Source organism: Malania oleifera, chromosome 7 (genome assembly GCF_029873635.1).
Source record: "Malania oleifera isolate guangnan ecotype guangnan chromosome 7, ASM2987363v1, whole genome shotgun sequence".
Lineage (NCBI taxonomy): Eukaryota > Viridiplantae > Streptophyta > Magnoliopsida > Santalales > Ximeniaceae > Malania > Malania oleifera.
The window spans coordinates 14,246,392-14,318,480 of NC_080423.1; the positions used below are offsets into that span (position 1 = coordinate 14,246,392).

Below are 72,089 nucleotides of genomic sequence, written 5' to 3' on the forward strand. Positions count from 1 at the left end.
TTGATTCGATTTTCGAAGAACATGGTATTATTATCCGTACACGATATCAACCGAGGCTCTGATACCAATTGAAGGGACTTGCGGAATAGCCCTAAGATCTTGTTGTAGTGCATGTGGATAACAAAAACAAAATAATCTAATCATGTAATCCCTTATTACATGATTACGATTATACCTGCGAGATCTGTCTGGTTTGATCCTGAATTTGCAAGTGCAAAAACGAGCTCTTGAAGACGACTAAGAATCTTCTATTGTATTCCTTGAACATGCCTTACTTTTGAGAGAGTGGGCTCGTAAGCGGTTGTTAGGGTTTTTTTCTCAGAAAAATATCTGCCTCTATGAGAGTTCTCTTGTCTTCCCGAGTTGCTGAATGGAGCGCGTATATATAGGCTACAGCATGGACCTTTGGGCAAATATGACTAGGGTTTCCCACGTAATTAAATATTCCTAATCTGATTCAGATTCATCCTTAATTACGTTAATTATAATTCATGCCACTAAATAATTATAATTGCACTCCCTGCATATTCGAAATTAAATTTCGAGCTCCTATTATTAAATGCTTATTTATCTCCCTAGGTAAAAATTACAAATACCCATCTATTAAATTAAATTATTGACAATTTAATTAATTGACATATTAATTCCCTGAAACTTTCCATTTAACTTATTTGATGTGCTAGATTTAAAATCTACCTGTAGGGTTTGACACAATCAAAACTTATAAGCTTCCTCAAGGGGGTATCATCAATCTCGATACCGGGACGTGGATTCTATCAATAATTAAAGTTCACCATACACATAACGTCATCACCCAACTCACTGAATTTATTGACCCATAAAGAATTTCACTCTTCTGTGAATCAAAGTAATAAACACTATATGCACGTGTCCAATAATCATATTAGAATTAAAAGCATAAGCACTCATAATAACCATGAGGTATTAATTATTTTATATAGTCAATATAAAAACAATTACCCTAAAACGGTCATGTTCAATACACACAAAGTGTACTAGCACAAGGTGTTGAAACTGTATCATTCCCAATAGTCAAAACAAACCTATTAAAATCTTGTGCTACCGTCCTACCAATGGTGTGTCCAATTTCATTTAAGACTATAAACAATAAAATTATATTCTATAAAAACTGATGATCCAATCTTATGCGTATAAGTCATACTCTACACACTAGATCACCTACTATATAAAATAAAAGACACATATACATAATCATTAAATAAATAATGTCAGGCAAACATTGCTTACAAAGATTTTCATTAAAATGAAATAACTAAAGTTATTAATAAATACTAAAACCGATTACATAAAGTGTGTCTTTTAATATAAATCCCTAACAGAAGCAACCTTATAAGTCGAAGATTTCCCTTATATACATTTGATGTGAGACCAATATGCTCTCTCATCTAATTTCTGACACCCTCATCAAAGTGGCCCACACCTTTTCTTAAAAGATTCACTCAAATAATAATACACTTTGGGTGACTCTGATACCAAATATCGCTCCTACCTCATTCTCGTGAATTATTGTCCTCGTTCCAGCGAGTTATTGTCCACTTGACTAAGTCCTTTAATTTTATGTGATAAGACATAAAAATTTCATTCCCCCTCAAAGTCTTTCAACCCAATGAGCAAACAAATAGGTTGATAGGAGAAACAAAATGGTAGATATGGTAATTATGATGCAAAATGGGTGATAACAAGAAGGCAATCCACGCTAGCTCTTGAAAAAGAAAGTGCACTTGGGCCTTTGGATGATTTCTTAGTAATGGAATATTTGGTAAAAGCCACTCACACCTTTAATCTTTTTATAGGGCAATTGGGAGGTACCATGTGCATGCATAGTAGGCCAGCCATCCATCCATCCATCCATCCAAAACTTTTCTTCATCCTCTCTCACTTTTTTCAAAATTAAAATTGAAAATTTTCAATTTAATCGTCACTAGTCTAGACTCTCAGGCACTAAACTTGACACAACACCTAATCAAAAATAAATAATAAATAAAAAATACTTGACCGACATCACAACTACCTTCATTCGAGATTGAACCTCAAGACATAGTAACCTATTTACCCAGTTTCTTGACTTTCATGGCCCAATTACAGCTTTTCCAGTTCTATCTGCCCTAATTAGTAATCACCCCCACCCCAAAAAGAAAGTAAATGGAAGAAAAGGAAAGATAACTAAAGCTCTTTTGGCTTTCCACCCATTTTCTTTCCTTCTTTTTCTCCCACACCAAGCGAGGAAAAGAAATCCCACTCATCTTTTCTTTCATTTTCATATTCAATTATGGAGCACCGTCGGCGGAAAATGGTTTAATCATCACCTATTCCCATCTCTGTAATGAACCCAACAGCCACCTACCCCTCTCTTCCATCAATTCATTAAGCTCGCCAAACGAAAGCCATTTCCACCATCTTCAATCAATGGACAAAGCGACAAACCATTTCTTCAAAGTCAGCCCTTTCTTTGAATCTGACCTTAGAAGATAGGATTTCTTCTCAACTCCACCGACCCACAATGCTTAAAAACTCCCATTCCACGCCTCACTCAGAAATCAGAATTTAACCTTAAATCCAAAGAGGAAAAATAAAATCAGCATCACCGGGCCAGAAACCCTTGATTAATATGTACATTCCAATGAAAAATACTAATTACAGATCAAAGAAACAAAGAAAGAAAAAGAAAAAAAAAAAAAGCAAACAAACAAACAAGAAACAGAGGATTTCGGGAATCAACTGCACCTCTTTAGAGAATACATATTTTTTTTAAGAAACTGAAATTTTCAAGCAGAGAAGAAGCCATTGATGGCCGCAGCACCAATCTGGGATTTGGGCTCCGAAACCCATTTCAAAATCTGCAATTTCTCCCCTCCATTAACTTTCCCGATCTTAACCCAATGAGGGGATTGCTTCCCCTCCAGCCTCCGGGCCAAGATCGGAACATAGGAGAACAGATCGACGGTCTCCGGTTCAGCTCCGGCGCGATCTCTGGCGGTGCTCTTCACCCTCCGCTCGTACTCCTCTGCAACTAACATAGCTATGTCTGCCATTTTTGTTCTGAGAAAGCAACAAAAACGCTGGGTAAAATGGAAGAAGGTGGATTTGAATTAACCTCTGCAATTGCTGAGAAACACTGAATGAACGGACACGGACAGGGACAGGGACTGATAGGGAAGGACGAAGGGTATATATAGAGCGGAGGGGAGAGACGGGCGGTTAGCGTATTGGTTAGGGAGATGGATAAGGTTGAGAGAGATGGAGCGTGGGTTGGGTCTACGGAGCTCTGTTGTTGAGTGGTTTTGGGCATGCTTTTCTGGTTTATACTTACCGTGGACTTCCATGGAATCAAAAGTTCAGTCATTGTTTTGTTTCTTTTTTAGTTTTTTTTTTTTTTTTCCTTTAAAGAATTACCCATTTTTTCATGAAAAAATTGATTATGAAGGATCTAGCCTAAAAGGGGTAATTATTATTTTCGAATTTATTGTAAATTGATTAGTCATTTTCGAGTTACCAAACCAAGAATAACTTCTTTCAAGTTGAGTTCAGGTTAACAAAAAAATAATTAAATGAGTAGTTAAATAGGTTAAATTACTAAAATGATGTATGTGATTTTATAATAATTGAAGAAACTTCTATATTTATTTTAAATTACTTAAATGATTAAAGTAATTTTAGAATAATTTATGGCATTTTGATAATTCATTTCATCATTTTACACATAAGGGGAGTTCTCTTTATTAATAAGTATATTATGCATTTTATCTTACTACAAGAAAGTATATAGTATCTATTTGTTAGAATATATATTAACATAATTAAATATATGTTAGTATATGTATTTATTAAAAATTAATATTTATATATATATATATATATATATTTTTAAATATTATGAAGGAGATTTGTTGTTTGTGGTGTGATTTTTATACTTTATGGGTTTATAATCAAAGGAAAGAAAAACATATGGATGTATTCTTGGTGCAGAGTAGCGGAAAGGACTCATTGACAAGTGACATGTCCTCGTCGACGGGTAGATCTCGAGTGCAAGAAAAACTTAGAGTTTTTGAGATATTGAGATCAGATTTAAAGGATCGTCAACAAGTGACCAGACTAGTTGACGAGTGTTCTTCTTTGTCTCGGTGACGAATCCCCTGTTCTCGTCGACGAGTGTTTTTAGGTTGCGAGCAGTTTTTTGAATTTTGAATTTCAACATTGGGGTGGTTGGGTAATTAGGGGAAAGCCTCCGAGAGACTGTTATATATGTCATTCTGGGCGTGTATTGATAGTGAGAGTGATCATTTGTGAAGTGTATTATGTACTTTGATATTTCCTTAGTGAAAATCTTATGTCATTTGCTTCCATGGATGTAGGTTTTGCTGAACCACGTAAATCTTGTTGTTGTGCTTGTTGTTTCTTATTTACTAGTTGAGTTTAATTTGCTTGTTGCATTTTTATTTTGTTGTGCATCCTATATCCGATCCTTATTTACAACAAATTAGTATCAGAGAGATTGTTGTCATGGCATCAGGATCATCTTCTGTAAGATTTGACATTATCAAATTCGATGGAACCGAAAATTTTGGTTAGTGGCAGAGGAGAGTCAAGGATATTCTTGTGCAATAAGAAAATGGCTAAGGCTTTGCTAGACATTCAACTGAAAGGAATGAATGAGGCAATATAGGGAGATTTGAAAGCAAATGCCACTTTTACAATATGTTTGTGTTTGACCAACGAAGTTCTTTATCATGTGACGGAGGAGGATTCTCCAGCGGCTATATGGAAAAATTTAGAAAGCCAGTACATGTCCAAATCACTCAATAATAATTTTTTTCTTAAGTAGCATCTTTATTGGCTTAAGATGGTTGAAGGATCAAACTTAGATCAACATATTAATGTCTTTAATCAAATCATAAGTGATTTAATGAAAGTTGATGTTAAGTTTGATGAAGATGATAAGGCGTTGATGTTGCTAAACTCCTTGCCGTCGACTCATACGTATGAAAATCTTGTTACCACTCTTATGTGGGGAAAAGAGACTCTTGATTTAGAAGAGGTAACAAGTGCATTATTGAATTTTCATCAAAGGCTGAAAATATGTGATGAAGGAGAAGGACTTATGACGAAAGGTAATAATAAGTGTGGCAAAGGAAAGTTTAAAAGTAGGTCAAGTCAAAAATCTCGTAATCAATTCAAGAAAAAAGAGGAAATTCAATGTTATAAATGCGGTAAAAAAGGGCATGTTAAACCGAAGTGTCCAAATTGAAAGAAGGGAAATGCTGAAAAGAATAAGGAGATTTCAAAGTCAGTGAATATGGTTTAAGAAGGAGGTTTAGTTTGCAGCGATGGTGATGTTCTTTCACTTTCATCGAGGTCGGATATCTTACGGACTCTTGGATACTTGATTCGACATGTTCTTACCACATGACTCCAAAAAAGGAGTGGTTCAGCACTTACAGGTTAGTGAATTCAGGTTCAGTTCTTATGGGTAATGATGTTTCTTGTAAGATCATTGGCATAGGAAGTGTTAAGATAAAAATGTTTGATGGTGTTGTGAGAACCTTGAGTAATGTAAGACATATACTAGAGTTGAGGAAGAGTTTGATATCACTTGACACTTTGAATTGTAATGGTTTCAATTACAAGTCTGAAGGTGGAGTTATGAAAGTATGGAAAGAAAATCCGACGGTGATGAAAGGGCAAAAGCTATATGGGAATATCTACACAGTATAGGAAACTACTGTTGTAGGTGGAGCTGCAGTCGTAGATGTTGAATCTGATAAGACCGTCTTGTGGCATATGTGTCTTGGGCATATAGGGGAACATAGTATGAAAGAATTGCACAAGAGGAAACTCTTGAAAGGTCTGAAATCATGTCAGCTGGACTTTTACAAGATTTGTATGCTGGGAAAACAAAACAGGGCAAAATTCAAGTTAGTTGTTCACAAAACGAAAGATATTCTCGATTATGTGCATTCCGATATTTGGGACCCAGTTAGAGTTGCATTTAAGGGTGGACATGTGTATTATGTGATGTTTATTGATGATTACTCATGTAAATTCTAGGTATACTTCATGCGATATAAGTCTAATACGTTTGCCAGGTTCAAGATTTGGAAGGCTGAAGTGGAAAACTAGACAGAGAGGAGAATCAAATGCTTAAGGTCGAATAATATGGACGAAAAATGCTATAGACTACTCTGAATTGAAATTATTCAAGTGCCCAGCTTATGTTCTCGTGTCTAGTGAGGAGAGGTCTAAGCTTGACCTGAAGTCTCATCGTTGCATTTTTTTGGGATATATGAAAGGTGTAAAGGGGTACAAGATGTGGGACTCGGTGGAAAACAAGGTGGTGATTAGCAGGGATGTAGTCTTTGATGAGAAGGCTATGGTGAAGCGTACTCAAGATAGTGATGAACATAAATAGGAGCCAAAAAATTGGGGCAATGATAAACATGTTGTGCAGGTGGAGTTGGAAGCTCAGGGCAATGAAAATGATCATGGTCCTATGGTTGTAAGGAGCTCTATCTCGGAAAACCAGCAAGTTGACAATCTTCCTATACGAAGATCCAGATGCAATATTAGACCTCCGCCAAGGTATGGGTTTGAAGAGTTAGTGTCTTGTACTTTTCTTACCAGTTACAACGTTCCAACTACATTTCAAGAGGTAGTGCACGGCCAAGAGAAAGGTAGGTGGATGGGAGCAATGATTGAGGAGATGAAATCACTACATAAAAATCAAACTTAAGATTTGGTGGAGCTTCCAGATGGGAAGAGACTACTAGGTTGCAAATGGATATATAGGAAGAAGGAGACAATTTCTGAAAAGGAAGGAGAAAATTTTAAGGCAAGATTGGTGGCAAAATGATACTCACAGAAAAAGGGGATAGACTATGATGAGATCTTTTCACCTGTGGTCCGACATACTTCTATTAGGATTGTATTGGGGTTGGTAGCTTGTTGACCTTATAGGTCATATCCCATTTTGATAATGACAAATATCTTTGTATCTTACATGTGCCCTGAGTTTGTGTGCAGAAACATTCTTAGCACGAAATGGCAAAGATTCAGACAATGCCATAAAAAAACTCAATGCTTACATCATATTGCGGTGTTTGGAGAAGCAAAGGAAATGAAGACCAAATATTTTCATTTGTATTTGTTGTTTAATTCATTTGGGTCTAAAAATGGTCTGTAATAATTAATGCATCGCATGCATGATAGGTTTAATAAGCTCAATGACAATAGATTGACTTTAAGTCCCCATAAACACTCCATGGAAAATCCCCTATAACTTAAAAGTTATACCATTATTAATAGGGGTGAATTCTAATAAGAATCAGGACCTAAAGTGAACTTTGAAAGGGCTTCGGCCAGCTGAACATAGGGCGTTAAAAATGCCTCGATCAGCCAAACTGGTAAAAAGTCAATACTTTGACTTGGCTCGGGCAACCAGTCCAAGACCGAACCTTGAATGTTGACACTTTTTACCAACCTTGGCGGCTCGAACTTATAGTTCAAAAAGGCCTCGAGCGACCAAGCCTTATGAATCGGTAGACCGGACCACGCACTAGGCGGCCGAACCTACGAAGGTTGGGAAATCACCTTGGCTTCAGCTGACTGGACATTGCCCATGGTCAACCAAACCCGAAAAATCACTTTTACTTTTTGTGAGTGTTCGGGCGATCGACCCTAGGTGTCAGGTGACCGAACCTCTCAGGTTGGGTTAATTTCCAACGCCTAAACACGCATAATTTTTAATTAAACATTTTTTGAAATACTGAATGTGCCCTTAACAGTCATATTTTTCACAAAAAAAAAAAACTGTAAATACCCCTTCATTTGCTTAGATTAGCAACTTTGATTAACAAATATTTTCTCTCAAATTTTTCACTTAATCAAAGTTCCCCCACACACACTTTTATTTCAAAATCAATTTGGGGTTAAATTTTTACACTCTCCAACTCTCTTTATTATTCTATGAAAAATCTTTTGAAAGAGAGCATTTTATTTTAGGGCATTTATTTTTGCATCCATACTTTCATAGAAAAAGTTTTATGTTGCAAAAATTATTTGAAAAACCAAAACCCTAGGTTATCCTACTTCTCATTGAAAATATTTATGGAGAAATATTTTATAGGGTTCAGATCTTTGAGCATTTTGTCATATACATTATTTTTCAAAGATTAAAAATGTTATTTGATAGCACTCTTACTCTACTAAACATAATGCATATCATTAGAAAGTATATGTATTGAACTTAAATGTGTACATTTCTACTTTTATGTTTTAGAAGCATTTTTATGTACAAAAATGATTTTAATGTATCCATTGGGTTCATCCTGTAAATTGAACTAGAGAGTCTTAGCCCCATAAGTGAGATCAGTTGGGTTCAGTCCAAGAAATTGAACTCGGGAGTCTCTGCCCCGTAAGGGAGACAAGTTAGGTTCAGTCTTGTAATTGAACTGGGGTTTTTCTCGTCCCGTAAGGAGAGGATGTAAATGGCTTCTACTCCTCTTGTTTAAGTGAGCAGAGGTAGTGTAATCCTTGGGGGATATACCCAAGGAGGGGACGTAGACTAGTTATGCCGAACCTCGATAACAAATATCGTGTGTCGCTCTCTCTATCTTATTTAAATTCCCGCACTCTAATTTTAGCATGTGTATGAATATTTATTTAATGCCATAATTATTTGCATGCACGCATTTTCTACTGAAGATTGCCCAAGTTCGGATGAGGAAATATGGGATATGTCAAAGGTCCCCTATGCTAATGCAGTAGGGAGTTTAATGTATGCCACGGTGTGTATGAAGCTAGATGTGGCACATGTTGTAAGCATAGCGAGTAAGTTTCTCTCTAATCCAAGAAGATGGCATTGGGAAGTCGTAAAATGGATATTCAGATACTTATGGGGTACATCGGGATATGGCATTATATTCGGCAAGCAACAGGATTGTCCTTCAGTTATAGGGTTTGTTGATGCTGACTATGCAAGAGATATAGATGATAGAAGTTCTACAATAGGTTATGTCTTTACCCTTGTAGGAGGACCTATGTGTTGGAGATCCATGGTTCAATCTCTAGTAGCGTTGTCCACGACTGAGGCGGAATATATGGCAGTTACCAAAACTGCAAAGGAAGCCTTATAGCTTACCAGTTTGGTTAAAGAGCTGGGATTACAGCAAGATGGAGTGGTGCTGCATTGTGATAGTCATAGTGTCATTTACTTAGCGAAGAATTAGGTATACCATGCTAGAACTAAACATATTGATGTGAGGTTCCACAGGGTTCGAAAGATGATTACTTTAGGTGAACTTATATTGGAGAAGGTTCACACTTCTAAAAATGCAATGGATATGTTGACGAAATCGGTTACTTTTGAGAAGTTCAAGCATTGCTTGGACTTACTCTATGTCTCCAAGTGATAAAAGGGAGACATACCCAACCGAGCATTCCAAGTTCAAGGTGGAGTAGTTAGATATGTTTTTGGGTTCTCCTAAGGGGCGTATAATCGCTACGTTGGAGATTGTTGTTTATGGTGTGGCTTTTATACTTTATGGGTTTATAAATAAAGGGGAAAAAACATATGGATGTGTTCTTGGTGTAGAGTAGCATAAGGGACTCGTCGACGAATGCCCTGTCCTCGTCGACAAGTAAATCCCGAGAGCAAGAAAAACTTAGAGTTTCCGAGATACCGAGAGCTGATTTAAAGGATCATCGACGAGTGACCAGACTAGTTGACGAGCGTCCTTCTTTGTCTCGTTGAAGAATCTTCTGTTCCCGTCAACGACTGTTTCGGGGTTGCGAGCAGTTTTTTGAATTTTGAATTTGAACGTTGGGACGGTTGGGAAATTGGAGGGAAACCTCCGAGGGACTGTTATATATATCATTATGGGCATGTATTGACAGTGAGAGTGATTATTTGTGAAGTGTATTATGTATTTTGAAATTTTCTTAGTGAAATTCTTGTGTCATTGCTTCCGTGGATGTAGGCTTTGTCAAACTACGTAAATCTTATTGTTGTGTTTGTTGTTTCTTATTTACTGGTTGAGTTTAATTTGCTTGTTGCATTTTTATTCCGCTGTGCATCCTATATCCGATCCTTATTTACAACAAGATTTTTATGAGTGGTATAAATTAAGGAATAAACATATTCATGCTAATTTAGGTATAGCTCTTAAAGAAGATAAGATAAGGGAGAGACAACTCAAATGGTATAGACACTTATAACGTATGCCACATAGTAAGTTGGTTACTGTGGAGGGGGGCAGTGGAAGGGGTAAGGGTAAACCTAAAATATCTTTGAAGGAAACAGTGATTAAGGATTTAATATCTCTGAATATGTTAAAAGAAATGATTCATTATCACATAAATGGGCGAAAATGATTCATATAGTCAACCCCACCTAATGAGACTTAAGGTTTGGTTTTATTGTTGTTGTTTATGAAGGAGATTTGCCTTTCAATAATCCTTTATTCTTATTTTTTTATTTTTTAAAATAATCATAAAATAATGTTATTTTAAATGTTAAACAAAAAGTTTTTTAGACACACATAACATAAACCTAGGGCTAATTTTTTTTTAAATTATGAAGAAAACTTTCCCTTTTATAATTACCTTTGTATCTCATTTTTAAAAGTTCAAAAATGTTGCTATAGCAATCATTTTCCTTGAATAATAAAAGGGTAGAACAGTAAATTAATAACATAATTGAGAAGTTGCACCTAATTGTGTCTTTGATGTCCATTTTTCATTTTTCTAAATTTCCCGTACATAAATTTTTTTAAAAAAAACAAAATATAATATATAGAAAGATATTAGTTGAGGCTTAACTAACTAAAAATAAATTTTAATTCAAAGAAAACAATCTGTCATTTTCATTGAATTAAAGATGCCCAAATTGACTAATTATTTCATAATATTTGTTTGTAAAACTTTAGTTAACTTTTGAAATCAAAATTAGGACAAAATACAAAATTTAACAAAAAGACAATAACTTTTCTAAGATTTCAAAAATCTCAATAACCTTTTGTAAGATTTCAAGAATTCTAAAAATCTCTCCTCAGTTTGTCAAAAAGATACAAATTTTTTCTTATATTTTATAAAAAAAAAAATAGATAAATTTATTAAGAAAAAATTTGTGCTTTTTTAACATATCTCGCCTGTGATATTTTTAAAACTTTCGATAAGATATTCGTCTTCCTGTTAAATTTTAAGAGAGATCAGTGTCTTTTATCCTAAAATTTATTATTCTTACTTGAGAATAAAGATGGGCATCGAGAAACGTTTCATATTATAAGCGAAACTCATGTCAAAAGTGTGAATCATTAAAATAATAAAGCTTACCGACCTACTCTTCTTCCTAAGCATCTCATTAGCGTGTGGAACGGGTTTAGATACGAAAACTTGGGCGAAGTGTTGGGTAGGAAGCAATCCCATTAACCTAGCTAGCTACTAGAAGGCCCCTTAGTTTTCTTTTCAAAAAAGAAAAGAAAAGAAAAGAAAAGAAAGTAGCGGTGGCTGGTGGGTCTTACTCTTAAATCTGATTGGGCAACATGGCAGATGGGTTGTTGTATTTCTGGATTTGGACTTATCAGCCTTGTTAGGGTTTTAATATGTTTGGCACCAGAAATCAATCAATAAGATAAGCATAGATTTATTGAATAAGAAAAAAAATTGGGATCCTCTCTATTTTAATTTTTAAAATTTTGATTTTTTCTATTATGTCTTTTCTTCAATTTTCTGATATTTGGACTCTATTAAGAACTTTTATTTAAAATAAATAAATGAAAAGAAAATGTGAAAGAATTTAATTTTTTTTGCGTTTGATTATCTAGAAAAATTTTAAAAATAAAGAAAAATATATCACATTTTTTTTTTATACGTTAGTAAGGTTTGATTTTTTAAAATTTTTAATCGTGTTAGAACAGATTTTCATTTTTGATAATATTTCATATAGAGAAGAAGTATAATAGGAAATGAATTTCTTTCCTTTCTCAAACAAAATCCTACATCCAAAAAGACTATACATTTTAGTTGGGGAAAGATAAGGAAAAGAAAATGAGGAGAAAACTAATTTTTTATTATATTTTCTCTTTATTAAATACTATTATAAATGAAAATTTATTCTAATATGACTAAATATTTTTAAAAAAATAAACATTAATGGTATAAAAAATTATTTTTTTATTCATTGATTTGATTTATTTTTTATTTTCTTTCTTAGCAGAATAACCGAACATAACAAATTAGATCTCTTTATGTTTTTCTTTCCTTTTCTTTATATTTTTTAAGTTTCAACTGAGGTCTTAATAAACTCTATGATTTGACATTTTTTGCTAAAGTGAAGTGCGCACAAGCTAGCTACTTACAAACTAAATCCAACTTCGACTTGAGTTATAATCTTTCACTACTTTTTTTTTTTTTATAATAGTAATGAAATTTGAATAATTTTACTGCCATAAAATTTGATGAAGAAAAACCAAAAAAGTTGAAGCAACAAACCTAGAAAAAATGTCTTTTGAATTTCAAAACTAGAAAAATAATGTTCTTAGTAATCAAGAACCAGTATAAAAAAACCCTTTGGAAGTTATTGAAGCTGGAAGAATATTCTAGAGAAAATAAAATAAAATAAAATAAAAGTTCAACATGATCTAACTGTATGTATTGTATTTTCTTCGATTTCTCCTCCAACTTTTTTTTTTTGATCGAAGGGTAAATGTATTGATCAAAATGAGTATTTACATGGATCATTGGGCATACCCAGATATATTGGGGAAATGAGCCCCATCAAAATTACAAGCAGTAAGTCAACACTTAGGAACAGAAGAGAACCTGAGCAATCTAGGGGCCTTTTGGCCAATTACTACAATCCAAAATGAGATTAAACTCCTCCATCTATGTGTAGCCCAAATCTGTCATAGACCACTGTGTATATATGTTTCTGAATGGTCACAATCAGCTCCTTCGTGGATATGGATTTTCCTATTTCTGGCATTCCATATGAGACAAACAGTAGAGGTCAGGCCAACTCTCTTGCCTACCGAATGAATCCCAGTGCTCCTGACCTCCTTTTGTAGTCATTTCACTGCAGCTCTAAGTGTTGTCATAGCCTTGTTGAGCCCCAGCCAATTTCTAATAGTGTTCCAAACCTGAGAGGAGAAACTGCAATTAAAAAATATATGATCAAAGGATTCATGTTCCTGACAGCAAAACGAACAATACAGGTCTCCTTCAAAACCAATAAGCCTATCACAAGTAGGTAGTTTCCTTATAATTCCCAGCCAAAGAGTGAAAGCATGTTTAGGGGTACTTCCACTCTTCCAAACCACCTTGGACCAAGGAACCGTAGTTCCTTTAGTTCTCCAGAAGTTATAGCAAATGGAAGAGTTAGAATGGTCGAGGTCCCATTCCTTAAAAAGCTGAAGCACTGCATCTAGGTGGTTGGCACATCTTGACATAATCTGGTTCTTAATTCCAATGAGCTTTTTGTATAGTTGGGAGTCATCATGTTTTATCCCGACCTCCCAAAGATTTGAACCTTTCAGGTAGATTTGATTAACCCATTTGGACCAGAGAGAGTCTTTTTTATAGTGGATATTCCAAAGGGTTTTTGTGAGTAAGGAAAAATTCCAAGCTTTCAGATCCATCACCCCTAGACCACCTTCTGATTTTGGCAGACACACATCCTTCCAACCAACCAAAGGCTTCTTCCTCCCACCCCAAAGAAAGGCCCTGCATAATTTGACAACATGCTCCAAAACTTTTTAGGGATTAGGAAAATAGATAACCAAAAGCATTCAACACCCTGAATGGCAAACTTAATTAACTCAAGTTTCCCTGCATAGGATAAAGTGAAGCCAGGCCAACCCTTGAACAAATCAGCAATCCTATTTATCAGAGGAGAGTAATGACTTGAGTTCAGTCTAGATGTAGCCAAAGGGATCCCAAGGTATCGAAAAGGGAAAGATCCAACGTTGAAGCATGTTGCCTGTTTGAAGCACTCAAGGTCATATTCTTTTATACCTGCATGAAATAGGTTAGATTTTATACAGTTAGCTATCAATCCAAAGCACTTTGAGAAACCCTCCAGGCAGTCCATAAGGGCATTAACCGAAGCAACATCCCCTTTAGAAAAGAGAATCAGGTCATCAACGAAGGCCAGATAAGTGATCTTGAGACTCTTACATCTAGGATGGAATTTAAAATCAGGGTTAACCTCCAGGGATTGCAACATCTTTGAGAAATATTCAAAACAAATCACAAATAGTAATGAGGACAAAGGATCACCTTGGTGAAGGCCCTTACCCCCTTTGAAGAAACCGAATATATCCCATTAATGGAAATAGAGTATGAGGTGGTGGAGACACATTCCATAATCCAATTTACCATGGTAGGAGGGAAGTTCAGATGGACCAGCATTTCTTTAAGGAATCTTCATGAGATAGAGTCATATGCCTTTTTAAGATCAATCTTCAGCATACACCTTGGAGAGATCTTTTTCCTTGCATATTTCCTTGCAAGTTCCTGAACAATATATATGTTTTCAACCATGCTTCTTTTCTCAATAAATGCAAATTGTGCTGAGTTTATAATTCCTTCCAGTGCAGGCTGATTCTTGAAGCAATGATTTTAGCTATTACCTTGTAAAAGACGTTGCAACAAGCAATTGATCTATAGTCACCCACATAATTAGCATGGTTGGATTTAGGGATCAAGGCAATCACAGTGTGATTCACCTGTTTCAATAGCTTTCCAATGGTAAAAAAATTCTTTTACTGCACTTGTGAAATCATTCCCCACTATGTTCCAGGCTTTTTTGAAGAAGCATGTTGTGAAGCCACCAGGACCAGGGGATTTGCTATCCCTGATACTGAAAAGGGACATATTAATCTCCTCATTCGATATTGGAGCCATCATATTAGCATGTTGAGAGTCTTTAATCAGAGGACCCCTTGTAACTGTTCCCAACTATCATTTCACAATCCCTTTCCTTTCCCAGCAGCTAGCTGTAAAAATTCAAGAACTCCTCAGCTACCTGAGCTTGGGAACTAGTCTGGTCCCCATTTAATTTAGTAACCGCTGAGATGTAATTCCTATTCCTTCGACTTCTCATCAGGCTGTGGAAGAAAGCGGTGCCTTTGTCACTTTCCTTTAAGTATCTACATTTGGAAATCTGAGTGATGAACAATCTGTTGGCTTCTACAAGTCTAATAGCTTCAGATTTTTTTTCATTCAGAAGTAGCTGCAGGACACCATCTGAGGGATTGTCGTGTAGTTTCTATTGTAGCTCGATCACATCATTACCAGCTTTCTCAGCTCTAGCCGAAATGTGGGAGAAATGGGATGCAATAAGAGCCTTTAAAGGTTTTTCCAGACCCTGAAGTCTCCTCACCAATTTGAATTGCTCAAAGCCCTGGACTTGCGCATCCCAACCTTGTTTAATGATGTCCAAAAAATTATGGTTTAGAGTCCACATGTTGAAAAATTTAAAAGATCACCTCCCCAGACACCCCTCTTCAAATAGGAAAATGAGGCACATCGAGTGATCAGAGAGAACCCCAGAGAAAAGGAATTCAACCTTAGCACACAGAACCTCCAGAATCCATCTCTGATTAGCAATCACCCTGTCCAATTTGCTCCAAACCGTACCATTTGTCCAAGTAAAGAAACACCCAGATGATCTCATATCAGATAGACCAGGGTTGAAGAAGCAATCACCCATATCTCTAGTATCATAATCAGAGACATGCTGACCATTCTCCTTCTCAGCAGCTGAAAGAACACAGTTGAAATCCCCCAGAAGAAGCCAAGGGGAAGGGATCTTACTAAGCTGATAGATGTTATGCCACATAGCTCGTCTGTCCATGATTGTATTAAAGCCATACCAAAGCTAACGTTGAATTTGTTAGAAGTTACTAAACATTCAATGCAATAGTGGATAACTTGGGGGTCATGTCAATCATCTGAAGAATAACTTTATGAGGGTTCCACATCACAATAATTCTCCTTGCCTTATGGAGATCGAAATTGTTGATCTGCTTCTAGCTCCTGAATCTTGTTCTCATCATTACTTTTAATTTTTCAGTAGACATATTAGTTTCTAGAATGCCTATGACATCCAGCTTATTCCTTCTCATGAGATTAGAAACCCCATTTTGCTTCAAGGGTTTGTTTAGACCCCTGATATTCCAGCTTGCAATATTCATCGGGCTTTAGAAGGGGCACTCAACCCCTTACCAAAAGCAAGTGGATTATAATGTGGACCTTTCCCTTTCTTCTTTCTTTTGACAGGTTGGAAATCATCAACCTTACCTTTTTCCTGTTCCATTGGCATTTTGGTTCTGCTGTTGCCCAGGGGGATTTAAAACATTCACATTACCATTCTTCTCTTCCATTCTAACCTCCTCTATGGATTTTTCATTGTCAGGAACTGGAGGACCAAGGTAGATATCATTATTCTCCTCTACTGCATCTACAGCAGCAAACTCTGAGGAAGCCTTACTATTATTTTCAAACTCTTCAGAGGGGACTTCCTGGACTAGAATCGTCTTGCCATCGTCTGCATTTTTGCCTTCTTCCACCATCCTCATAGGACTGGGAGTAGCAACCTTTTCATTTTCTGACCTTGCAATTCCAGAGGCATCAACCACATCTACAGTGTTTGATAGCCTGACATTCATCTTGGGTCTATATTGAGTAACCAAAGGTTTTTTGCCTCCACCTTTAGGACCACAAAAAGCCTCAGTGTGGCCAATGGACTTGCACTTTTGACAAAACCACGGAAGACTTTCATACACTATTTCTTGGGAGATCTCAACTTCATTTGGAAGAAGAATCTTAACTCTGTGCTTAACTTCTTTTGCTATGTCTATCTCTACCATGGCTCGAGCATAGGAAATTCTACCCTTGGTAGTGGTTAGTTTATCCATACATAGAGGTCTGCCAATTACAGAACAGATCCTGCCAATAGCTTCAGGAGACCACAGTTCAAAAGGGATATCCTTTAGTTGAACCCATACAGGAACAACTATTCTATGCTCCAAGCCAAATTGAAAGAATTTTGGCATTTTCTTAAGGATTAGAGTTCTTCCATATATAAAGTAAGGACCATTCTGTAAGACCTCATTAAGATCTTCCTCCCTTTGGAACTTAAGAACAATCCAGCCCTTATCATGTTGAGTAAAAACTACATTGACCTTCCAGGACCTTAATAAGGAATTGAGAGCCATCTTACCAAGGAATTTCCCTATAAAATACCCTACAAGATGTTTGTTTGTTATCCCCTCTGAATTAATTGCAGAATGAGGGATATGAACAAAATCACCAATATGCTCAAAAGCTAGGAGGGGGCCACAGTTTGAGTGATTTCGGTTATTGGCAAAGAGCTCAGCCTAAGCAACCTTCTTATTATGTCTAAGGATTGTTCTCTCACCATTAGGGCCCTTCTGAACTTGTGTACTCTCTGAGGGGCCATCCTCATCAGCATCCAGATCATGGCCCAACTCACTGCATAGTGCCACACTATTTTCTCTTTCTTTCGAGTCTTGCTTTTCAGAAACTAAGGGGTTCGCACCACAAGTTACATAGGGAGGGACATTGTTATCCTTAGCAATGCGTGGCAGGCTAGGAGCCCTAATCCCCTTCTGGTTCCAGCCAGGGAACTCTTCATTGGAACGTCTGTTGGAGCCCTTCTCAGGAATCAAGCCATTCACCTTCTCAAGGGATGGGGCTAAGGCCCCCTGAGGATCTGAGACCCCAAACTGATACTTTATGGCAACCTCCTTCAGACATCCTTCACTCGCATTACTCGAAGAGGAACAGGATTCCTCACTTGGTCTCTGAATCTGCAGTAAAGGATCAGACGATTCCTGAGTCTTATCCTCAGGTTCCTGGGTTTCCTTCAATTGCTCCCCAGCAAGCCGAGAGAACTCAGCCATTATCTCATGTTTTTTCTTTTTCATCCATAGATCCTTATTTCCACCTTTTATTACATTGAATTTCAAGGCCTCCTCAACTTCCTTCTTGGATTCATCATCTTTACTCTCTCTTCGTTGAGCCCTAAGGGCTTCCTTCTGACCCATCTGGTTCGTACAAACAGGAAAGAAATTCAAATTTGACTTGGGTGGGAAAACCCCAGTCGTCTTCCAGCACTTGATTTCTTCATAGCTCTTCCAGATGGCCACCTCTCTAGATGATAACCCAGTAGGAAATCAACCTCGGGGATCAGTACCAACACGATTTCAACAAGGATATCACAAAATCGCCCCAAAGCCTTGCGCCTCTCTAGAGAGAGGAGAGATATTCTCTCTCTAACATGGTTGAATCTATGATTTTTTTTCTCCTCCGACTTGAATGGTAGATCCAAGGTTTCATCATTGGCTAGTAAATTTAATTTCTTGACGATCAAGTTTAATCTTTTCTCAAACATTCTTCCTATCATGATTGAAATTACATTACATTTTATATATTGTATCTTATTTCCATGTAACGCCCCAAACCCGGTGGGGCCCAAAATGCTATTCCTCATAACATATGTCTCTAATACCATATATATAATGACCCGAACCCAAAGTGGGGTACCGAGTATACTTGTCCATAACTCCTTACCTAACATACAGCGAAAAACATAAATACCACAATAACTATACTAGAGTTCTAATACCACCATAATTATACATATACCTCCAATATCCTGATTATTTACATCCCAAATAGTCAAAAGCATATCTACATACTCATATTAGTGTCTCACTAGAATTTACCTACACGACACTAACTAATCCCGCCACTGAGCTCGCTGGGCTTGGTTCCTGGTACTTCCTGAAATTTTGAAATTATTAAGGTGAGACACCTCTCTAGTAAAATGGAATAAATTATCATCAGTGTGTGGCAAATGAGTTTTTACATTAGCAAAACATAACCATTAATTTAAGTTTGACTAAAAAAGGCATTTGTATACCATAACTCACACCTATACAATTTTAAATACATATTTTCTACTCAAACATACTTGAACTTAATAGATAATCATGTTTTCATAAATCTACGTGTTGACCTAGTTGGTCATATCTCGTTTTTGATAATAACAAATACATTTGGTACTAACGTTTGTTATGAGCTTGCCTGCAAGTTCACCCTACGCATGTATTTGAACAGAAAGCTACATCTTGATGGCGTATGGTGATCACACAAAAGAATGAAGAAAATTGTATTGTATTTGTAATTATTTTTATATTCTTCATTTTGGACCGTAATTTAATTATGAACTATACCTCAATATGACTTGTAATAATCTGCATCGTGCATGGTAGGTAGATATGCTCAAACATGACCTTAGTTGGGCTTTAAGTTCCTACACATAGTGCATTAAGTCCCCAATATCACATAATTTATTAGGGGAATTAACTTGAATATAATTAGACTGAAAGGAAAATTTTATGAGTGGTCGGGTGACCGAACCCTTGGTGTTCAAAACACCTTGGGCGACCGAACCGTGGACCGGTCAACAAGTTAACCTAAGTCCGAAAAACTGAACTAAAATGAACACATCTTCCATGGTCGATCGAACCTGTGTCAGGACCTTTCATACCAACTCGGGCGCCTGAACCATCACGTTCAAAATAGCCTTGGGAGACTAAATTTATGAGTTCGGTAAACCGAACTTCAAACCAGGTGACCAAATCACGATCTTTTGGAGAATCATCTCGATTCAGCAAACCGAACTATAACTCAGCCACCCGAACTTCAAAATTCACTTTTACCTCTATGTCTGTTCGGGCGACCGAACCTCATGTCAGCCACCCGAAACTCTTAGGTTGTTTTTATTTTTAACCAAGATAAAAGGGGTTAAACTGAGTTAAATATTAAACTTGTTTAAAATCTTTTTAATAATGCCCATTAAGTCCCCAACATGATCATAAAATTGCCCTTGCCTATATATACAAGTTCATTAGCAAAAATTAGCAAAGGATTAGCAAAATCATTGAGGCCAAATTCTCTCAAATTTCCAAATCCTATTTTTGCTTATACTACTCTCATACACTCAAAAGCTTCAACTTCTTTGATTATCCAAGTGTTGTGAGTGTGCTAAAAGTGCATGTGCTTTATTCCGTATTGCTTAATACTCTCATTTGTGTGGTTTATTGATTGATTTTAATATTGAGAGTTAGCTTAAGTTCTCCCACTGATTTTATCTAATAAATCTTGTGTGGAAAAACTTAGTGGCTTGTGGGTGCTTGCATTAATATTGCAAGATACCTTAGCCCTTCTTTTTGTGTGCAAAATATTTTCTTAAGCTTGCATTCAAACATTTCTTGTGCTTAGTCTATTGAGAACATATTATTGAGGTTGTTTGAATCATCTTGCTAGTATCTTTTGAAACCCTAAACTGATATTGTGATATTTCATACTGTGGTTCAAAGTTTGCTTAGAAATACATTCTAGATCTTGATTGCTTATCTACACTAGATTGAGTGTTTAGCACACATCATTAAGCACTAAGCATATTTTCTATCATCTATGCTTGCGTTATTATTTGAGCTATAATGTGGTACATATCTACTTGTTTGAGAAGTATATTTCCGTGTACGCAAAATTTCATATTGATTGTTGTATTCCAGGCATAGGCTTGAAGAGAGAGACTAGCCTTAGGGAATAGTCCTGGATTGGCTTAGACCCTATTAGGAAAGCTAAGTACACCATCCTGGTAAGTTGTGATTATAGGTTGAGGTCAGCCCCACTAATTGACCTGGTTGTAACCGGTGCCGCTCGACCCATTATGTAAGTTGTAGTGGAATCCTTACGCTGGTGAGTCAAGGTGGGAACGTAGGCAGTATTGGCCGAACCTCGATAACATATCGTGTGTGTTGTTTATTCATGTGTATGTTTATTTATGATGCATAGACAAACCCTAGGTTGTGTAATATTATTGTTAGACTGGTTGACCTAGGTATAAATTTTTAAAGCTGTAATTCACCCCCCTCTTGGGATTGCACCAAAGCTAACACTACGTATATATACATAAAATAATTTCCCTGATGGAACTATCATATAACATCATTTATAATCCCCCATGATTGGGCTGTGTAGCCCAAAGGCTGGACTTAGTCATGGCTAGTCTACCAAGCTAAGTCCAAACTATTATGTCTGTAGTACGATTGCCCACCCAACCTAGTTCGAACCCAGTGGGTAACCTGCTCCTGCAATACATCACTTCAAGGGCCAATTGACTGCCATCCGCCTACACTTTCTTGATAGTGTGGCTGCACTGCATGTAATACTAGTTACGGTACCATACTCTAAATCATAACTAGTCAATCATGGTTCTGCTACCATATAATACAATTCATATTATAAAACTGTAACATGATCTCATTTTCATTAGTCTGTATAAAATATGACATGTTCACAATTCTGTATAAAATCTTTCATATCATATCTCTATATAAAATTGTCATTTCATAACTCGGCATAAGCCGTTTGAACTCTGCATAGAGCCATCTAAACTGTCATTTTATAACTATATAAAAATCATCATGTTTAATCATACAATAATAATAATCCTCATGCCACACTATTTGACTAATAAACCATAATATAATAACTATCCAAGAAAAATATATTTTGCTGAAAATAAGGGTATGATTAATGAAAATTAAGGTGTAGTCCCAATAGTGGGGGTGAATTGGATTTTAAAATATCTTTTAATTCTTTTCAACGAATTCTTGACTTCTTGTTGATTTATCATATACACAATAAATACTTAAAACAAAATTCAATTCACATCCACAACACAAGTATTTAAATAATCAAGTAATCAATCAATTAACCAAGCCAATCAATTTTCCAATCAACCACAATATCCAAACTACAATATAAGATTTAGCTTTTGTTTGTTTGTAGCCCTGTAAATATGAAAGTTTGATTCAAGCCCTGTGGTAATGAATTTGCTTTCTTAAAATGATTTTCAAAAAAACATCCACACTCTTCCCAAAATTCAGAATTCAAATAAACTCTTAGTTAATTTATCTTTGAGTGTTAACCAATTAACTTACTCCCTTATGGTTTCTGTAAAGTATGGATTAACCAACGTACTCCCTGTCGGTTTCCGCAACCTAAATCAAAATTAGACTTTAAGTTTACTTAATTTCCAAATTTTCGTAGTATATATGATTAAGAAATTAAATCATCCACTGATTACAAGTCTAAATTGCTTAATTAGGTGTTTAAAAATCATGCATTAAAGTTTATATTTTTAATTAAACACTTAGTTATGTTCAATAATTTAACATTGAGCTCAAACTAGAATATTTGGATCATTACTTGATAATTTACGAATTTTTAATAACTTATTATTGCAGGATAATTTTTGGACGTTAAAGCCAAGATTAAAAATGTACGTGCATGTACGTGAGCTAGAGTTCAAATCAAGGTCATGTGCATGAAGTCAAATATCGAAGACTGGACCGTGAACCGCATGCCTACAAATGACAAACCATGCACACAGTTGTTTGAAGTCGTATGCGTGTGTAAAAATTGAAGAATCCGTACTATGCAATGTGATAATTTTTGAAATTAAAGGAGACATAAAAGAGAACCGGGTGCTGAGTGAGAAGACTACGTGAGCTTCATGCATATGAATTTGTGTCATGCAATGAAAGTGGGCAACAATCCAAATCCGAAATTCGCTAGGAGACAGCCTAATCATATTTCGGTATTTTAATCATAACTCTTTCATCTGACATCATATTGGTGTGATTCAAGTAGCATTAGAAAGCTTACTAATATATCTACAATACATTGTGAAATAGCATTTTGCTAATTCGAACTTTTACTAGATCAAATTTAGGCTTGAAAGTGAAATTTCTGCACTGGGCCGTATGCAGTGCTTAAGGAAAAAAAAAAAAAAAGTCTTAGGCCACCAAAAAAATGACCCATGCACCTATTTCATGAGGATACAAGACTAGGGCAAAATATTATAGGGTAAATAGGATATTTTATGAAGGAGGAGGGTTTATGGGGTAAAAGGGAGCCGCGGGAGGCGGCGGTGCGTAGGACACCAGAAGACTCTCGGCCTCTCTCTGATTTTCGGCTATCTCTCTCTCTCTTCTGTCTTCTCCCTTTCTCTCTTATCTCTCTTTCTTTGAACTCAATTTTGTTAAAATTAATTTTATTTTTAAGTTTTTAATATATTCAAAGTTTGGATTAGTTTTTGTTTAAAAATAGTTTGTTTAATTTAAGAACTTTCTTTTTACTAGATAATTTTTTGTTTAAATCTCTCTCTCTCTCTCTCTCTCTCTCTCTCTCTCTCTCTCTCTCTCTCTCTCTCTCTCTCTCTCACATTCAAATTCTTGTTTGAGCATTACTATGTTAATTTCAATTAGTCTTCTTATTTAAAATTTTTATAGGGATTTAATTATTTTATTTGGATGTTTTTATTATTAAAGTTGGTGTTTTTATTTAGAGTGTATTCTTCCTTCGGTTTACGTTTAAAGTTAATATTTTTATTTAGTTGAATGATTGCAGGATTTAGTTCTTTCATTATTCTAGCATTGAATCTGGTATTTATTTAAGTTATTTCATGCATATTTAATTTTTAGTTAGAATTTAAATAATATTGCAAAAACCTCAAAAATTCCAGTAAACTGAATATGAACTGTGTTCAATAAATTATCTTTTCTTAATTTCTTTTGGAATTACACGAGTTTGGAATTAAAATGCATTCCCTGAGGAGACGATCTGACCCTTGGGCTAATTATTACACGACTGAACTCCTATACTTGGGATAGCTTCTGAGCTACTCATTTTTCGAGTGAGTCATCCACACAATTTATATGCAATGAAAATAAAGAACAAGGGAAAAAGAGAGTGAGACCACGGCTTTTACGAGATTTGACTTATACCCAGCCTAAGTTATCGCCTTTGGCAACCACCAAAGGATTCACTAAAACCAATTCCTTTTTTGGGAAGAACAACACCATTTACACACTCCTTTAGTAGGCTAAAGCTTGCCTCTCCAAGTGATATCCCCTCACTCGGTTACTTCTTCAATTAGGCTAGAGCCCGCATCTCTAACTGATATCTCCTCGCTTAGCCAACGATCCAAACACCTTAGAAACGTCAAAATCACTACAAGACAATATAAAAGAGAAGGTGTACAAGAGATGCTCTCAAAAGAGCTGATTAGTACAGTTCAAAACTATATACTTCAATGTAATTCAAAATATGAAATTCAGATTGAAGCTCTAAATATATTTCACCGTATGATTCTTTCAATGGATGAAAGAATTAGTATTTGTAGCACAATATCAGTGAGTGAGAATCAGCAAAAACTCAGTAAGCTTTGTGCAAATTGAGAGCAAGAGGGAGCCTTGAGAGTTTGAGAGCAATTAAGAGAGAATTGAATGCTAAATTTAATTCTTGGTAGTTAAATCAATTGAACTTGGGTGTATTTATAGAAATAGAAAAGTATCTAACTTGTTCCCCAAATTTACTTGGAGTATGTACCAAGTTTTCTACAAGAGTAGTGCCCAAGAAACCAAATTTAAAAAATTTCCCATTGGAGTTTTAAACATACTATTCGAGTGGCAGTTGCCTGCCACAATCTGGCAGTCGCCTGCCATAGTTCAAACCTGAAACTCAAAAGGTAGGTAGTCGCCTGCCAAAGCCCAGGTAGGTTCCTGGCTTGACCACCCAGTCGCCTGGTAGGTTCCTGGTAGTCGCCTGGGACCCTACTGTGTGCCATATTTTTAAATTCTAAAATGAGCAGTCATCTGCTTGAATTGGGCAGTCGCCTTGCTTCTAGAAAACTAAATTTAACTTGAAAAACTTCTTCTCATTTAAGACCTTTATTATTTTAATTTAAAAAAACATATTTTAAGGTTTTCAAAAATTGGTTTCTTATATCCTTGTTCTTAAAGAGCTTTAAAATGAAAATTCATACTTGAATCATACTTGAAGTACTTACAAAGTTTGTCCTAAAGACTCATTTGACTCTTCTTCGCTTTGAGTTCTCTTTATTGCTGAGCTTCAATGATCCTGAATTTGATGTGAGCTTTCAAGATTTATCTCTATTGATCTTTTAATATTGCTTTAGATTTTGAGTTTCATTGATCTTTTAGCTTTCCATGTTGATCACTTGAACTTTCATTCTTGAAATTTTTTCTTTAATATCAATGCTCTCATGATCTTCAAGTTTTAATCCTTGCCTTAAGCTTGATATAATCATCCTTTTTTTAAGTACAAGTTTTCATGAATTTTTTTAACCTTGCATTCATCATTGAGTCTTGAAAAGACATCACTAAACAAAGCATGTTAAGTTCTACTTGTTGGTTAACATCAAAACAGGATGTTAAGCCTTGTAAGGCCAACAATTAATTTCAACTATTTAATTTAATTCCATTATATTCCTAGAATACCTGATATACTCAAATCCCTGCAATTTAATTTAATTATAAATTATTCCCAAAATTCTGATATAATCAAATCCCTACAATTTAACTTAATTCCAAAATATTTTCAAAAATCTGATATAACCAAATCCCTACAGTTTAATTTAATTTCAAAATATTCCCAAAAATCTTATATAACCAAATCTCTGTTTAATTTAATTCAGACATGCTTTTAAAATAAAATTTGAACATAGATATAATTAATTTCACATACTCAATTTAAATTTGGCATATTTTAAATAACACAAATCTAATTAAATTCACGTACTCAAATTTAATTGGGAATATTTTTTCAATATAAAACCTGACATAATCTATTCCCCTTACCTTAACCCTGGAGTGGTGCCTACGGCGTCCAAACACGAATCCACTCTGGTTAAAGAGTTGAAGAGTGGAATTAGGACCCCGGATATAATATTCGTTTTTCGATTAGACTTACAAACAGAGAGAAATTGAAGAAAGAGAGAGAGTGTATGAGAGACGGCCAAAGGGGGTGGGAGGTTTGAATTTGTAATTTGTGAAGCATCCTGATGCTTCTTTTTCATATATATATTATAATATTATATTATTTGATTAATAATTATTATTAATTAATTAATTGATTAATTTTTTTTTAAAGGATCACTACATTCCGCTTGTCCTAAAATATCTAAATTCTTCTAAAGTTTCTCTCTATGATTATAATTTAGATTTGCTTTACCCGTACTTTTATCAATCAAATCAATACCATCTACACACAATGTGCCCTATAAATACTCATTTGGATGCTCCTTATAAGTCGATCCATCACTAATGTAAAAAGATAAGAGTTCAAAATAGATCTTTAATGTATACTTATTGTGACCAGTAACATGAATCATTAATGTATTGTGTATATCCTTAATATCAATATATTTACTACATAGTCACTTTTTTTCTACAACCCACCATACAACTTTCTTGGATATGGTGAGGAAAATTAATTAAAAATAAAAGCATTAAAACTTTAAAATTAAACAAAAATATAAATATAAATATAAAAACGATTCTCAAATAGGTTGAGGCATGGATATCTTACTCTCTTTAAGGAGATTCAAGCCCTCTGCGATTTTTGGCTTAGCCCATGAACCAGTGCAATAAAACTGCTCAAAATTTGTCTCCCCCATGATACAATTGTCTGATCTAAATCGTATGACTCTCTCCAATTCTGCACAAACGAAAGAATTCAAAGTTCCACTAAAAAACACATTTCTTTACTTGTCAAACTCTCTAAACTCAAAAGAAGTATGATATGATGAGAATGAAGAGAAGAGATTGGTGTATTGTATTGATACCTCAAGGGTCTATTTATAGGCACAAAATGACCCTTCATTCTCCATGTACTTAATAAATAAGATGTATATATATTAAATAGATACACACCTAGATTTAACGTACATTCATATAATTAATCTTATGCATTTATGAAATACATGAATGAATGACCTAATTAAATGTAGATACATAACCCAATCCAAGATTCATGCTCTTTTCCAAAATAATAAATAAAATAATAATATTAAAAAATACCAACAATTCCCCCTTATTTTAATATTATATATGTACCATGTCTGTAGAGAATTTAACAATCAAAGATGAATAATTATGCATAATGAATGTGTGTTCTGTATTGAATCTTCACTTAGTGAACAATGATCTTTACTCCGGAGTGAGTAGTGGTCTCATACTTGAGTTATGACTGCCTAAGGAAAATAAAGTATTACTACTCACACATAATCATTCAAGTGTCAACATTAGCTTTAATAGCCAGCACGTTTTGGCCTTGTGCTAATCCCGTTTTCATGAGCATATTTGAGAATAAGCCCAATTCTCATAGAAAGCGGCCCCACTCTCATGCTCACATAGGTGAAATTTGTCAAGGGTGCTCCTGTAACTTCAACACCCCACTCATAAGAGATACGAATTATCATTAAGAGTTTCAAAAACTCAACCTCCTCTGTTACATGACAAATGCACTTACACCATAGGGATGAGCTTAAAAATAATAATGCATTCCTTACAACCACCATATGATTCGGTCTTTCCATTTAACCCAATTATAGGATCTCTGGTCCTTGGATTGGGCATCCTCGTATGTGGTTCATGATTTTACAAGCTTTAATCCCAACCCCCTCAATGTATTCTAGACCATTTCTTGAAAAGGAAAGTGTACTCCCAAGAGGGGGGTGAATTGGGACTTTAAAATTTTCTTTATACCTTCTTTAATTAATTCTTTCTCGACTTATTTTGATTTCAGCAACCACTCATGCAAGATTGATTTTTAATAACAAGTACAGCGGAAAACTAATTAAGTTATAACCTCTATGAATGAGTATGAGTATACCAAATTGAATGCTTTGTGAATTTAAAAAAAAAAAAAACTTTCAGCAATTTAATTCAACTAACCAAGATAACCAAGACAAGATTCACAATATAGAATAATTCCAGCAATGCTTCCAAGATTCAACAATAGAGTAAGTCAATGTTGAGTTTAAGTATGTAGCTGATAAATGTCCTGTATTAATAGACTTGATTTCTCAATATAAAGCACAATAGAAATTTCCAACCACTCTTCCAAAACTCAGAATTTAAACAAATTGCTTCCAATTTTTTAATGAGTCTTGAGTGTTAATCAATCAACGTACTCCCTTATGGTTTTCACAATAAGTATTGATCAACCAACGTACTCCCTTTCGATTTCTACAATCCCAATATTAATTTTCAACTTATTTAATATTCAATATACGTAGTTTATATTAGCATAAACTTAAATATCCAACCACGCAGTTTATATGAGCATAAAATTAAATGAGAGTAGGGAAGAGAGTGACACTGCGAGTTTTACAAGGTTCGGCTATCCCCACCTATCTCCCCTTCTTAGGCAACACACCCAAGGATTCACTATTCCACTCCTTTATGAGTAGGAGCAACCTTACACAGTCCTTTAACGGGTAGGAGCAACCTTGCAATCTCTCCTTCAATAAGATAGAGTCCTCCTCTCCAAGCGATACCCCACGCTCGGTCCAATCAATGATTCAAAAACCTGAACCATCTACAAAAAAAAAAAACAAATTTGGTGTACAAAGACACTCTCTACAAGAGCTGATTAGTACAACAATAAAGCACAACTATATACTTCAATTCAAAATAACAACAAAGAGAATTTGAAACTTTAGAAGCATATCACTGTGAGCTTCTTTCTTGGTAGAAAGAATTCAGTATATGCTCAGAGATTTGTGAGGATTTCACAGCAAAACTCAGTAGAGAACTTCAGCAAGTATGTGAGCAAGAGAGCTTTGAAAGTATTGTAAGCAAGAAAACTTTGATTGTTGTGTATTGCTTGGTATATTCAAAAAAATTTGTCTTGGGGGTATTTATAGATATAAAAAGGTTAATTTCATGTTCCCCAAGTGACTTGGAGTGTTTCCTAAGTTTTCATAACAAATACTTTTTAAAATCTCAATTTTGGAAACTTCCCATTAACTTTAAAATTTGAATTTTTGAAGAGTCAATTGATTGGATCACAAAGGGTCAGTTGTTTGGGTCATTAAAAACACTAAAAATTCAAAGGCAATAAGGTGTCAGTCAACTGGATTGTCAAGAGTCAATCGCCTGGGCCCTCTCGGGTTTTCCCAAATTCATTATGTATAAGTTTTAGTTGCTTGGGCCATCCATGTCAGTCGCCTGGATAGACAACTTTTTTTATTTTCAAGTTTATTTCAAAATTCTTTTGTGCTCTTTTGTTTTCCCCAAAGTAATTTAATACTTTTGAAAAATATTTTTTGGGGTTTTTCAAAATATGGTCTCTAAGTCAATGATTTTCCTAATAAGCTTCAAATCTAACCAAATCACCATTTGAATGAAGTACTTACATAGATACTCTCTTAAGAATTAAACATATTCTATAAGCTTAGAGTCTTCATACTTGTCATTTGCTGAGTCCATCTTACGTTTAAGTTTCAATTATCTAAGCTTTCATCAAGTCATCTTTGGAATTCATGCTTTCATGTCCTTTAAGCTTTCATTTCTTTTTCATGTAGTCTTGCAATGAGTTTCGTGATTACTTGAACTTGAGTTTAAAAAACCTGATTCCTGAAGTATCATCACTTTCACCAAAACGTGTTAAATTACCTTTGATTTGTTATCATCAAAATAAGATTAGTAAGTCATGTTAGGCCAACAATTCTCTTGCTAAGGCCTTGGTTAATGGATCCGCAAGACTTTTTAGAAGATTTTATATAACTCACAATAATGATGCCATTACTCAAATATGATCTCACAAGTATACTATGTTTTCTTCTTATGGGTCTAAATTTACTATTATGATAACGGTTGTTCCCTCTACCAATTGTAGCAGTACTATCACAATTATTTAGGATAGGTGGTATTGGTTTTTCCTAAAATAGGATTTCATACAACATATCTCTTAACCAACTTGCTTCATCACTAGTTGAAGATAAAGCAATAAGCTCAGCTTCCATAATTGAGTTAGCAAGTATTATTCGTTTTTTAGATTTCCAGCAAATAGCACCACCATTTAAAGTAAAAATATAACTAGCGGTAGAGAGAGAATCACTTGACAAAGTATTCCAGTCAGCATCACAAAAACCTTCAAGTACAGTAGGATACTTGGTAAAAAATAGTCATATTTTTTGGTACCATCTAAATATTTCATTACACGTTCAAGAGCATTCCAATATACCATCGCATGATCTTTTAATTTTCATGCCTAAAATAACATTAGCCTCACTTAAATCTTTCATCTCAATTTTTTTTTTTTTTAGCATAGTTATTGGTTCCTTAAAAGGAGTGTACACCTTGAACCAAGATTTATCACAACAGATATTCCTATTGGCACTTGAGTCTGCCCACAACCCCTCAATACTGTGGACCATATTTATATCAGTAAGCATTGCCACAAATGGTTCCTCAACTATAGTAGCTTGAAGAATATGTCCACGTTTTCGAAATTTTCAAACTCGAGCAATATTCCCACTTTTGCCACAAACATAACAAACATGGTATTTTGCTTATTTTGATTATAAAGGGGTCCTTCATTCAAATTCTTTTGATTAAGGTTGCTCCTATTCATTTTGTGAGGTGTACCTTTAATTTTCATATTTCTCCTCTTAGGCTTTAATTGAAGGTTTTTAGGAAAAAGACCTTTGGGCAGAAAGTATATGGTTAGAAGCAATTAAATTTACCTTTGTGGTATTACCATTTTCCTGCAAAATTGCATATTGTAAGGTAATTTGACTTTCCTCTTTCCATCTCTTGAAGTGTGCTCCTTTAAACCGAAAAAGCTAGTTGATATCTCCAACATTTTATTCCTTGTTCAACTATAGGCTCCATATATTGAATCTCCTTAAAATTGTTAGTAAATTTAATATAAAATAAAAATATTAAAATATTAAAATTAAACACAAATAAAAATATAAATATAAACACGATTCATAAATAGGCTGATGCACGGTTATCTTGCTCTCTTTAAGGAGATTCAAACCCTCTGCGGTTTTTAGATTAGCCCATGAACCGGTGTAGCAGAACTCCTTAATACTTGTCTCCCCCAGGATACAATAACCTGATCTGAATCGTATGACTCTCTCCAATTCTACACAAACGAAAGAGTCCAAAGTTTGACTAAAAAACACTTTTCTTTACTTGTCAAACTCTTTAAACTCAAAAGAAGGATGATATGATGAGAATGAAGAGAAGAGATTGATGTATTGTGTTAATACCTCAAGGGTCTATTTATAGACACAAAATGACCTTTCATTCTCCATGTACTTGATAAATAAGATGTATATATATTAAATAGATACACACCTAGATATAAGGTACATTCATATAATTAATCTCATGCATTTATGAAATACATGAATAAATTACCTAATTAAATGTAGATACATAACCCAATCCAAGTTTCATGCTCTTTTCCAAAATAATATTATTAAAAAACACCAACAATTCCCCCCTTATTTTAATATTATGTATGTACCACGCATGTAGAGAATTTAACAATCAAAGATGAAAAATTATGCATAATGAATGTGTGCTCTACATTGAACCTTCACTTAGTAAATAATAATCTTTACTCCATAGTTAGTAGTGGTCTCAGACTTGAACTATGACTGCTTAAGGAAAATAAAGTATTACTGCTCACACATAATCATTTAGGTATTCACATTAGCTTGAATAACCAGCACGTTTCGGTCTTGTGTTAATCCTGGTTTCATGAGCATATTTAAGAATAAGCCCAATTCTCATAGAAAGTGACCCCACTCTCATGAGCACATAGGTGAAATCTATCAAGGGTGCTCCTTCAACTCTAACGCCCCACTCATAAAAGATACAGATTATCATTAAGAGTTTCAAAAACTCATCCTCCTCCGTTACAGGATAAATACACTTACACCATAGGGATGAGTTTAAAAATAATAATGCATTTCTTACAACCACCATACGATTAGTTTTTCCCATTGAACCCAATTACAAGTTCTCTGGTCCTTAGGTTGGGTGTCCTTATACATGGTTCATGATTTTACAGGCTTTATTCCCATCCCCCTTGATGTATTCCAAGCTCTTTCTCTTGCTAAGGCCTTGGTTAATGGATCCGCAAGATTTTTCAGAAGATTTTATATAACTCATATTAATGATGTCACTACTCAAATATAATCTCATAGTACTGTGTTTTCTTCTTATGGGTCTAAATTTACTATTATAATAACAGTTATTCACTCTACCAATTACATTAATACTATCACAATTAATTAGGATAAGGGGTATTGATTTTTCCCAAAATGGGATTTCACACAACATATCTCTTAACCAACTTGCTTCCTTACTAACTGACGCTAAATCAATAAGCTCAGCTTCCATAATTGAGTTAGTAATAATTATTTGTTTTTTAGATTTCCAACAAATAACACCATCACCTAAAGTAAAAATATAATTAGTGGTAGAGAGAGAGTCACCTGACAAAGTATTCCAGTTAGCATCACAAAAACCTTCAACTACAGCAAGATACTTAGTAAAAAAGTCATAATTTTTTGTACCAACTAAATATTTCAGTACACTTTCAAGAGCATTCCAATGTTCTCTACCCGGCTTGCTTGAAAATCTACTAAGTATTCCTACATCATATGCAATGTCAGGTCTAGTTAAATCAGTTGCATATCTCAGGCTACCAATAATACTATTATATTCCTCTTGATTAGCCACTCCATTTTCACTCTTAACGGGTAATAAGTTATTACTTGAATCAAAAAGAGTAGTAAGATGCTTGCAATTATTATAGCTGTAATGACCCGAAGAATATTAGCATGTTAGTAATAATAAGAGGGAGAGAATAGAACCAGAAACAGAAGGAGGCCGTAGACTTCATTGACGAACAAAGGGTCTTGTCGACGAAGGTCTTCAGAATTTCGTCGATGAACACAGGGCTTCGTCGACGAGAAAATACCGAGAGACGGTTCGGGCTGCTCTGAATTTCGTCAACAAACACAGGGCCTCGTCAACGAAATTTGTGAAGGGCTCCTCGACGAGATGACGTGGCTTATCGACGAATCTGGCCCTATAAAAGGAGGAAAATCGGGATTTTTATCAGTTCTCTCGCTGCTCTCTCTCTTTCCTCTCTCTCTCTCCTACGACTCTCTCTCCCTTCTCTCTTCATTTTCAACCCCACCAGTCGCTGGATCGACAATCCGAAGCTACCACGACGCTCCTGGCGGAGTTCTCTACACATCTACCGGAGCGGATCGTCGGGGAATCGGAGTTGGAAAGCATCCCAAATTCAGGGTAAGGCCTTTTGGTCTCCTTTTGGCCTTGTGGTAGTTATAGGAAATGATACAAACAGAAAAATACTGATGTTTAGTTCTGGCCAATATTAGTTTCAGGGTGTTTTGTAGGAGGCCTTGCGGGTATCGGGCTAGAGTACAGTAGAGGCTTTTCAGAGTTAAGGTAAGGGATATATGCTATGCTAGGAAATTTCTAAATATTATGCAATGTATTTATTTATGAAAATTATGTACTCAAGTATGGTGTGGCTTGAGAAATATGTATGTAGTATGGGAGTATGTTTTATGAATTGTAGTTTCATGATTTTATGTATTTTAGTGCTATGATTATGTGAATTACAGTACCATAATTTTACGGATTTTAACACCATGATTATATGAATTACAGATACAGTATTATGATTACGTAGTTCTAGTATTATGATTTACAGAGTTTAAAGCATTCCATGATTTCTATTACCATAACATTCAAAGTATACAGACAGAGCATTTACAGAATATATAGACAGTTATACAGAGATAGCATCGAGATGCTACAGTTATAGTATGTACAGAACAGAAAGATAGTGTTATGGTAATTTTGAAACATGATGAAAACAGTGAAAGAGTATATATATGAATACGTATATAGTATCAGACCCTATTGGACCATACAGTTTACAGAGCACGGTTCCATAGCTACATGCAGTATACAGTTTATAGAGTGCAACCGTCTACTCAGATAATAGGCTTTAGGTCGATCGTATAGTGCCCTTGACGTGGACAGGCTCCCCATCATATATGGGTAGAGGTGGGCAGATCGACCGAGGGAGTATAGTGATTTTCCTGGTCGACCAGCCAGTGTAGATCTCGCCTACGGGCCACACAACCCTGTCATGAGAGGTTAAATCATGACATACAGATATCCACAAGGGAAATTTTATAGTTATTATTATGTATATTATGATTTATAGAGACCAGGGAGTTACTTATGTATGTTAGAAGTATTTTGAATAGTAACTTAAATGCAGATGTGTTAAATGACATGAAAATGGTAATGAATATTATGATTTGTACTGTATTTATAGATTCAGATATACATGATTATATGGAAACAGATTTTTATGATATGATGACTCATTTGCCACTCACTAGTAATAGCATATATCGTCTTACTGAGCGTTGGCTCATCCCAGTGTTGAAACCTTTTTCAAGTGATCCAGGTAGGCGAGCAGATCAGGCTCACAGATAGAGGGGCGTCTATGGTGCCCTAACAGCAAAGTGAGTACAGTGGAGGGTTTTTGTATTTGCCCTAGCTAACTGAGGGCAATTTTGGGGATTTAGTATCACATGTATATATTCTTTTGGGAAACATGATAGCACTCTGGTATTGTACAGTATGGTATACCATTATGTATGGAAATGTTTATTTGTATTATACTTCTCGCTGCTTAGGATAATATTATGGTATCAGAGTATGATAATTATTATAGTGGAAAAAAAATCATGTTAATTAAGCAGGTCGCTACAATAGCCATATTTAATCAAAAAAATTCAATGTAATGCGACTGATCTAGAAATATACTATCGCACAATCTTGTATTTTTCATGCCTAAAATAACATAAGCCTCACTTAAATCTTTAATCTCAAAATGTTTTTTTTTAGCATAGTTTTCGGTTCCTTAAAAGGAGTGTACACCTTGAACCAAGATTTATCATAACAAACATGCCTATTGACACCTAAGTCTACCCACCGCCACTCAATACTGTGGACCATGTTTATATCAGTAAGCATCGCCACAAATGGTTCCTCAACTATATTAGCTTGAAGAATATGTCCACATTTTCAAAATTTTCAAACTCAAGCAATATGCCCACTTTTATCACAAACATAACATACATGGTTATTTTGCTTATTTTGATTATAAAGGGGTCCTTGATTCAAATTCTTTTGATTAGGATTGCCCCTATTCATTTTGTGAGGTCTACCTTTAATTTTCATATTTCTCCTCTATGTAACTCTAATTGAGGGTTTTTAGGAAAAAGACCTTTGGGCAAAAAGTATATGTTTAGAAGCAATTAACTTTACCTTTGTGGTATTACTGTTGTTAGTATTACCACTTTCCTGCAAAATTGCATATTGTAAGGTAATTTGACTTTCCTATTTTCATCTTTTGAAGTGGGCTCCTTTAAACTGAAAAAACTAGTTGATATCTCCAACATTTTATTCGGTGCTCAACTGTAGGCTCCATATATTAAATCTCCTTAAAATTGTTAGTAAAATTAATTAAAATAAAAACATTAAAACATTAAAATTAAACAAAAATATAAATATAAATATAGACACGATTCACAAATAGGTTGAGGCATGGATATCTCGCTCTTTTTAAGGAGATTCAAGCCCTCTGCGGTTTTTGACTTAGCCCATGAACCAATGCAACAAAACTGCTCAAAAGTTGTCTCCCCCAAAATACAACAGGCTGATTTAAATCGTATGACTCTCTTCAATTCTGCACAAACGAAAGAGTTCAAAGCTCCACTAAAAAACATATTTCTTTACTTGTCAAACTCTCTAAACTCAAAATAAGTATGATATGATGAGAATGAAGAGAAGAGATTGGTGTATTGTACTAATACCTCAAAGGTCTATTTATAGGCACAAAATGACCCTTCATTCTCCATGTACTTAATAAATAAGATGTATATATATTAAATAGATACACACCTAGATTTAAGGTACATTCATATAAATAATTTTATGCATTTATGAAACACATGAATGAATGAATGACCTAATTAAATGTCGATACATAACCCAATCCAAGGTTCATGCTTTTTTCCAAAATAATAAATAAAATACTAATATTAAAATACACCAACTGATACATTATTATAGGTTTTCTAAGTCAATAAAAATAATATACAATTCCCTCTTCTTTTTCATAAACTTTTCCTTTTATCTTTATTAGGATCGGAGGAGCCCATGGGTGAGTTTGATACACATGGGTGAACACCAACTTAACCTAAAAGCTTAAGCCTATTGGATCTTGGCCCAATCATGTATATAAGCACCCATTATCCACTCAAATTTTCCAATGTTAGACAAACTCGCAAGTGGAATTCTCAACAATCTCCCCCTCACTTGTGATTTCAAACTACTCCTTCTTGAACGAAAATTGTCTCCTTTTTTTGAGTAAGCCTAATTCCCCAACAGTTGCTCAAGTAGGTCTTACCACTGGCGTCTTACATATCTCAGATTGCATTCCATGTGCCTCCGAACCAGTCATACCTCCCACGTATTGACCCTATTCGGATCCATCCCAGGGCTAGATGGTCCTTATTAGCCTCGGTCACACACTCGGTCCTCCAACTATTAGCACGCCAATAGAATTAGCTTCACGTCTCAACTTTTACGATATTGCTCGCTGATTATGTGTCAAAACTGCATAATTGGACACTTTAACTCGGTTTTTACGGTTCATATTTTTAATTAAATATCCTTATTTGTTCAATATTTTAATAAAGTGTCAAAATTATCATTCTTGAGTTTTATTGTGCAATTTAGGAATTTTTGATAATTTTTTATCGCAGGAAAAGTCTCGGGAACCAAAACTGACACCTGTTCGTATTTCATATATAAATTTTCCGTTCAACTTCTGATCGAGATGATTCAAATTTTTGGAAAAATAGGAAATGATTATCTACAACTTTCATGTTTTGAGCTTTGAGAGATACGGACATTTACTATGTCAAAATTGGCTTTGAAAATTTAGAATGGATTAGGTGTTAACAAAAAGAAGAAAGAAAAAAAAAATAAAATAAATAGATGAGTTGATTTGACCCGGCCATGCAGCCGGGTCATTCTTTTGAGTGCTGGGCGCTGGGTGTGTGGGTGAGTTTGTGTTGTTTCTTTTTTTTCTTTTGTGCTTTGAAAAGTCAAAGAAAAGGGCTAGAAAGGAAAAAAATAAAGGAACTAGTTTTTAGGTTTTCTTTTGGGGAAGTCTTCAAAGGAGCCATGTGGGGGGCTGCTGCAGGCAGCAGACTGCTGCACAAGGAAGATCACAGCAGCAGCAGCTGCTGTGTTGGAGAGCTTCTCACGGCAACCTTCACTCTCTCTCTCTCTTATGTTTAGATTTTTATTTTTTTTATGGTTGTTTCAATACTTTATTTGTCTAGTTTAATATTAGATTGAATATTTTTCTTTACTTTATTATTTGAATAGTTTATGGATTTATTAAATTCTTGTTCTGTTTAGTTTGTTATTTTGAATGATTCAAAACTACTTTAAGTTGTTTAATTTAGTATACATAGAAGCTAATGTTTGGAATGATTTTAGGTTAGATTAATTAGTTCTTTAGTTTTAGTATACAACTAGAATATTGTTCTTTTAATTCATTTTTATTTTATTTTATTATTGCAATGGTTTATTGTGGAATTAATTTGACTCGAAAAATTGGGATTGCAAGCATGAGTGGCTAAGTTCGGTAACTTGGGTTGTGGGTCAACGTCGTTTACTTTCCATGGTTTGTTAGTTTTCCTATGATATTATTGATAAACTTTTATTTGGTTAAAACTGAAAATTGAAGACATCGTTGATAAATCACTGACTCTTATTTCTTATTTTGTTGTTGACGTTAGGCACATCAAAACCTTGATTTAATCTAAGATTTTCACCAACTAATTTTCACATGACAATCGGTTGATGCTTAATGAGAGTTTTTATTTTCTTCCATTTGGATGTGGTCAATTTACTCGAGCTTTAATAATAAAATTTCATCTTATTAATGCCTTAATTGAATTAACAAGAAGAGGAGTAAGGCCTAAGAAATTAGCAAACGGTGGAAGCAAACAAACATTGAACCCGTAACTCGAGTGTTTAGTAAAATTGTTTCAGTTAATCTGTTTAGTTTTGGTTACGTTATTAGATTTACATTTTTGGAAAATTGATAAAATTTCAGTCTCATTTTGATAGTTTACTCAAGCATCTTCCTCTTTATTTACTATTTTCAAAATCATAAAAGACCAAAAATATTTTCATCCTATATTTTACAGCAACAGGATTTCACTAAACTTTCACAAATACTTTGATACTCAGTGGTCCCTGTGGAATACGATCCTGGACTCATCATTGATACAACTTGACACTTCTGCACTTGGAAGCATAACTCAGAATGAGTCACTCGCCCAGAGTTATGAATCGTCAGTTCTGATATCACTTGTTAGGACCGAAAGGGCCCATGGGTGGGTTTGATACACATGGGTGAACACCAACTTAACCCAAAAGCTTGAGCCTATTGGGTCTTTGGCCCAACCATATATATAAGCACTCATCATCCACTCAAATTTTTTAATGTTGGACAAACTCACAAGTACAATTCTCAACAATCTTAATAAGAGATATACGACTTCTGTAATTGATCTCTCGAGCATAAAACTAAATTGATTTTCTGGGATTCTCATTCCAAACATAATCTTTGTTCAATTACCCTTTTCATAGCTCCAAATTTTATTTAATTGTTTGATAGTCAAATGACAAAAATATTAGTATCCCAATGGGAAGGTTCATAGAATTTTCAAACTTTAAGGAAAGATTAATGTGTAGAAGAATTTTATTTCTTTTTGATAAATCTTAAGACATGTCAATATTCTTGTGTTGCTCATTCCTTGACTATAAATTAATGGAGACCATATGAGTAGTTCTTAAGTTAAAAATCAAGTAAAGCTTGAGAAATTTGTAAGTAATATAGGTTTGCTTAATTCTTTCTAATAAAGTTCAAGATGGTCAATTTCTTTTGACTAATTATATTATTTAACAAAAATATCTTATTTTTAAAAATTTCTAATTTAAAAATACTAGTTTAAGGAGGTTGGAGCAGCCCCAACACAACATGGTGACTTCATAAATATTTATATTTCATATTTTTAAAATTTGTTCATAGATAAATAAGCATGGTTGGCCAACGAAAAAAATGTTACAAATCTCTCTTACGTCGTTGTCAAATTTTTCATGCATGTGTTTTTACCAAACCCTTTATCTAATATCTTTATTAGACTACCGACAGCTAACGAAATTCTCTAAAATAAAATTAAAAAAAAAAAGATAGATATTCAAATGATAAAATTTAAAAATAATTATTTTTACCTATTCTCTATTATGAATTCATAAAAAAATTTACGATACTAGTTTTTTAAAATAGTTATATATTTTTATATAGTTGATTAAAATTAATTTATTTTTAAAAATAGATATTTCACGAACCAATTTAACTTTAATATTGCAACTTGAGAATCATTTTGATAAAACTGAATTTAAAGCTGAAGATATTTTTTGGGCCCAGAAAGCTAGAATCACATGGCCCAATCATATACTTCCAAAATATGTCCCATGTTGAAAAGGGGAAAATGAAATTTAGAAATTGAAAGCTTAGGTAGCGTTTGGGAGTGAGGTGGGGGACCAGAGATTGGGGGTGTCACACCCTAGAAATAAAGACAAGTATGGGAACAAAGGCTGCAAGATAATTATGAGCTTCAACGCTGTGGGTATCGTACCATTTTAATGAATTCCAACATTGACACAATCCTAATATATTATTATAATGTTATGAAATATATGAATGCCGCCTTCCACCTATCCGCTTTTTCATCCCAACTAAAAAAAGGCTCAATCCAATTACAATAATAGAAATCCAAAAAGAGTTAACAAGATTGAGGCCAAAAACCTATACAAAGTTAATTTGATCACAAGTATCTAAATCACACACAATGAGGATGGTTTGAGGAAAATAAAGTTAAGAATAAGAAAAATATAACTTATTATAGGATTTGACCTAAATTCATCACCGAACCATTTCATATTATCGACAAGATATTTACTAATAAAATTCAAATCTAACATACATTCTAAGTTGAAACTTAGCCGCCCCGCAAAAAAGGGAAAAAAAATCTATTTAGAGGAATTCCTTGATAAATTGAAAGTAAAGTTTCTACTTTTAATCTCACTGTATTTGGAAGTATAAATTTTAAATCTTAAATTTGAATTTGAATAAATTTGAACAAATTTTAAAATAACTGTATAATATATCTTATCCAAATATAATACAAATCCAAATCCTAAACATCTTCAAGCATTGAATTAGTATAAGTTGGGTTGCAACTCTAATATTAACAACTAGTTTTGGTAGTAGTAGAGTTTAGCAACTGAAATTCTGGACAAGAGAGGGATAAGATATAAAAAATAATAATAATTCATGAGTTTAAAAAAAAGGCAAATCCTGGATTGAACAAATGGTGCTTTGGGATAGTAATGGCTTTCTAAGAGACATTTCTCCCCTATTTGCAAGGGAGTTACGGTGAATAACACAAGCAATGCTCCTCCCATCCTCTTGTTCAAATCTCTCAACCATCAAAAAACCAACTTCCAGGAAGAATGAACACTACAACTCCATATAATACATTTAAAATCTTGGAACAGTCCCAAGAAGGAATTCATCATTCATTACACATCATTGAGAGCTTGTCAGTCATGTAAAATATATTTTAGTTCTGTTACACTGATTAGAGGAACAGTGGCAGAAGAATGGAATCCTTGTACAAAGTAAAGTAACATTCACAGTTTATAAACATACCCAGCAACATCAAATACAAAATACAATTGAGATTTCTCCTTAGCAATATTTGCGAATCTTTTCAAGACTAAACAGCCTGAGATTCAGCTTCGTGACGTATGAAAGATTGGTCTACCAAAATAGAGAGCCAGTCAGTCCCATCTCCACATCATATGCTTCTCCTATGAGCACAGAAAAATCACCCGTTGGTATTCATAGGAGGCCCAGTGTTTTTAGCTGCTGAACATGCTCCGATGGGAGAGGCGGAGGAGACCAGTCAGATCCCGTCATCTCCCCATCAACATCCTCAACCACATATTCCTAAAAACAATTGGAGGCACTTAACAAAATGAACATCCGTGAACAGTGGAAAACTTAATGAATGCCAGAGCTCCAGGAATGCAGAAAAGCATATATACATAATGCAGCAACCGAGCCTTATATACACAACCAAAATCAAAGAAATCTCAACTGATTGATATTCAAACACGGCACCACCCCCAAAATGGCACATTTAGTCCCAAACATAATTTCTGTAATGTCAGCAGCCAAACATAATTTCTGTAATGTCAGCAGCATTCTTTTCATTGAAAATAGCAAGCTGGGCAATAAGAATATGAGTGCAATCTCCCTGGACCTACTTCGGTAGCTACCAAAGAAGAAATGAATTACAAAAGCAGAGACGAAGCCAAAATTTTTTTAGGAAAAGAAGAAAAGGAGGCAGTCCCCAAAACTTTAAATTAAAAAAAAAAAAAAAAACAAACAAACAAACAAAAGCAAAGAAATGAAAAGAAGGAAGACTTTTTCACAAGAACAACCAAGGAAAATGCATTCCCATAAAGTTTAAAATCTCCATCTGAGCCACTGTGCTCATTGCAAAGAAAGATTTCTTAACCCCAAATTTGTGAAAATTAGTTGCCAATATTACAGAGGATCAAGTTTACCCTCATATGATGAAGAAATAAATAACACTTGTAGATTTCGATACATTGGAGCTATTATACAAGCTGAAAGAGAAATTGAATATGATGTAATGCATAGAGTTAAAGCAGATAACATAAAATGGAGAAGTGTTTCAAGTGTGCTTTGTGATCATAGAATACCCTTAAAATTGAAAGGAAAGTTTTATAGGACAGCTATAAGACCAGCTATGCTATATAGATCGGAATGTTGGGCGACGAAAAAACATAATATCCAAAAAGGAAAAGTTGACGAGATAAGAATGTTTAGATGGATGAGTGGTATAACATTGAAAGATAAATTAAGGAATGAACATATTCGTGGTAAGTTAGGTGTAGCTCCTATAGAAAATAAGATAAAGGAGGGACGACTCAGATGGTATGGACACATGCAACGTAGGCCACATAGTGCACCTGTGAGGAAGAGTGACTTAATTACTGTGGGGGCAGTAGAAGGGGTAGGGGTAGACCTAAAATAACTTTGGAGGAGATAGTGAGTAAGGATTTAATATCCTTGAATTTATCAGAAGAAATGGTCCACGATTGCATAAATTGACGGAAAATGATTCATATAGCCGACCCCACCTAGTGGGACTAAGGATTGGTTTTGTTGTTGTTTATCAAGTTTACCCTCATCCATCCTAGTTGGCTTTTCAACTAAATACGAATCAGCCTAAAAAAAAAAAAAAGAAGGAAAATAGTTTTACTCGAATGGAAGAATGATTGTTTAAAATATGATTTTGTTGAGTTGTCAAGTGGGTTGCCAACTGTGCCATCATATTAACACTATCAACACATTAATGAAGAAATGACTCACTTTTGTTAGCATCCTTTTTGCAAGAATGTGGTAATGTCGCTGCCAAATCCGTTGCCCAACCATAGTAGCCACCAACACACTATAGAATATTCCAATCACAGTAAATAGCCCCAAAACTATCAAAGCCATTATAAATAATAATGGTAGCCCTGCTTCACCAGCACCTCCCAAGCAACCACATTCAGTAGCTGTACTTGCACAGCTTTCAAAGCAGGTGGTACAGTCAGTCCACATGCAAAGCGTACCAGGCAAATGGCAGTCAGCACACATTCTGCAAGTGTGAAAAGGAAAAAAAGATAATTAACTTGTTATCAATATTAAATCTCATTAATGCATTGCCAACAAGCTTCAGATTAATATCCATCAATCAACTCATCACATGCACAAAGTGACAATTTTTCAACACAGCACAAATGCAAAATGTTGGGGAAAAGAGAGAGAGAGAGAGAGGGGGATGCATGTGCAGCTAAGGAACTAAAAGCCTGGTACTTAGTTCAAGTTAAACAAGCTCCTGTGTCAAAAAGCCATCCTGATGCAATCGCAGCAATCAAAAAATCTACAGAATACAGATACCCTCTTCAGCATGATTCAGAATATTCCTTGCCCAATAATCCACTATGTTACAGAAATGTGCCTAATTGAAAGCATCACATTGTGCCTGTAATTTTCTAAGATTTTACAGGCAGTGCTCTCATTCTGATGGCATATCAAGCTCAAACCTAAAATAGTAACTATGGTGTACCTATCACACAGACTTGGATTAGAACATGCAAATAAAAACAACAGGCAATCAATTTAGGCAGAGCATTCTCATGTAAACATGAGACTGGAGACACCTCCTGTTTAGTATTTTGTAGGAAGGATGCATAATGTGACAAGGAATGCGCCCAAAAAAATCTTCTAAATGGGGAAAAATGATAAGTAGCACCACCTAAAGCAACATTTGAGAGAGAGAGAGAGAGAGAGAGAGAGAGAGAGATGCACCAACATTCTCCTTGCGCTAACATTCTGCGCACTTCACACAAGCAAGCAGAACAGCATTGGGAGCAATACAAGAAAATTTGGTGTTGTTTCATTTCCTCACTTTACAAGAACAGAAAATAGTTACAGGGCTCAGGAGTTCCCTTGATTCCCACACAAGAAAAACACACACCAGAATGTTAAAACAACTAGCCAGATGCATTAAAAAATATCTTACAATTCTTCATTCTCCCAATTAGATATAGTCAAATGAGAGAAAGGGAAAAAATTAAATCTATGAAATTAAAAATGATAAAGATAATATTTTCAAAAAACAATATAATGGCTAAGCCACTTAAACAGCAAACATCAGTTTTATGTCAATTCAGTGTTTTAAAAGGCATAGGCATAAGGCGACGCGCATTTTAACCCGAAGCAAGGAGTAAGTCTCTAGGCATTGAGGCGAAAATCTTTTGGGAATTTAGTTTTCTATTTTGAAAAATATATAAATAAATTATAAATACTAAAAATATAATAGATTTTATAAAATAATTAAATAAAACCTGTTATATAAACTTTGCCCCTAAAAAGCAGCTTTGAGAGTCTAAGCTCAGAATTCAAGCTGCCTGTGGAGTACTTGCCTATGCATTATAGGGCCACTGCCACCTGCTCATCCAACCAGTGTCTTTCCTGGTCTAAAAAGCAACACTACTAAATAAGACAACAAATTTAAAAGCAATATTGACCATCTCACTCTCTCTCTCAAGTCTCTCTCTCTCTCTCTCTCTCTCTTAGAGCGACTCTATATCAGATTGACTCTCTCGCTCTATCATCTTCTAGTCATTATGGCTCGCCAAAGAGAAAGAGAAGTCACTGGCAAAGAGAGAGGCTTTCCAAGCTTCCTGTGAAGATCTGGGAAAGATCCAGTGTCAAAAATCTGAAGCAATTGAGTGAAGATCTGAAGAGGTTTTCTGTGTGAGACAATCAGGAGACAAAGGCCAATAGAGTACCAAAATATGGAGAAAAGCAGAAGTTTGTCAAGGATCTGAAATGGTTGCGAGCAATACGAACAACTGTTTATCCCCTCCTCCACAAGGCATATGCCTTGACAAATTATGCATGAAAGGCAAGTTTGTGATGCTGAGACAAATGCCTTAGAACATTGTGCATTTACAAATGCACCTTGAAGCATTTTTCAGTCACCCTGGCACCTCACCTTGAAACATAAGCCTCATTTCCAGCAGGAAACAAGGAGGGTATGAATACAAATTCCGGTACTATCCCTCTTTTGCTCCCCCTCATGGACATGACAGGACTATTTCATTGTCTCACATAATAGCCCAATATGAGGTATCAACATAGAAACTGATAAGTATATTTCCAACTTTTCCAAGTACAACAAATTCATCTACCCTTTTTTAGATTTTGATATAATATATATGTGCTACTTCTAGTAAGTTATGTTGATTATCATAACTGGCAGTGACCAAAGCAAGATTGTGGATGTCAAGTAGTCACTTCAAACAAAATTTCAAATCAAGGACTTGGGTGCTCTGCATTACTTTCTTTGGAATTGATGTTGTGCATGAAAAGAAAGGGTTGAATCTATCATAGGGAAAATATACCTCGGGCTAGCTAAGTGGAATAGATAAGTTGGGACCTAAACTAGTTGATAATGAATCATCCTTTCTACAAAGGTCAATCCTTGCCTGCAAGGCAAGAGGATAGCAAGTTACAAATTCTATTCGGTAGGACATGTATTTCTATTACTATGAAGTTCATAAATGTAGTAGTTAATGGTGGGGTTACCATCCTTTTAGTAGTGACAAATCTTGTGTGTGTTCCTAAGAAAAGGAATTTGTCCATTTTTTCGAGGTCTCGAAGGGGTGTGGAAACAAAGGGTCGCGATCCCGTGAGGGTAAGCTAACTCCAAAAATTCATCCTCAGTTTAGATTGCTGGCTGCAATTTGCCAGCATGAAGCCGGAATCGCTAATAATCGCAGGTCAGCCATATGGCAATGAATTCATTCCTGGGCCTAGTACACACCGCCTGTCACACTATGGGAGCTAGCCATGCCCGACGCGTTATCTTAACCGCAAAGAAAGGGATGTCAAAGGCAGGGCCAGTGATTGGAGTGAAGTCGAAACAAGGTAGCCATACTGGAAGGTGCGGCTGGATCACCTCCTTTTTAGGGAGACCTAATGCTTGTTGGGTATTTTTGGCTTGACTTTGCTTTACACCCAAAAAGAAATGAGTTGCCTCTGAGTTAAACTTGGAGATCGAAGTCTTCCTTCGTTTCTCGATAGTAAAGTAAGACCAAGCTCATGAGTTTATTATCCTAGGTCGAAACAAGTTGGTTGTTGACCAATGGAAAACATGGGAGAGGTTTTTTCATTCAGTGCAATGTGGCGTGCTAACAACCATCGCAGCCTGGGGCACAGATAACTACTCCCTCTGTTTGCAACTTTATTATTTCAAGTCATTTTTCTGGGCAAGGCAACCTTGATATGACGAGGACGACGTCAGCTAGCCGTTAAACTGTTTTTCATAAAAAATTCCATAGGGGAGTTTCCCACCCAACTCAAAAAAACTCCCGCTACCTCGGTTCCATTCTCAAGGAACCTACATATCATCGATCAGGGGCTCTCCCGTCTTATTTTTCCAATGAAACTTTGATAAGGTTATAAGCTTCCACACCAATCTGAAACTATAAGCTGGTACACTTTCTTTGATACTCATATGGATCCCAATGTGGAGTTGTCTAGGGATGTTGGACCAGCTTTGACGAAAAACGTCAATATAGGCAGTTGGTTGGTGAGTTATTCTACTTGACTGTCAGTAGACCTTACATATCCTTTGATGTAGAGGTGGTGAATGAATTTATGAAAAATCCCAAACAACATATGCTGTTTGTTGGATTCTAAGGTATCTCAAAATCTCTCCTAGTAGAGGTTTGACATATAAATGTAATAGAAAATGTGATACCAAGAGTTGCTCAGATGCAGATTGTGTAGACTCAATTGATGATCAAAGGTCTAATACTAGATACTAAACATTTGTGGAGGTAATCTTATTACCCAGCGTAGCAAGAAACGACAATCTTTTACAAAAAAAAACTATAAAAGATTGAGCCGAATACAATACAAAAAATCTATTGCATCTAATTGAATAGGTAGATACTTATCTAGATATATACAAGATTTTAAATATAAAATCAAAGACTGAACAAATCAAATGTTTCTATTGTTGTGTTAGATCGATAATAAATCTAATGATCCTTTAGGATTGGTATCTGTTTTAAATCACATAGTTGTAGGACTGTGGATCGAGCTAAAGAACTCTTTCTACCTATCATGTATATTGTGTTTTCGTTTCACATTGGGATAGAATCTTTTCAATGCGAATTTGATATGGTGTAGGAGAAACTGCTCTATTTAATTTCTCAATTTATTACTTTTCTTATTTTATATTTTTAATATATATTAATTAATGCATATATCATTTTTAATTAATATATTTATATATGATTATTAGTATTAGTTAGTATTAGTAGAATTAGATAGAAAGAAATATAATATATATGATTATTAGTAGAATTAGAATGGAAATGATTAAAAAAGAAAAAGAATATAACTGATATTTAATTGAAAAATAGGTTCACACCAAATATAGTGAAGAGTTAAGTAACATTCGCTGAGGTTAGGCAATATCTACACACCTTCAGTTTGGCGGGTGGCGGGGGGCAGAGGGGGGCCTGTTTAGAAAGAGAGGCTGTTTCAGTAATTATGCGGTAAAAGTGTAGGAATTTTTATCTTCCAAGTTTATTATTAATATATAGAAGGGCAGACCTGGAGCTGAATGCAAAGCTCCAGGAAACTGCCGCCTTCTTTTTTATTTCTCATGCTTTCTTCTTCTTTTGTTCTCTCCTTCTCTTTTCTTCTCCCCTCCATCTACAACAGAGCTTATCCATATAATTTTTTTTTTCTTTGAAAGCACCATTTGAAGAAGCAATTTTAACATCCATTGAGTGACTAAACACAGAAATTAAAATTCGAATAGAAATAATGTTACTGAGTAAGAAACATCAAGGAAATCGATATTTTTTTTTTGTTTAAAACCTTTTGCTACCAACCAAATTTTATATTTTTCAATTGAACCATACTGTCTCTTCTTAAGAATCCATTACAACTAACAATTTTAAAATCAGAAGGTAAGCCTACTATTTACAGAGTCTTGTAAGGCAAAAGTGATCTCTTTTCTTCATTTATAGCTTCTTTCAAAAAAAAAATTTTAATTATTCAAGTCAGTCTCCCTCTTGGATTCAAAAACTTCAATTTCTTTAAGACGCTTCATTATCAAATTTAAAGTTGGACTCACAAAAGTATATCATGCACCCCAACTATTTTAATATTTAAATTGAAAATTATCTTCATTTAATATTGCATCTAAGGACTCAATTATTGTATTAGCTTCTATGTTTAAAAATCTATAAACATTACCATTCAAAGCATAGCCTAGTAATCTTAAAAAAATCAAAACAACTTTAAATTTAAATATAATCAGTTTTAGGTTTACAACCCTTCCGTAAATCATAAGGTGTTAATGAAGTATTTTATAATGTATTATTTTTCTTTTTTTTTTAATGCAGCAAATGAAGAATCAACAAGGATCAATTTTCCAGGGTTGGTGGGACAAAGAAGACAAATTAGTACAATTAAATTACTAAACACAGGAAATGACTAAATGAGATATCTAGAAGAACTGGGCCAATAGCATATAAAGATAACACTGTAGCTAGGCAGTTAAATCCAAGCTAATTACAACAAATGCTTCTTGGCTTTCCATTGCTAACAACAATTATATTACGTGCATTAAGTATGTCAAACATTTCAAAATCCATACAGCAGAATTATACCCGGGCTGACAGCAACAAAGACATAATTCTCGACAGGGCTGAGCAAGATCATTACGCACTCTTCGATCATAACATGTTATGAAGCATCCAGATAGCCCCAGCAAAGCAAAAAATAGCAGTGCTCCTGCACTCATCAAAACAGCATTAATATACACCCACAAACACCAAATCCAGCACTAATGAATTGATGAAGTAAGAAACGACCATCAATGTATACATGTAGATGATCAATGTATGCATCAAGAGTAACAATTTTCCCAGAAAAATGATTTGCTATAATGGCATACAAGAGGTAGATGGTCTCAAGATGATTAAGGTTTAGTGTTTTGGGTTGTTAGTAAAATGTGATCCACTTCTTTATAGCATTTTCCTGCTCCCTCCCAGCCTGCTAACTTTCTGTGTCAAAATGATTCCCTTCATCATTGAGAAAAGAAACCCCGCCTAAATCCACCATTGGAATCTTAGAGACTCGGACAAAGCGTAGCATTATCCAAAGACGATCCAAATTATGGCCACAGTGCACAAATTTCACCCAACAATAAGCCCTCATCACAACCACAAACATGATCATTCCGACTCTCCTCATTTGACCCATCAGACCATTTTTTTTCTCAACACAATCTCCATCCATACAACCCCTTTCCACAAAACAATTCTATGTAGTTAACATATACTTTACAAGTGAAAAGATCCAATCAACAATCCTTCTACAGTTTTTTTGGGCACGCAACTCTAGAGGTTTAAAAACCTGATGCAACTCAACCCAGATTGAAAGGCCTTAATCCAAACAAACTCACTTATATATATATCAAAAGAAATTCATTAGATAAAATAAGAATGCACAAACAGGAGAAGAGACATCTCCATTACGAAGCCTGGGAAACCCCAGGGGAAACAAAATAAGAAAACCAGAAAGTGTTAAAAGCAGTTCAAGGAAATCAGCACAGCCTAAGAAGTCAACAGGGAATGCCAATCCCGCTGAATATCTGAGAAGCATATCCCCTTGAAATTACCATTACCCATGCACCACAGAGAATCCCAAAAAATGGATCTTCTCCCACACCAACAAAAATGCTAATTCCAAACAACCTTGTGTTTGGAGTTTGGACTAATATTAACCTTCCTAATCAGTTATGGAATCCCTCCATGATCCACCATTAATCCTTCATCCATCCTCCTCAACAAGATTTCCCTGAACATTTCTAATAGAATCACAAAGTTTCCATCCCAAATTCGTTATACATACAAAAATTCAAAAATTTAAAGATCCTCTTTTAAGTTTAGGGCCCATGGAAGGCTGATAGAAGGCACTCAGTTATGGAGGTTAATTTTCATATTTGGAATCATGCTATGGCAACCATGGGCAGATGAGAATATAACTATGAGAATTAATCTCTCATTTAATTACAACATTTAACAAAATAATTTCAACTTTTAATTTCTAAGAATTAATCTCTCATTTAATTACAACATTTAACAAAATAATTTTAACTTTTAATTTCTAAATATCTCCACGACTCCCGACTATCTCTTCCATTATGCCCTAAAAATAGTAAGTTTAAGAAAAGCATAGTGTGTCCTGCAGCTAGTATATATATAATATCAAAGCATAATAGATCCAATTTCATTCAAACAAACAAATAATCATCCCCTTCACCAATATTGACAGGACAACTAGTCATACAACTAAGCAAATCAGCAACTCTAGTTATAATGGAATTATTATAATTCTCGTGATTGCAAAATGTCAGCTTTTAAGCCAATACGGAATTTAAACAATTCAACTTGAGAACTATTTCAACCCATTTCTATCCATAATGTCTAATCATTCTTTAAATTTGAAGGATTTCATTTCAGCTTATGCAGCAGTAAAAAATTGATACCAAAACCCAGCTATAAAACCTTAAAGGTAGACAATTTTCCAATATTGAAGAATCAAGAACTAAATAGGGTACAAAATCTTCCATGCCCATGAAATCGCTCATGTGGCTTCCAGAAAAAAAGGAGGAAAATGCAAAGCAATTGTGACTTGTGAGGCCAGCAGCCCAGTAGCATTCCTTATGGATACTAATTCTCTTAAAATATATAGATCATGGCTTATACTGCCATTTCACATCCTAACTTCATTTCATTAGGGGAAAAATCATGTATTAGAAGATTGTTGAATTAAAATTCTTTTGTTATTTAAACATATTGATGAGAAGAAAATGGATGTGCATTTGTTCACTGAGGTCATAGGGGACCAAAGAAGATGTCGATGGGATGACAATGAAGTCATTAAAAGAATTTTTACAATATTGAAATTTTGAAACTATTTATTGACAATTTGACATTGGACTCCCAATGTCAATGCTGAAGTATCTGGCAATCCACATACACACTGGAAATGCCAATGGATATGTCAAGTATGCCACCAAATTTTTTAAGACCTTCATTGACTTCATTCCATGGCAGTGTCTTCATTGATGTTGGAAAATATTGTACGATATTTGAGAAAGTCTAATTAATAATTAATAGATAGTAAAAGAGTGGTGACTCACAATTAGAAAACTTGTGCATAGTTTTCATTTTTCCAATAAGTGTTTCTAAAAAAAAAAGAACAATTATTCAACAGATAAATCCATGCATGTGCCACAGCAAGCACACAGGCATGCTATGGGGAAAAAATCCCAAGTTTCAAGTCCAAAAAGAAGAAATTATTAAATAGTTAACAATCAAAAAGGAGAAAGAAAGAAAGAAAGAAAGTCTGCGTTGGAAACACTTCTCAACCTAACATTGACTGATACATAAGCTCTGGCTTATGACGAACACCCTAAAATAAAAAAATTTCACAAGTCATTACTTTCCAATTAATGTTAATTTTCCAGTCAAACGTTTAAAGAGGTTTACGTTTGAACTGCTACACAACACAAACCTTAAGGCAGGCCTTGGGCTGCTAATATTGCATGTAAATTTCCAAATATATATATACATTACAAGAAAATTCATCTCAACAGTCAACACCATACAAAATATTGAAGCCAACCTGATTAAGTTAGTAAAAAATCAACGAAATACCAACAAAAACATCAGAGCAAGCCCTAATCCACAAGCAGATTTGGCAAACAGCAGTTTTTCAGAAAGAAATATAGATATGCCATTTCAAAAAGTGATGACAACAATTATCAGTTCTCAAGGTTTTACCACATATGTAGTAGAAACTAATTTCGCCATCAAAGCCCCATGCCAGACGAAGCCAAAACTGCTGGTAACCATCAACTAAATAAACCAAATATGCCAATGAAGCAATTACCTGCACAAGAGGAAGATAAAGACATAGAAATAGAAGCACCGGTCAAAATTTTCTTCTTTATAAAAAGAGTGCAAATGAAGGAAACTAAAAGATAACACAATGTTGGGGGAGGGGGGCAGGGAGGGAGGGAGAAAAAAATTAATAAAGTAAAGGATCAACGACCTACAAGCTGAACAGCGAGAAATATAAATATAATGTCTCTAGTGACAAAGAATCGAAATTTCAAAGTTCGCCACTTCCTATCAGCAGCAACATGGACCCTCAGATGGTATGGGGCCTTGCAGGTTGTGCAATGAGCAAATGCAAACCCCTCCTGCAAAAACTATGATCACATGATCAGAAAAAATAAAGCCATAATATATCAAAGCATTACCTAAACATGCATATGTGCAGTCATCACAATGCCAAAACATGCACATGTTAGATCAATTAGTCATGACTCATAATCAGCTAGTCCACGTATTCACATCCCCTGTGCATATATTTGTTGTTTTGCCATGTGAATACAGGTTAAAGCAGCTAGAAAATACAACCCTAATCTGAAACAACATTATTATATAGTATAACAGGCAACATAGCACCGAATACTCTGCAAAAAATACTGCCCAAAAGAAGACAGTAACTATTGTGTTCTTACCCTCACTGCCCTCCAGTGATCCAAACATTCCCTGTGCACATACTTTGAGGTTCCTTTGCACTTGCAAGGAGCTATAAAATCTCTACCTGATAATAGGGGAGGGAGAGGGGAACATGCTGATCAGTCAAAATTGTTCCACAAAACTTTCAAACATAAATAGCTTGCAATCCACAAAATAAGAATGCATACTGCTACATAGATATTAGAATCATCAGATGAACCAGAATCACAAAAAAATCACACAGATGATCACCCTATGAGACATCTAATATCATAGATTTCATAGAAAATTATCACAACACAGTTCCTTCGTATCACTAAATAACAAAATTGCAAAAAAAAAAAAATCACTCAAAAGAAGTATCTTTTGCTATTTCATATTGAAAACGCATGCAAATAAAACGTATTTTAAGAATGGATATAAGTTGATTAACAACCAAAAGCACTACGCAGCCAAACTCGATACGCCTAATTCATGTGCAGGTACGCTGAACTCAACCCAGTACAACCTAGTCTGTCAATAAAAAAATTCCTTCGCAGCATAATGTAACCAACAAATAAATAAATAAATAAATAATTCGGAACCACAACCTCCAGTCAGCTGTGTCAAATTCACCCAATTGACTTCATTGACTTGCTACTTACAATTTCCGGAAGCTGAAGCCACAAAAAAATGCATAACCCAAAACTTTCATTTACGCAACCAAACAGAGGGTGAACGCGAATCAGCAAAACCTAAACGACATTGAATTGTGGAAGATATAATTACCATCGGTCTCGAGGCAAATTCTGCACTGAATTTGTTCTCCGGGCCCAGCCTCGAGGTCGATCTCGCAGGGCTCGGTGATCGGCGACGGCGCGACGAGAGGAGAGGAGTCCGAGTGGTCAGCCATGAAGTTGAATGAGAGAGAAGGAGAGACAAAAACAGGTAGCGAATTTTTCGAAGATGAATTCAGAGAGAGAAGGCCATAACAGAAACCCTAAATCTTCTGCTCCCTTTCTCTCTCTCCCCCCCACTCTCTGTCAATGGCAAGCGTCGCTCTTGTTTAGGGAGGATTTTCAAAGTCTGTGAGGTTTCTGAAGGACAGCAGGAAGAGCAAAATGGAAGGGAGTCTCCGTCGTAGTAGTTTTTTGCCCGTTTACCGATTAAGACCATCCTTTTTCCTTTTTTACCTTCGTATCCCTGTGGCCTGAAGCTTGCAGCAGTGCTAGCTAAGAAAAATAAAAACAAAAAGGCCTAAACTATGTCTGAGCCCGGGTTCGAACCGGGGACCTCTAGTGTGTGAGACTAGCGTGATAACCAACTACACCACCCAGACCTCGACGTCTGTCAAAGGGCTTGTTATAATTATTTGTACATTGAAACATCTGAAGAAGACAATGTAGCATCATTTTGGTATTTGCTAAACCAGTAATTTTTAAAAAATTAAAAATTTATCTAAACAGCAAAAAGAAAAGACATAGTAATCTTTGATTTGAATACATGAATTTGGAAATTTATTTGAAATTAGAAATACGTGGATCCTATATTTGAATTTCACAAACTTCCAAATCGAAGTTTGCCTAAATTGTATAAAGGAAATGGAATTACAAAATAAATCCAAATCCATTGTTTCGATCAACTTAAGGGTAGGATATAAATTTGAACATGTATCATGTAATTTATAATCATCAACCAATGTAAACATATATTGGCCCTTACCATTGACAAAACGTTGAAAATAATCCCCGTATCGTGACATTTTAAAAATAGTTTTTTCTCATCATTACTGTATATAAATTATTATTAGTATCAACAACCATTAATATCCTCTCTGCTGATGTTTTTAAATTTTAGCCCAATATATTTGTCTCATTAAAAATACAATATATTAATTTACATTAACATTGTGACTTCCAATATGAATGACTTGTATATACAAAGATCGTGTATGATTTTGATAAAAATAAATAAATATATATATCAAAAATTAATTTTAAATATAATTAATTAAATAACTAGGAATCAATATTTTATTCATTCCCAAAATAGCTAATTTCACATCCATAAATTATTTAAGTTCATATATTTGGACATAACCAAATCATGCATATTTACAACAACAACAAAAAAATCGTTACAACTCATATATTGTTCATAATAAAATCCCATAAATAGCTTCCATAATTGCTTTTCGCCACTAAAAATTGTATTAAAAAATAAAATAAATAATTAAAGGAGCATGTTTGTTATAGGTATGCAAAATTACACATAAGTGAACACAAATACATGGGGCAATTAGGCCTAGTTGTAGTATTAGAATGTGGTATGATAGTTTGTATTGTTATAATTATGGATGTTGTTTTTTACCCTCTATATTATAAAGGTTTCCTAAATATAAACTAACCTATTTTAGGTTCAGCTACTATTTATGAATTGGAAGTCTCGTGCTTTCTTCGTCATTAATGATCCCATTATTTCTTGTGACAAGTGCAAAGAAATGACTTCACCTATATGAAGTCAAAGTTGACGACTAGCAACTAAAAAAAAGGACTTTATCTGTATGAAGAAAATCAAAACTACTATAAAAATGCACTAGAAGTAAAGAGGTGGGGAGGAACTATCGTAGCATTGCAAAAAACAAAAGCACCAGATGAGCATAGCCAACATTACTCTAAATCAGTGGGGACTAGCACTGCTATATAATGAAATAACAAGAAGAAAACAATGGGCTCCTTCATAAAAATAAAGCCCCAAACATACAACAAATCATAATACAATCATGTGCAATGTCATTCCATAATAGCCCAGAAATGAAATACAACACAAATAATAAATTGGCGTGGCCTAATATACTCGGTAACCTGCAGTCCTGCGTAGGTATAATTCGCATTTTAGTGACCGCACCCAAGAAAACCACAATCAACCATGCCTTCAACAAGAATGGTGAAAGGAGGCCTCATAATTCAACAACCAACATAGAGGAAGTTCAATATTTTGATTCACGATTCAATCCTGATTTGACAACTGTGGCCTCAACACATATGGGATCCACATGATCAAATAATTCCTTGTTTTAGTTTTTGAACCACTTTCTAAGGTTGGAATTATTATTAGTCTAACAAAAAAAAAAAGTAGGATAGAAATAGGTTTTAATTTCTATTGTTGATATTATTTTTCTTAAGCACTACAATATTAAAAATAAAAGAAGTCATATTTCTCAAAATTCCTATAACCATTTCCATTATCAATGGCAATATTAGTACATAACCATCAACGGAAAATATTATTCATGATCCTCAAAGTGCCCCTTAAAACAGAGTCATACATTCTTTCTCATGAAAAACAAATTTCTATAGCTTAGAGAAAATTGTGAGGTCCTTACAAGTAGCAATATAGTTTGATAGTGCCCCTAGTCTAGGGCGATTCCAATTTTTGACCATGCAAATCATCAAGTTGAACCATTGCTTCACAGTTCTTAACTCAAATACTCAACGAAAACAATGTTATGTTGCCATAGGGAATTTCATATTATCATTGAAGGTGGAAGAAACAACCAAATAGGCATTATCTTATGAATTTTTTCAATATATTCACCGGAACACTAAATAAGTCAATTAGGGAAAAACTAAACAAAATTCACTGGAAGCCCTCCCACAATTCACTACTACAAGAGGGAGAGAGAGAGAGAGAGAGAGAGAGAGAGAGAGAGAGAGAGAGAGAGAGAGAGAGAGAGAGAGAGGGTGAACCTTTATGCACTACATAACTTTTAGGTGCAATGCTCAAAATTAGGAGCTCTCAACTAAGGGCTAATTTTTTTAGAGACAATGAGTATGGAGGTATCATTTGCTAGGAGTTGTTTTTGTCTATTCTCAAACCAACTTTATGCCTAGAACAAAATAGGACAGGACAATTATACTCTCCAATAATAACAACTATGGAAGAGTTCACATACAATCAACACAATCACGTTTAGATGAGAAAATAAGAAAGAAAAACATGATCCCAGCTTATTGCAGGATTTCCATCACGACTAATTAAGCGATTGCAAATACAAAGGCAAGGAAAAAATATTATAGTCCTTGCGCAAACCCACTTATTTGAGAAAAAAAAAATAGGTATATGAGTCCTAAGGACATGATATTAATCATTGAAGACCAAGATATGAGTTTTACTTAAAACATGTAACAATATTTTGGCAAAACTCCTAAACGAGATATATTTCTCCAACTTGCTCAAGTAGATTCTCCATTTTCAAAATCTATCAAGGAAAATAGAACCATTAGAAATAAATAAATTCTATAAAATATAATGGAAATTTACAAGTTTAATTTAGAATCAAAATTAACTCAACAAAGACTTCTAACAATTAGTTGGGATCAGCTACCTAATGACAACATTTTATGTTGACATTATAGGTCACGCCCAGTTTTGATTATGACAAATACTCATTATATATCTAATTGGTGTTTGAGATTTTGTGCAGGAACTTAAGCTATTAGATCTTAATGCACATAAAGCAAGTGAAAATTGAAGACTTAATTACTTTGCATTGTAATATATATATATATATATATATATAATTCATTTATGTAATTGGTCTGTAATAGTAATTAGGGCTTTTCGTATGTAATAATCACACACCTCACATGCATGGTTAAATACGTAAGCTCATAATGCAAATAACCTTAGAAAGACTTTAGGGGTCAACTGAAACCGGATTTTTTCCGTGTCTTCAAAAGGACCCAGAAATGACCCTAGGACACTCACAATTGCACTTATAAATGTTAGGCACTTGATTAGGGTGTTTGTGATTCAAAACAGGACTGAAATGCACACTTTATGCATTTTTAGTTAACTGACCTTGGCAGTTCATTCTGCCTCGGTCAACGGAATCCGGTCTGCGTCAACCGGTTGACCACAGTACGGTCGACCGAGCCACCGCAGTTCATTTGACCCCGGTCGACCGAACCACATAGTAATCAACATTTTGACCTCCCAGTCAACCGAGTCAATTTTGTATTACACCAACCTGGTCGACCGAGGGTCCTCGGGAGTTGGCCCAACGGTCTAGTCGACCGAGAGGCTTAGTTCATTTTCCTCTAGTCGACCGAACTGCACGAATTGAAAAATCCACCTTCTCCTGGTCGATCAATCGAGCAGTTCAAAAATGCCCCGGTAGACCGAATCATATGAACTTCGGTTGACCGAAAAGGTTTTTGGTTGACCTAACCTCTCGGATTGCCCTGATTTTTTACCATAGTTAAAATATTTTAAACAGGGTTAAAGTTGCTAAAACATCATTAAACTTTTCTAATAATCCCAGTTATGTCCCCAACGGTTATATTTCATGGGATGTCTATAAATACCCCTTCATTTGGGTTTATTAGCATGATTTTAACATATTTGATTAGGGAAAATTCTTTGAAAATCCAAAAACCTATAATACTCATTTTTTTAGTCTCCTACACTCATACTTACCTTCTCATACTAATTAAACCCTCTGTAAGTTGATTGAGTGTTAGTCTAAATAGGTTTGCTCTCCCACTCTTGATTGATTGATTCGATTTTTACAAGAGCTAAACCTAAATGTTCTTAGGAGGCTTTTGCTAATAAGTCTATCCTAAGAAGGCTTGCTTAAGCTTCTGAGTATTGCATTTGTGTTGCAATATCTTAGGAAACTTGTATTTGTATTTGGGTTGCAAAATCATTTTCAAAACATACTCATATATCTTGTGTGATTTATATTGATATATCTTTGAGAAGATATTTGTGTTTGTAATATAGATCTTTGTTGCAATATCTATTTGCATATCATTTGCTGAATACAAAGACTATACAGCTTTTGCAAACTAAGCATATACGTCATCTACTATTTACATGATTGATATATCCCTCAGATTAATACATTTGAAACTTGCTTGACATCTTTGTGTGAATCTGTTGATTGAATATCTTGTGATACAACGATTGCTTGTTGATACCCTCACGCACTCATTACACTGATAGAAAATATATTTGAAAGTTGAAATATTAGACCACACTGAGCTTACATATTAAATCATCTTGTGGTATATGTGACTGAACGCATTTGGGTACATATCTGCTTTACAAGAAAGCACAATCACTGTACCAATATTATTTGATTACAAATTTGTTATATTTCCAGGCACAGACCTGAAGAGGGAGACTAGCCTTTTGAAATAGTCCCAGATTAGCTGATACCCAGTTAGGAAAACTAGGTGCACCATCCTGTTAAAGCGTGTAGTTTGAGGTCAGCCCCGCTAATTGACCTGGTTGTAAAGGTTGAGGTCAGCCCTGTGCCAATTGACCTGATTGTAATCGGTGCTGCTCCACCTTTAAATGATCCTTTAGTGGAATCCTCGGGCTTGCGAGCTAGAGGTGGGGATGTAGACACAGTTGGTCAAACTCCGATAACATATCGTGTGTCTGTTTACATCTCCACACTTTATATTTACCGCACGTATATGTTATGGTATGAATGATGTGCATAATTTAAATTCCGCATATTTTATTTATTTGCACATTTGGAATCGTGTAGAAAGACCCTAGGTTACCAAATCATATTGACTTCTAACTTAACCTAGGAGAAAAGTTTAAATTTCCAATTCACCCCCCCCCTCTTGGGAATACACCAATTCTAACATTTGAGACCAAATTCCGGAACACGGCAATAAGAAACAAAGAAAATGCTAATTAGCCATGAATACATTTGAATTTTATTTTATTTTTTGTAAATGTATGAAGCCAATAAACATCATCAACCAAACTGCAACTCAATGCACCAAAGCTTTATTTTTCTTGCTTGAAGTCAATTAGCAAATTAAATCTAGGCTATTGCCACCAGCAACATAACATATTACAGAGAAAAATCAACTCAATGCTCCTGAATTCGATAGAGTATGTTTTTAAATATTATCAAATACTAGACAAATTAACTAAATCTGCCATAATCTATTCTATTTCTTTTTTGTAAAAAAGAAACATTTCAGGTAATGGCATTCCAATTGAAACATTTTGATCAAACATTTCATCAAACACTTTGTGGGCTTCACATAGGAGACTAGGTTTGCATAAAGGCAGATGAGTTGACTATGGTAATAAAGAGAATAAATTGGGATTGAGAGGCTAACCCAAGTAAAAATATTAAGTTGTAATAAAATTAAGGTTATCAAAATGTTATATGAAGTTGTATGAAGAAAAGAAGATCAATACTAACTTACTTTGCAATTAAGATGGTGGACAAGAAATGACATGTTAGGTGGCAGGAACAATGGAGTTTTGATTATGAGGAGCAAAGATCCAAAGGTGTGAGGACGAAGCAAGGATAGGTGGAGGTCTACCAAGGTCTCACATGGCAGAGGAATGACACTACAAGAAAATCGATATAAGGGGACAACTAAAACTAATAAGAATCATCCCCAAAACTACAGGGAACAAAAAAAGTCGTTCTCCGTTCGATTGTCCTCAAAAACTATAGGAGAGATTAAGCCTTCTTTGTACCCAATCAACGGGATGACATTCATCCCCCACTTTCAATCAAAATAAAATGACCAAAATAGGTTTATGGATGGGTCGTTCCCAATACTGAGATTGCTTAGGGGATGGGTTGTCCCTAATATTGATACTGTTTATGAGACATGTCCTCCCCAATACTAAGACTGTTTAGGATGTACACAATACTGAGACTATACTAAGATTGTTTAGAGGATAGGTCGTCCCCAATACATGAAATTATTAATAAGACGATACATCTCCAATATGTGATACTATAAATAAGGGATGAGTTGTCCCTGATGTGCGAGACTGTTTAGGGGACAACTTGTCTCTAAATAGTAAATATTGTCTGGTGGATGAGTCATCCCCAATAGTTATTGATGTTTATAAGGGAATGAGTTAGTTGTCTCATATACAATTGGAGAATATTCATCTTCAAATTGAAGAGGAACGTATCCCATGTCAAAATGACATTAAAGATCCTAAAATATATATAAATTTATAGAATCTTAAGCCTAAACATAATAGTAATTTCATTAATTAGAATATAAACATAAGGCAATTAATTTTATGACAAACAAGCAATCTATGTTATTCAAAATTCTCAAGTCATCCATGTCCCAAAATATTCATAAAATAAGTTCATGTTCTGAATGTTAACAATTGACCATTTATAGAAAATAGTTACAGAAAATATTGAATTCAAAAAAAAAAAATCAATTAGTGCTTAATCTTTTCCAACTTCAAGCATCACCATCATCACAATCACCATCATCCTACAAATTCAAATGAAAAATGGTAAGTAATTGACAAAAATTTTCGCTGAGTCTCCCCTAAAAGTTGGACATTCCTATACAATAAGACCTACTAAAAATCGAAAAAATACAATATGAAAAATTACAGCATCATCCAAAATTCTTCCAACCATATAGTTAATGCATGATATATTTGAGAACCATATAATTCCATCCCATGCATGTGAAGGCGATCAAATTTGACAAAGTGATGTATAATATAAAAAATGGTAAGAATTGATAATTTTTTTGACAGAATCTCCCCTAAAAGTTGGACATTCCCATACAATAAGACTTGCTAAAAGTTGAAGTAATGCAATATAAAAAAATTACAACATCATCCATAATTCTTCCAAGTACATAGTTAATACATGATATATTTAAGAATCATATAATTTCATCACTTACATGTGAAGGTGATCAAATTTGGAAAAGTGGTGTATAATATAAAAAATAGGTAAGAATTGATAAAAAAAACTTGTCATCTTTACTAAAAGTTGGACATTCCCATACAATATGACTAGCTAAAAGTTGAAGCCATGCAATATGAACATTAAAACATCATCCAAAATTCTTCCAAGTACATAGTTAATGCATGATATATTTGAAAATCATATAATTCCATCACTTACATGTGAATGTGATCAAATTTGGAAAAGTAATGTATAATATAAAAAATGGTAAGAATTGATAAAAATTTTGGCCAAGTCTCTTATAAAAGTTGGACATTCCCGCATTCCCATACAATAAGACCTACTAAAAGTAGAAGTAATGCAATATGAAAAATTATAGCATCATCCAAAATTCTTCCAAGTACATAGTTATTACATGATATTTTTGAGAATTATATAATTCCATCACTTACATGTGAAGGCAATCAAATTTGACAAAGTGATGTATATATGAACAATTAACTTTCGTTAGACAAAATGGGTATATAGTGACAATATTTTTATTCATATTCATGCATGAATGTTAAACATAATTTTTTTTTCCCTTCAAATAGTGCAATTAGATGTAGCACAGAACATCTAGTGGTTTGAGCATAAGACATCCATGATGACGGTCTCATGTTCAAACTTTAAGTAAGCCATGAGAAGGGGTTTAACTTGGGCAAAAGGCTACCCTTGTCGTGTAGCCTAGGCTAGGTAGGCTGCTATATAGCCCATGCTAGGTGGGTTGGTTGGTTAATTTGAAATCATAAGTTAGTTACTTTTGCAATACTAGTTGAAATTAGTTCGACAACAAGCCTTTCTCGAAATTGGTACAAGGCTTCCTTCCACTCCTAATATGCAATATCTATCCTACATCTAGTTACCAAACCAAGTTAACAACAAGTAAGATTGTCCCATTGTAGCATTCGGAATCATCCAAACCAAGTTACCTAACACACCAAGATCAAGCGTAAACAAACAACAAACAAAGAATAACATTGGATGAATAGGAAGCATAAATCCCCATTACCTTTTCTTAAAACAATACTTTACAATTCTCACATATAAATTAGCAAGGTAGAAACTCCACTGAAGTTTGTTTATAACTATATATTGGAGCGGACTTAAAATTAAGGATAAACCACTCACCATAGGATTTGAGTTAGTGTGTTGTTGCATCTATTCACACTGCTTCAGTAGCCTTTCGATGCGTTCTTATCTTTCCTTCATCATCCTCATTCGCTTGTCATAGTCCTCCATGTGTTCTTTCATATTTTTTCAATTGTTTTCTAACCCATTAACCTTTTCAACTTGAGGGTTGGAGATAGTGTACTTCTTGGTTGCTTTGTGTCCAAAACCTTTGCCACGAACTTTCACAGATCTAATACCAAATACCTTTGATAATATCTCAACTTGACTTGGAACTAGTTCGTTCTCTTCCCTTGGACAATCTTCAATTTCCTTTATACCATACTTTAAAAAACCACCAAAGCAGTGAAGTTAGACACATTTGTGTACATGTATGTATAAAGAAATAAAAGAATACTTTCAAAGAAAAAATATACATGCATAAACCTTCTTAGCTATCGAATCATATCTTTCACTTTCACCCTCGTCTGTCAAAAATGAATGCTTCACCATCTAAACATCAAATAAAGGAGCCATCTCACTAGTTTCTTCATCAATATATAATATTTGATTTATTAAGTCAAAATACTAACAATAATATGATATGGAAATACTATGATGCACTCATGTAGTGTGTGCGTGTGTGTGTGCGCGCGCACGCGTATTTAACTCACCATATTATACTCTATTTGTACGTGTATTTAACTCACCATATTATTCTTTATTTGTACGAAAGGAACTGGCCTGGTGGCGACTATCATCTTTTGATGAATGTGATTCTCTGTATTTGTGATACTCATTTCCTATATTATGTTTTGCACCATACATCAATAAATAGAAGTACCTATTCTTTGTTTAAAAATATATATTCATAATAGAAAATATTATTATTACCAATAAGTCCTCAGTTGTGAAGACATTTAACATTGCTCTTCATTCCTCTTTTGTCAACCCATGAGGTATATGCCGTATATGTTCTTCATCAGTGGTGCATTCCTTATATTTACCATGAAGGTAATGCTTCCATTTTCGATACAAGACCGTTATTTTAAAGAAACAAAAATAGTAAAATTTGTACTCTTTCATTTCTAGCATATCAGTTTCAATCTTACCATCCCATTCACTCTTTTTCCATTTAAGAGGACTCTCCAAGCTCACAACAAAATAGTCCCACACAATGACATGCAAGTAAGAAAATTAAACATAAGATTACACAACTTGCATGTGTTAAGTGTCCTAGCGGGAGAGTATATAAAGTCAGAGGGGGGGTGAATGAACTCTTTTCGCGTATTTCGGCTTTCTCTACATAATAAAACTCTTGACAAGATTCAAGCAATTAAATCACAATATACAAAATATAAATCATGCCCAAGACAAATAAAATAAAGAGTAGGGAGAGAATTGTGACGCCCCGATTTTTCATACCATTTTTTTTTTATAAAAATCATCAATAATAATTAAATCATACACATCAAACAACACATCGGTCACGTCAACAACTTTGATAGCTCTCACATGACCCGACCTGCATTGGGTACCGGGTAAACAAACATTTTATTTATATTAGTCTAACAGCAGAAGACATAATGTACATACTATTCAGAATACAATATCCAGAATATCAACATACATATACACACATTTCTATGATACCCAAAAACAATACAACATTAGGGAAATTACACCTCCCTAGTCCAAAACTCACCTTGTATATCAGGGTATCCACTCCACACTATCTGAGAGCTCTATCCCCTGGTCTATCTCTGTTCTTTGAAAAGTTTAGATAATTCGGGTGAGACACATCTTAGTAAGACAAAATAAATTATTTACAGTGTGTGACAATATGAGTTCAGTTATAACACATTTTACTTTTCAAATCATCAAATCATTTGAGAAAAATACACTGATATATATGCTCATAATCATATAGATATAAAACACAAGCTTTTATAAGCTTTTAATTCCATTTCCAATCTCATTTGCATGCAACCCATGTTTATCAACGAAGTTCCCCGAGAATAGGGAAGTCTACCCGCTCATACAAATGGCTTCCCTCTTTCCTAATACGCTATGCAGTCAAATATGGCTACATCTGATACCTATCAGGGCACTCACCTTACTCAGTAAGCTCTCAAGCAGAGAATTTTACTTCACTTAATTATTTAGATTATTAAACTCACACTCTTTCATTTTCCATTTTCATTATTCTTTCCTTTTTCCATTTCCATTTCACAATCCAGCCCATGAGTGTCCTTGATACCCAGTACCAACATTGCGTCTATAACTCATGGCTGCCCTGAGGATTTTTTTTTCCACATCATGCTTCCCTCCATGAATAGGATTGTACAGCCTAAAGGCTGGATCTAACCGCGGTTGACCTACCCGGTTAGATTAAAATGGAAATCCATCCATGCATCTGTAGTACGACTGGCCGGCCTATCGGCCTGATCCGGACTTAGGGGGCACAACAACTCTACTAAATGGCTCAGTCAACTACTCACACCACACTCTCCACGAGATCGTGTGGTTGCACTAACACCTCACTAGCAACAGTATTGTGCTCAATATCTCAACCCATCATTAGGGTTTCCATATCCACCCATTAGGGTTATAATTACCACATACCACAATCATTATGCGATATTAACATTTTATCAATCATATTTCAATGATCCCATTGCAACTTTCGCACTTTATAATGTTTACATTTCAATTTCCACATTTCAATATTTATATTGTAGAATTTATATTGCAATATTCTCATTTCTAATATTCACATCCAAAATTCATTTCATAATAATACATATATATCTCATTTCACATTATTCAACATTTCTCAGTAAAACATTTCTATACTACATATTTCATCATTTTTCAGAAAATACTCTTCAATATATATATATATATCCTCGTTTCAATGTTTCTCAATAAATATATCATAATTCACGTGTTTCAATATTTTTTAAAATACCCATATCAGTAATTCACACATTCTCATTTTCATAGAAATCGTTTCTATTCACATATAAATACCATATTTCATCATTTTCTACTAACATATCAATAATTCTCATTTCATTATTTTTCTTAGAAATTACCCATCACTATATTTCACATTTTCAATATACGTCATATGCCACACAACTTTTGTCCAATGCTCACAATATACTAATTTTTCAGGTAACTCATCATATTCCATTTTCACAAAATAATTCATTCAGTATTCCAAAATAACTGTTATAATTTATTCCTCTTACCTGATTTTCTGTACTGCCCCTACAGGAATCCCGAAATCTTACCCGCGGCGCTCACTCGAGCCTTGAATTCCAAAAACCCTACTTACTTAGTTCAACCCCAGAATGCCCAATATTTTAGCATTTCTAAATCTACAATAATTAAATAACAATTTATTTCTAAATAACCCCATTATCCTAGTTTTGGGACTATGCCTACGACAACCCCACGAGAAATCCACTCCACTAGACTTGTAGAAAATCATCCATAGATTCTTGTGGTGGTGTCCGATCGTCAATTTGGCTTAAGATTTATGAAAAATTGAGATAAGGGTGAGAATTCACATTATTCTAGGAGATATGTTTACGTCGCTCCTACGACAAATCCACTCCGGTAGAAATGTCAGTAGCGGAGAATGGAGCCCAACAATATTTTCTGATTTTCGATCGGTGCCCGTTAGGCCGATAAAATCAAGGAGAGGGACGAGAGTGGCGAGGAGAAAGGGCAAGCGTTGGGATGGGTGAGACGTTCTGCAGGAATTCTACTTCCTTCCTGAAGTCAGAGAAGGTTAATATATATCTATATAATAATCTTATATTATTATATTATATAATATTATATTTATATATTATTATATTATATTATTAAATTAATAATAATTAATAAATGAATAATTAATCCAGTATTATTTATTTATTTATTTCATTTTGAAATCGCTCTACTAATCTTGTATAACCAATTTTTTTTGGGGTTATTACATTATCTCATTCTTATAAAATTTTGTTTTCGAAATTGCTATTCATCTGCTTCCCATCCTTAGAGAGAATACTTTCAATTTTATTAATTACCCTCACTTATGGTAGAGGAATATCGTGGTTACAAAGAGGGTTCTAAGAGATTACAACTATTCAAAATTCTCCCAAAGCCATTCACATCCTAAAACCAAAAACTCTATCTATCCTACGTTACACTATACAAATCAAAATACAACATTATTATTCACTTTTATTATGACTGGCTTAACTCTAAACTCCACTGAATAGATGCGGGTACCTTTAACGCATCTGTTCTTCTAATTCCCACAAAACTTCTTTTACTACATGATTGCGCCATATCACCTTTACCAGTGGAATCTTTTTCGTGCGTAGCTCCTGTTCCTTCTAGTCTAAAATCTGCACTAGCACCTCTTCATAGGCTAATGTATCACCCAGCTCCAGTGCTTCACAACTGATCACATGGGAGGGGTCTAGGATGTATTTCCTCAACATAAACACATGGAATACGTCATGGATCCTAGATAAGACCGACGACAATGCTAACCTATAAGCAAATGGACTCACTCGTTCAAGAATCTCGAATGGTCTAATGTACCTAGGGCTCAGCTTACCCTTCCTCTCGAACCTCATAACTCCCTTCAACGGTGTCACTTTCAGAAATACGTGATCTCTTGCATCAAACTCCAACTCTCGCCAGCGAGTATTTGCATCATAACTCTTCTGCTGGTTTTGTACTGTATTAGCTCTAGCCCCAAAATATGTCTTTCCCCAATTTCTTCCCAATATAATGAGGATTGGCACCTCTTGCCATATGGCGCCTCATATGATGCCATCCCAATGCTGGCCTGGTAGTTGTTGTTATACGCAAACTTGACCAGTGGCAAATACTACATCCAACGACCTCCAAAGTCCAGCACACATGCTCGCAGCATATCCTCCAGAATTTGTATCGTCCTTTCTGTATGCCCATTTATCTGAGGATGAAAAGTTGTGCTGAATGACAACTAAGAACCCATGGCCCCTTGCAAACTCCTCTAAAAATGAGAAGTGAACCGTGGGTCTCTGTCTGAAACTATGGACACTAGGACGCCATGGAGTCTAACTATTTCCTGGATATATAACTCAGCCAACCTGTCTATGGAGTAGTTAATTCTGATCAGCAAAAAGTGGGCAGTCTTTGTCAATCGATCCACAACTACCCAAATAGTGTCTTGTCCATGCAACGTCGACGGTAATTCTATGACAAAATCCATCATTATATGCTCCCACTTTCACTCAGGAATATGGAGTGGTTGTAATGATCCCGCCGGTCTTTAATGCTCAACTTTCACCTACCAGCATGTCAAACGCTGATCCACATACTCTCCCTCTTCATGTTGCTCCACCAAAAAGGACTCTCGAAGATTCATGTACATTTTAGTGCTACCCGGATGTACAGTATATAGGGACTGATATGCTTCCTCTATAATAACTCTCTTGATCTCAGGGTCGGCAGGAATGCACAATCTGGTACAAAATATCAAGGCTCCATCATCTAAGATGCTGAACTCTGTCTCCTGACCATCCTGTACTTTCTCCATAAGCTCTACTAGTTATGCATCATTCCTCTGAACTGCTTTAATTTTCTACTGTAGAGTTGGCTGCAAAACCAAATAAGCAATAAATTTCTGGTGATCGCTCTCTACCAGCTCCACACCACGCCACTTTAGATCCATCTGGATTAGATGCTGAATCTAAACTGTAGATACAGATGAATCCACTAATTTTTGGCTCAAGGCATCAACGACCACATTAGCCTTTCCCGGGTGATAGCTGATAGTGCAGTCGTAATCTTTTATCAGCTCCAGCCATCTCCTCTACCTCATATTTAACTATTTGTGCATGAAAAAGTATTTTAAACTCTTATGGTCAGTGAAAATCTCACACCTACCCCCATAAAGATAGTGTCTCCAAATCTTCAATGCATAGACCACTGCTGCTAACTCCAAATTATGGGTAGGGTAGTTCTTCTCATATTATTTCAATTGTCGTGAGGCATAAGCTATCACTCTCCCCCGCTACATTAACACGCATCTGAGCCCTTTATGGGACGCGTCATTGTAAATTATGAAATGCTCTTCTCCTGAAGAAATCGTCAACACAAGCGCAGTGATGAGTCGCTGCTTCAACTCTTGGAAACTCTTTTCACAATCATCAAACCACTCAAATTTCACTCCCTTCCTGGTTAATCTAGTTAGTGGGTCTGACAGTTTAGAGAAGCCTTTAACAAACCTGCAGTAGTACCTAGTCAATCCCAGGAAACTCCTAATCTCCTACATATTCTTCAGTCATACCCAGTCTACTACCGCCTCAATCTTACTCGGATCAATAAAAATACCATCCCTAGATATAATGTGTCCATTGAAGGTAACCTACTCCAGCCAGAACTCGTACTTCTTAAGCTTCGCATACATCTTCCTTTCTCTCAGCACCTGAAGCACTATCCTCAGATGTTCCTTACACTCCTCGGGGCTCTTCGAATATACCAGTATATCATCAATAAACACTACCACAAACTGGTCCAAATACTGGTGGAAGACCTTGTTCATCAAATCCATAAAGACTGTAGGAGCATTAGTCAAATCAAACGGCATAACCAGAAATTCATAGTGGTCATACTGTGTTCTAAATGTCATATTCGAAACATCTTGTTGGCCTTAGAAGGCTTATCATCCTATTTAATGCTAAAAAATAAGTGGAACTTAACATATTTGATTGAGTGATGATATTTCAGATCTCACATATGTGAAAGCAAGGTCAAGTATTCACAAGTATCAATTGAAACTTATATTCCAAAGGAACATGATCATATGAAGCTTAAAGAATACTTAAAGGCATGGATGATATATTAAAGCTTGACGACTATTGTAAAAACCCGATTCGTGATAAATGGATTAAATTGATTATGAGAGGGGTAAAAAGGTAATTGTGCAGACTTCATCGACGAGGCCATCATTCGTCGACGAAGGCTAGTGGCTCCTCGTCGATGAAATTCAGAGGCTCGTCGATGAGGGAATGCCGAGAAGTTCGAAAAAATTGAAAATATCCAGCTTGTCGACAAGGCCACCGTCTCATCGACAAAGGTAATGGCGGACTTGTTGACGAGGACGCCAATTCTTTGACGAATCGACCCGAGTCAAAAGGCTATAAATATCCAAAAGGGTTGCTTCCAAGCTAAGTTAGCTTAATATCTTCACTTTCTCTTTCTAGAACTCGAAGCCTCTCTCTCTTTCTTGATTTCTTCGCCGTTCGTTGCCTGATTCGTAAATCAGACGTTACTGCGAGGATCAAGGAAGGATTCTCTACGTTTCTAGCGGATCGAAATCTCGTTTCGAGCGGTTTTGAGTTTCGATTCAAAATCAAGGTAAGACTCGGTTTTCATTTTTGTTTTAGAATACGTATAGTAGTAAGTATTGTAAGCATGTATCGTACTGTGATTGGTAGGTTTTGGAGTCTTGGTTCGTAGTTTTGGGGACCGTAAAGTTCATAGTTAGAATTCGGGTTAAAATAAAGGGATTCAGTTTATATCAGTTTATTTTCGAAATTGGGATCGGTAAGCTTGTAAGCTACGATCGTATGTATGTTTTGGTAACTTATTTGGAAAAATCTATTAGGTAAAAATACGAGATTTTTTTGTTACAATTTTCGAGAAATTTGGCGATTTCGGGTATCATCTCTGCTTTGTTTGGAAAACCGTTTGTTTTGTTTAAATTGTATTATTAAGATGACTGTTATCCATATTTGTGTAAACTGTATACTTGAATTGGAAAATTATATGATTTGCTGTAAACCAAATAAGTATGGTATGTATAGTTGTATATAATTGTTCTAAGTATTTTGTAAAATAGCTATGTGGCGGCTAACTACCATACGCTGATATGTATAGGAGTGTGAGCTCCAAAATGATTCCAGGTTTTGTGAAATCGGCTAGTGGCGGCTAATTACCGTACGTTGCGCCATGTACAAGTGTGAAAACTGTGGGCGAGAGTGTCCGACTCTATATTCGAGGGTGTGAAATATTACTACGTATCCCAGCTAGTCACCGAGGGGTGTGAGCTACACTATATTGGCAATGTAATCACTGTGAAGTTTCAGGTTTCATGGAGTAGTTGCGTATTGGCAATGTAATCGTTGTGAGGCTTCGGATTCATGGAGTAGTTGCGTACTAGTGTGAGCTATATCGTATTGGCAATGTAATCGCTGTGAAGCTTCGGGTTTCATAGCGTAGTTGCGTATTAGTGTAAGGACACTGACCACATGTTTTGGGTATCGTATGTACTAGAATGCATTTGTGAAAATACTAGAACTGTATGGAACTATATGGAAATGTTTTCGAACTGTATCGTATTGTATAGTGTTATGTTTTGCGTAAAATAACGCTGGTATGTCACACACTGATATAACCTACTTTCTTCCTTACTGAGAGGTGTCTCACCCCCAATGTACGTACAATGTTTTTGGGTCCATTAGTTAGTCGTATTTAGCATCCTAGCAATCAGAAGCAGGGGTGACATTAGCTACCGTTAGTACCTTATTAGGTGCGAGATTTTGTAAGCGGGTTGTCGTGATGGTTTTGTAGACACCTAGAGTTTGTACGGTATTTATGGGATTGTATACCTTAGTATTATATGGGTTCGTGTTTCCTAGCTTTGTACAGACTCTGGTATGGTATGTTATATAGATAGATGAAGCATTTTCTGCTGCGTAATTGATGAGTACAGATGTATATGTGTATGTTTATAGGGCGTCCGTGTACCCCACGGGGTCAGACCCTCTTATTGTATGGTATCATGTATGTTTGAATTGATACATAGACATCTTAGGTTACTATATTCACACCTAGGACCCATCTACGGGTTCAGGGCGTGACAACTATGAGAGGATGAACTTGATATTAAAACTTGAAGAAAGGGTCAAGACAAAGCATGAAGACTTAAGTGTTTAAGAATGTCAAAAAAAAAAAAAAAAAAAAATCTAAGAAGTCTTTATGTAAGTACTTCATTTGATTTCAATATGGATACAAGAAGCTCTTAGGATAATTACTTGGACCTAGATACGTTTTAAAATACTTGGAAAATATTTTTATAAGGTCGAAAAATATTTCAAAAAGGTTAAACTTGTTTTCGGAATGAAAAACACTAAAATGAGATTTTTCCAAATTCTGTTAATTTTTCTACATCCGCATTGATGAACATTTTTCTCTATAAAAAACTCATTATTTTAAAAAATGTTCAACATGAAAGTTGTAGGATTTTCTCTTACCTTTCTTTTAACACCAAGAAATTCAAAATTAGAGTTATATATAAAATACTAAAAAGGGGTCGAAGTTGTCGACACCTCAGCAAATTTTCTAGTCAACCAACTGACCATAATAACCTGTGTTCAGTCAGCCGACTGACTAGTCAACAGAATTAATTTTTGGGAGACAGAAAGGTCTCAATCGTCTGTCCAGTCAGCTGACCCTATATAAACAACCACCCAATCGCCTGGTCAGCCAACTGACCCTACAAAAATTTAAATTTTGAACTTTAATGGGAAAATTCTAAAAATTAGTTTTTAAATCTAAATGTTATAAAAACTTGGGGGACACTCCAAGCAACTTGGGAGACAAGGAAACTCACTCTATAAATACATGGTTTTGCAAATTAAATTATACCAAGCAATTGAAAATCAATTCTCAAAGTTGAAACTCTTATACTCTTAAAAGCTCTCATGCTCTCATCTTTGTACATCTGA

At 35.0% G+C, this 72,089-nt stretch overlaps 2 protein-coding genes and 1 non-coding gene across 3 annotated transcripts; all 3 read right to left on the reverse strand.

Annotated features, from left to right (window-relative positions):
* Positions 1–2,612: 2,612 nt before the first annotated feature.
* Positions 2,613–3,310, reverse strand: LOC131160523 (uncharacterized). Its single transcript, XM_058116301.1, has one exon. The coding sequence runs from the start codon at positions 3,072–3,074 to the stop codon at positions 2,808–2,810; it is 267 nt and encodes an 88-aa protein (XP_057972284.1). The 5' UTR covers positions 3,075–3,310; the 3' UTR covers positions 2,613–2,807.
* Positions 3,311–40,692: 37,382 nt separating this feature from the next.
* Positions 40,693–53,642, reverse strand: LOC131160524 (uncharacterized). Its single transcript, XM_058116302.1, has 7 exons — positions 53,220–53,642; positions 52,451–52,536; positions 51,980–52,126; positions 51,705–51,813; positions 48,522–48,645; positions 42,646–42,916; positions 40,693–41,190 (listed from the first exon to the last, which is right to left on the reverse strand). The coding sequence occupies exons 1-7, from the start codon at positions 53,341–53,343 to the stop codon at positions 41,083–41,085; spliced, it is 969 nt and encodes a 322-aa protein (XP_057972285.1). The 5' UTR covers positions 53,344–53,642; the 3' UTR covers positions 40,693–41,082.
* A 53-nt stretch (positions 53,643–53,695) lies between these two features.
* Positions 53,696–53,769, reverse strand: TRNAV-CAC (transfer RNA valine (anticodon CAC)). Its single transcript has one exon. It is a non-coding gene; the product is annotated as a tRNA-Val (tRNA).
* Positions 53,770–72,089: the final 18,320 nt, after the last annotated feature.

Bases quoted from the DNA above. Each gene is read 5' to 3' on its own strand.
- LOC131160523 (XM_058116301.1), bottom strand. From the start codon at position 3,074: ATGGCAGACATAGCTATGTTAGTTGCAGAGGAGTACGAGCGGAGGGTG.
- LOC131160524 (XM_058116302.1), bottom strand. From the start codon at position 53,343: ATGGCTGACCACTCGGACTCCTCTCCTCTCGTCGCGCCGTCGCCGATC. The intron at 52,127-52,450 runs GTAAGAACACAA...TAGTTTTTGCAG, and splicing joins ATCACTGGAGGGCAGTGAGG to GAGGGGTTTGCATTTGCTCA. The intron at 51,814-51,979 runs GTAGGTCGTTGA...CCTCTTGTGCAG, and splicing joins TATTTCTCGCTGTTCAGCTT to GTAATTGCTTCATTGGCATA.